The sequence below is a fragment of the Nycticebus coucang genome, chromosome Y (assembly GCF_027406575.1).
Source record: "Nycticebus coucang isolate mNycCou1 chromosome Y, mNycCou1.pri, whole genome shotgun sequence".
In the NCBI taxonomy this organism is placed as follows: Eukaryota; Metazoa; Chordata; class Mammalia; order Primates; family Lorisidae; genus Nycticebus; species Nycticebus coucang.
The window spans coordinates 18,583,851-18,655,939 of NC_069805.1; positions in this window are offsets into that span (position 1 = coordinate 18,583,851).

The following is a 72,089-nucleotide window of genomic DNA, read 5'->3' on the forward strand; positions in this document are numbered from 1 at the left end:
TCTTTATGAACAGCCTTGATCATCTTTTCTTGACTAATTGTGATTGCTAAGATTCTAATTACAATGTTAGAAATCAGTGGAGACAATTGGCAACCTTGCTTGTTTTTGATATTAGTGGAAATGATTTCTATTTAACTCCATTTAATATGACATTGCAGTGAGTTTGCTGTAGATGACCTCAATCAGTTTAAGAAATTACCTTCTGTGCCTATTTATTTATTTATTTTTTATTTTTATTTTATTATTATTATTATTTTTTTTTTTTTTGCAGTTTTTGGCCTTCCATCAGATGGCTTGTGAGTTTGTTGATATGCTCTCTTTCTGTTTTTTGCTACATGGGCCACACTATCTATATGCTTAAGTGTTCTAATCATAAAAGGATGCTGGATATTATCAAAAGCTTTTCTTCATCAATTGAGAAAATCACATGGCCTTTTTTAAGTTTGTTTATGTGATGAATTATATTTATAGATTTATGTATATTGAACAAGCCTTGAGACACTGGGAACAAACACATTTGGCTATGGTGTATAATTTATAATATTATAAATAATATTATTATTTCATTTGTTCATATACATGTGTTCATTAAGCTTCTACTTTTTGATTTTAAAAAATTAAAAAGACTTAAAATTTAACAACAATAACAATGTTTCAGATGGACCACAAACGAAAACCTCGCAAAGAATGAACGAAGACAATTACATTCAGAAAACAAATTACATGATTGCTGCAATTAATTATTAAGGAATAATAATAATAGTAATGTAAAGAAAGTAACATTCACATTGTCAAATAAGAGTATGTCTATTACAGAATGTTTTGAATCTGAGGTTCAGTATGGAGTCATCAATTAATACTTCTTACTATTTCTTCCCAAAGTATCAAAGAATACACAACTAATATTTATAAATAAAGATAAAAGATAATTTCAAAAAATAGATCATGTCAAATTTTATAGACAATATAAAAAGAAGAAATATTTCAAAATCATTCTATTTAATCTGGATACACCTGATATTAGCATTAAAAAATATATTATTATAAAGGGGAAATTACAAATATAATTTACGAATACATGAGAATGCAGTATCCTGTATTCTAATAACATATTAACAATTTGAAGTAAAAATTAGTAATTAAGTAATGTGCTTTAGTCAAAATAAAATCCAATTTATGTGAGATTTTCTTTCCTTTTTTTTCCTTACCCTCACCCCCTCCCATTTTCTCTGTCTGCTCGCCCCTTCTCCCATGCCCCACCATGTCATTAATTGTCCTCATATCAAAGTTGAATACATAGGATGCATTCTTTTCAATTCCTGTGATGCTTCACTAAGGATAATGTGTTCCATCTCCATCCAGGTTAGTACAAATGATGCAGAATCACCATTTTTCTAAAAAAGGTGAATAATATAACATGGTGATATATATACATCACAGCTTGCCAAACCATTCCTGGGATGAAGGGCATTGGGCTGTTTTCACATGTTAGCAATTATAAGTTGGGCTGCAATAAACCAGCCTACTACAAATATCTTTATAATATTTTTTTTCCTTCTAGATAGATGCCCAAAAATGGGATTGAAGGAGCAAATGGGAGATATAGATTGACTTCTTTAAAATTTCTCCATATCTCCTTTCAAAAAGGTTGTGTTAGTTTGCAGTCCCACCAGCAGTGTAAAAGTGTTCCTTTTTCTCCACCTCCAGCATCTGCAGTTTTGAGATTTTGTGTTTTAGGCCATTATCACTGGGGTTAGATAAAATCTCAGGGTGGTTTTACATTGCATTTCTCTAATCATTAGGAATTACGAGCATTTTTTAATGTGTCTTCTTTAGAGAAGGTTCTATTCATCTCTCTTCCCCATTGATGTATGGGATTGTTGGTTTTTTCCTGTGGATTAATTAAAGTTCTGTATAGATCCTAGTCACTAAACTTTGTACAATTGAAAATATGCAAATATATTTTCTTATTGAGTAGGTTCTCTATTTTCCTTGGTTGTTTTCTCCTTGTCAGTAAAGAAGTTTTTCAGTCTTATTAAATCTCATTTGTTTATTGTTGCTATTGCCATGGCAGTCTTCTTCATAAAGTCTTTCCCCAGGCTGATATCATCCAGTGTTTTTCCCATTCTTTCTGTGAGGATTTTATTGTTTTTTACTTGAATTTAAGTCCTTTATCCATCTCAAAACTATATTTGTGAGTGGAGAAATGTTCGGGTCCAGTTTCAGTCTTTTACACGTGGATATCCAATTCTCCCAGCACCATTTATTGAACAGGGACTCTTTCCTCTTGTAGACATTCTTAGGTTTATCAAAGATTAAGTGGGTGTGAGTTGCTGGTTCATTCCATGTTTTCTGTTTGATTCCAAATGTCTATGTCTCTATTTTTCTGCCAATACCATGCTGTCTTGACTAGTATGGTCTTGTAGCACAGCCTAAAATCTGGTATGGTGATACCTCAGCTTTGTTTTAATAATTAAGAACTGCTTTAGCTATATATTTTTTATTTTTTCTGATTTCATACAAAGAACACACACAGTAAAGCAAATAGCCCTCAGAATGGGAGAGGATTTTAGCAAGTTATACTATCGACAAAGGTCTAATAACCACAATCCACAGAGAACTCAAATTTACTACTAAGCAAAAAACAAGTGATCCCATTTCATTGTGTGTCTGTGCATGTGTCTGTCTATGTAAATTTTTGAGATAAGTTTTCTCTATGTGGCCCGGACTAGTTTTTTTTCTCTCATTCACTTTCTATCTTCATTCTTTTCCTTTCTTCATTCCTTTCTTTACTCTATCTTTGTCTTCTAACCCTTAAGGGAAACTTCTCTAGTAACAAACAAACAAACAAACAAACAAATATATATATATGTATATATGTGATCCCTGAATGTGTATTCCTGAATGATATACTTTACATGGTTGAATTGTTGACTGCGATTTATATTTTAATAGAGTTGTTACTTTTTATTTCATGGGTTTTTATTTATGAGGAAAATTGACAAAACCCTTTAATAAAACATAAGCATGTATGAGCACCATACCCCCAAAACTATCATCACAGCAAATTCAGAGGCTGAGGCAGAAATATCAATGGAAGATGAAGGGTTTAAGACCAGACTCAACAGCATAGTAAGTTCCAACTTGACCAAGAAATAAATGCAAAACTTCCACAGCAGTGGTGGCATGGGACTGGACTCTCAGCTGATGAGATTGATAAACTCAGGAGGATCACTTGTGCTTAGCAACTTGCATTTCCTACAGCTATGATGGTATCAATATAGTATTCTGTGGCAAAGGGGTAACCACACTGTCTGATATATAAGATAGATACTGTATAGATGCAGGAAAATTTCAGTAGGTAGAATATAAAATATTTTATGCATGTATCATAAATGGGATTTATTACCAGAATTTCCAGTCCATCTCAATATTTGAAAATCAACTAATAGAACACATTACTTTAATAGAATCAAAAAGGAAAACCATGAGGTAGCCTAAAAAGACACAGAAAAATCTTTCAACAGAGGCAAAATATCTTGTAGATAAAATCACTTAAAAATATTAGTTAAAAGGAGGTGCCTGTTGCTTAGCAAACAGGACACTGATTCCAAATACCTAGGGTGGCCAGTTTAAACCTTGACCCAGCTAAAATGCAACAGCAATGACAAAATAAATCTTAGATAAGAAGAGAACAATTTCAGGACTAATAATAGGATTTAAAGATGAGTGGATATATATAATGTGCTATATTCACATGATGGAATATTTTCAATCAAAAGGAATGAAGTGCACATTTATTTTACGATAGGAAGAAACCTTAAAATTAATATGATAAGGGAACAAGGCCAGTTACAAAAGACCACACAGAGCATGACTAAACTCAGAAGAAAGTATCAAGACAGGGCAAAGAGGAGGGGCAAGATGGCTGACTGGAAGTAGCCTTCAACATAAACTTATGTCCAGAGAGAAGGATAATGTCCAGAGGGTATCCAATTGAGCTGAAGACAGGAAGCCCAGACAAGAGAGAAGAGAGATAACTACAGGTCACTGATGCTGAAGCAAGCTGAGATTCCAGGACAATAATCTCCAGGTAAGACTTCAGCTAAGACTTTTAATTCTTATTTTATCATTTCCTCCCTTTTATTGATTCTATTTGCTATCCAAATTCTGAACTCAATTTCTGTCATCTCACCCATTTGTTTGGAAATAGGATTGTTTGCTGTATCTGCTTTATAATTTTTGGGGGATGTTGATCTACTCTGATTGTTCATGTTGCCAGAGTTTTTCTGCTGATTCTGCCTCATGATTGTTTTTCTCTGTTGGCTAGGTTGTCTGGTAAGGTTAGATTGGATTGGGCTTTCCTGGGGTTGTGGTTAACCAGCCCTTTGTTTAGGAAGTGGGACTGATGACTGCAGCTTTTTCCCCTTTAGCTTTGCAAAGGACCTGTACCATATTACAGTTTAAGACTGGGGAAATCTGCTTGGTGTGGTGGGTTAGGTGGCTCAGTCTTGTATTCAACTGGTTCTTGTCCAATTCCTGTGGAGCAGTGACAAAAGACCACAGTCTTTTGTAATTCTTTTAAATAAGAATTAAAAGCAGAAATTCAAAAGATGTTTCAAGGATTTAACCAATTTAAAGACAATATAACAAAAGATTTTGACACATTAAACCAAGAATTACCAGCCCTCAAAGATCTAAAAAATACAATAGAATCAATCAGTAACAGAATGGATCAGGCAGAATAAAGAATCTCTGATGTTGAAGACAAAGCCTTTGTATGCTCCCAAAACTCAAAGAGGAAAAGAAGTGGAGAACAAAATGGATCATTCTCTGAGAGAGCTCTGGGATAATTCCAAGAGGTCTAATATTCGCCTTATAAGAATACCTGAAAGTTATGAGGTTGCTGAAAAGAATACAGATGTTTTGCTTCATGAAATAATTAAAGAGAATTTTCCAGACATACCCAGAGATTCTGAAATTCAGATAGCAGACAGTTTCAGAACACCAGCATGACTCAACCTGAATAAAAATTCTCATAGACATATGATAATTAAATTTGCTGAAGTTAATATGAAGGAGAAAATTCTGAAAGCTGTAAGAAATAAGAAAACCATTACATATAAAAGGAAGAGCATTAAAATGACTGAATATCTCTCCAAGGAAAACTTTCAAGCTACAAGAGGTTGGTTATCAACCTTTAATCTCCTTAGACAATATAACTTTCAACCCAGGATCCTGTACCTGCTAAACTCAGTTTGATCTATGATGGAGAAATTAAATACTTTAATGAAATTCACATGTTGAAAAAATTTGCCATAAGTAAACCAGCTCTTCAGGAAATTCTCAGAGCTATCCTCCATAATGAACAACACAATCTTGCACCATCAAAGTAAAATTATTCAGAAAATTTTGATCAAATTCTAACTTCCATAGTAGCAAAAGAATGAAAATTGTCCACTGGACTTTCAGACAACTCGATACTTAAAACACTGTTGGGTTTATCATTACTCTCAATTAATGTAAGTGGCTTAAACTGTCCTCTGAAGAAACACAGTACTACTGTGAAAAGAGTTTATAATAACTCACACTTGCATATGAAAATGTATACACAACTTTAGGCTCTGATGAAGAAGAAAAGGGGAGGATGAAAAATGGGGAGGGTGTGGCAGGGCTAGTAGGGAATAGTAGGGGGATCACAACTATGGAGCACATTGCAAGTACAAGTTTATTCTCTCATGGTTAGAACACAAATGTCCTAATGCTTTGATTGTCCTAATCTTTTGATTAAATGAGATGACATCTATGCTGATTAGTATGATGTAAGCACTCCAATTTGTACAAATAATTAACACACTGAAATGAGCATAAATGTATTTATGATCTATGTACAAAAGACTTAATAATAAAAAAAAGACTCCTTAAGCACTCAGGCTGCTCTCAAATACCCAATGTGGGACACTGAGACAGTCGCTGGCCAGCTTTTCAAGAAAAAACTACAGAATGTAAAAGAAAAAAACAGACAAGGCCAATTGACTTTTAGCAATATGGGGAAGGTGGGGGAGGGTGGGAGGGAAGTGAAAATGACTGATAGTAGGTTTTTGTATTCTTTGTAGGAAGGGAGAATACAAAATTCTAAAATTCCATTGTGATGATAGCTGTGCAAATGTATGTCTATACTAAAAACAGTATATTATGTACTTTAAAAAGGTGAACCACTTATTATAATTAAGCTTCTAGATTTTTTTTTCAAAACTTGTGGTGCTCAAAAGACTCACAGCTTAAGAACTACACATGTCATAAGAATACTTGAGAGATAGTCAACCATATCTCCCTCCACACCCAAAGATTACCATGAATTGCCTGGAAGGCAAATTGTTCCACCCTAATAAAGTTGTCATTTTCATTCCCCTTGAGACAGAGTCTGAAAAATTCCCCCAGGTAGAGTATCCTGTCTTCATCATAGCTAACTGCAATCTCAAATTCCTCGGTAAACAGACCCTATTGTGTCAGCTTCCTTAGTATCTGGGAGTTCAGGTAGGTTTCTGTGAGCTGTGTGACACCATGGCATTCAACTGAATGCAATAGCATGACACTATCTCTACAAAAAATAAAGCACAGTGGTACAATCATAGCTCAAGGAAATGCAAGGTGCTGGCCTAAAGCAATCTGCCAGACATTATTCTTCTCTGTAGCAGAGAGTGCAGGCCCCTTAGTATGAGGACAACACTGACAACACTGCTGAGGAAATTTTGCACTCATTACTGGGACAAGTAGGGTCTCACTATATTACTCAGTCTGATCTTAAATCCCTTAGCTAACAGTGATCTTTCTGCCTCAGCCTCTAAAATAGCTGAATCACAGATGTGAATTATGGAGTTTATCCATGCTTATTTTTTGCTAAACATTGTTCTCTATTTTCCTCATAGATAGAGCCCCTGGTTTAAAAAATAAGCATTGTACACAGATATATTTCATACACCAAATAAGTAACCCATTTCAAGCATAGAGTTCAAGAATACACATTCAGGAATCCTTTGCCTAGTTCTTTGTTTATTAGTAGATAATTTATTCTTAAGTTGTAGAAGAGAGAGATAGAGGAAAGTAAGTGATGAAAGAAAGAAAAGAATGGATAGAGGAAGTGAATGAGAGAGAGAGATTTAAATGAAGGAAGGATGAATTGAGGAAGGGGCGATAGTTGGAAAGGAGGTAAATGAAAAAAGAGATAATGACCAAACTTGGTGGCTCACACCTATAATCTTAGAATTCTGGCAGTCTGAGATGAGTAGATTTCTTGAACAAGATGGTGCTGAGAACAAACTGGGAAGAGACAGATCCTGTCTCTACTAAAAGTTAAAAATTAGACATTGGGACAGACATCTGCACTTGTACCCACATGTTATTCTTCGGTAGCTGAATTACCTGAATCCTGGAGTTTGAAGTTGTTATCATTTAGGCTGATGCCACACAGACTATCTTGGGCCACATATGAAAATCATATGTCAGAAATACCCATACACACACTCATGCATAACAAACAACAAACAAAAACATTTTCATCATCTAAAAATACCAGAAGTAACTTTATGGTTCAAGCAAATTAGAAATGTTTAAGACCTGTGATACTATGACCAAATTGAGGCTGTTGCCAGTCATAGGATGTTTCTAAGCTTCTCTCAAATGAATGTTTTGGGGGTAGGTGTCATAGAGGTCCCTGTAACAGCATCCCAAGAAAGGTGTCTGTGGCTCAATGGGTAGCGCATGGGCCCCATATAACAAGTGTAGTGAGTTCTAATCCAGCCCTCACCAAACTTCAACAAATAAAGTCTGGAACTGTGATAGGCATCAGTAGTCTAAGTTACTTGTGATGTGGAGGGATGAGAAAAGCTAAAAACCAGTTGTAGATTGTTGTGAGACAGTTTGAGGCTCTGACTGAAAAAAAAGGACTTCTAAGTAAGTGATTCCATGAAGTTCTGTCAGCTTTGATGCAGCTTGATTTGCAGTGCTGTACAAAATCTCAACTGTTGTCTTAGCCTAGTGCCTGAAATCTCAACCATAAATAGATCAATGTGGGACAAATGGGAGCTGACTTGTCTGTCTGTGTTTGTAGGGCTGAGTAGTGTTCTGGTTCAAACATTTGAGGGATACCAGGTGAAGTGGGCAGAAAAGGCCACTTAGTATCTTTGACCAGATGCCTGGATCCCAGGAGAATAAAGGATAAATTCATTACATGATCATTGTTGATGACATCACAATGGGTGTTGCCAAGATTTATGATTTTCAAGCTTAACTTTTTTTTTAATTATTATTTGAATATTTTTAAATCATAGGTGTGTACATTACTGCAGTCAAGGGGTACAATGTGCTTGTTTTATATACAATCTGAAATATTCTCATCAAACTGTTCAACATAGTCTTCAAGGCATAATCTTCATGGTTATTGTATGAATTTAGTAAGTTTTGCCTATACCCATTCTAAGAAGCACCATAGGTGTGGTCCCACCAATTACCATCCCTCCACCCCAACCTCCACTACATTGGCCCTTTCCCCATATTCTTGTCCTATAGTTGGGTTATAGCCTTCATATGAAAGCTATAAACTAGCTTCATAGTATTGCTGAGTACATTGGCTAGTTTTTCTTCCAGTCTTGAGATTCTTTGCTAAGAAGAATATGTTCTTGCTCCATTCATGTAAACATGAAAGAGTTAAAGTCTCCACCTGTCTTTAAGGGTGCATAATATTCCAAGGTGTACATATACCACAATTTATTAATTCATTTGTGGGTTGATGGGCACTTGGGCTTCTTCCATGACTTAGCAATTATGAACTGGGCTGCAATAAACATTCTGTTATAGATGTTTTTGTTATATTGACTTTTTTTGTCTTCTGGGTATATAACAAGTAAAGTAATTATACAATCAAATGGCAGGTCTCAGATCTCTGACTATTCTCCAAACCTACTTCCAAAAGAAACGTATTAGTGTGCATTCCCACCAGCAGTGTAGAAGTGTTCCCTTTTCTCCACATCCACGCCAACATCTCTGTTTGTGGAATTTTGTTATGTGGACTAATTTTAGTGGAGTTAGGTGCTATCTCAAAGTAGCTTTCATTTGAATTTCACTAATGATTAAGCAAGATGAGCATTTTTTAATGTACCTGATGGCCGTACACCTGTCTTCTTGAGAGAAGTGTCTCTTCAAGTCCATTGCCCAGCCTGAGATGAGATCACTTGTACTTTTATTGCTAATACATTTGAGTATCTATGGATTCTGGTTATTACATATTTGTCGTAAGTATAGACTGCAAATATTTTCCCATTATAAGGGCTATCTGCTTGCTTTACTTATTATGTTCTTGTCTGTTTAGAAGTTTTTTAGTTTAATCAGGTCCCAGTAGTGTATTTTTGATACTGCTTCAATTGCGAGGGGAGTCCTCCTCTTAAAATATTCCCCCAGGTTGATTCTTTCAAGAGTTTTTCCTGCACTTTCTTCTAGTATTTTTATAGTTTTATGTCTTAAGTTTAAATATTTTATCCAGTAAGAGTTCTATCTTAGTTAATGGTGAAAGGTGTGGGTCTAGTTTGAGCCTTCTACAGGTCGCTAGCCAGTTCACTCTGCACCATTTGTTAAATAGGATGTTTTTTTTCCACTGTATGTTTTTAATTGGCTTGTCAAAGATCACATAACAGTAACTAACTGGGTTCATCTCTTGGTTTTTCATTCTGTTACATACATCTACCTCTGTGTTTTTGTGCCAGTACAATTCTGTTTTGATCATTATCGATTTATTGTACAGTCTGAGATCTGGTAGCATGATTCTTCCTGTTTTATTTTTATTTCTGAGTATTGTCTTGGATATTTGATTTTTTTTCTGATTCCAAATAAAATGAAGTATTATTTTTCGAGATCATTAAAATATGACAATGCAGCTTTAATAGGAATTGCATTAAAATTATATATCACTTTGGGTAGTATAGACATTTTAATAATGTTGATTCTTCCTAGCCATGAGCATGGTATGTTTTTCCATTGGTTAACATCTTCAGCTGTTTGTTTTCTTAAAGTTTTATTGTTCTCTCTGTAGAGATCTTGCATGTCCTTTGTTAGGTAAACTTCCAAATATTTTATCTTCTTTGGCACTACTGTGAAAAGAATAGAGTCCAAGACTGTTTTTTTCAACTTGGCTTTTGTTGATATATATATATACAGGCTACAGATTTATGGGTATTGATTTTGTAGCCTGAAACATTGCTGTATTTTTCGATCACTTCTAAAAGTTTTGTAGTAGAATCCCTGGTGTTTTCCAGATATACAATCATATCATCTGTGAAGAGTAAATTTTGATCTCTTATGACCCTATGTGGATTTTCTTGATTGCCTTTTCTTCCATAATTTCAATGTCTATACCTTCCATTACAATGTTAAAGAGCAGTTAAAACAATAGGCAACCTTGCCTGGTTCCTTATATAAGTGTAAATCATTTCAATTTAACTCTGTTCAATATGATATTGGGTTTGGGTTTGCTGTAGATGTTCCCTATTAGTTTAAGACATGTCCCTTCTATACTAATCTTCTTAAGCGTTCTGATCTTGAAGGAGTGCTGGATATTATCAACAGCTTTTTCTACATCAATTGAGAGAATCATATGATCTTTATTTTTTAGTTTGTTTATGTGGTGAATTACATATATAGATTTATGTATTTTCAAAAGCCTGGAGACACTGGGATAAATGCCACTTTTTCTTGGTATTATATATATATATATATAATATAATATAATATATTATTATATTATATTATAATAATATAATATAATATATTATTATATTATATTATAATAATATAATATATATGTATATATATACATATTTTTATGTGTTGTGTATTCTGTTTGTTAGAATCTTATTGAATATTTTTGCATCAATATACTTTAGTGATATTGGTCTATAATTTTCCTTTCCTGTTGGGTTTTTCCCTGGTTTAGGGATCAAGGTGATATTTGCTTCATAGAATGTGTCGGATACTATTCCTTTTTTTAATATATTTTGGAAGAGGTTTAGTAATATAAGCTCTAGTTCTTTTAATTAATTAGTTAATTTATATTGTTAAATCATAGCTGTTTACATTAGTGCAATCAAGGGTTACAATGTGCTGGTTTCATATACAATCTGAAATAATCTCATCAAACTGTTCATCGTAGCCTTCATGGCATTTTCTTAGTTATTGTATGTAGACATTTGTATTCTGCATTTAGTAAGTTTTGCCTGTAATCCTTCTAAGCTGCACCGTAGGTATTGCCCCACCTGTTACTTTCCCTCCACCCTAACCTCCCCAATTTCTTCCCCTCCCTTGGCCCTTTCCCCATATTATTGTCCTATAGTTGGGTTATAGCCTTCATGTGAAATCTCTAAATTAGCTTCATAGTAGGGCTGAGTACATTGAATACTTTTTCTTCCATTCCTGAGACCCTTAAATGTTTGCCAGAATTTTGACATGAAGCCTTCTAGTACAGGGCTTTTCTTTCTAGGGAGATTTTGTATGCTCGATGATATTTCAGAACGTGATATAGGCATATTCAACATTTCCACTTTATTCTGGCTGAGTCTTGGTAGATGGTGTGCTTCCAAGAATTGGTCAATTTCCTTCAGATTTTCATATTTCTGAGAGTAAAGTTTCTTGTAATATTTGTTAAGGGTTTTTTGAATTTCTGAGGGGTCTGTTGTTATTTCGTCTTTCTGATTGATGAAATTAGAGATTGTACTCTTTTTTTTTCTGCTTAGTTTACCAAAAGGTTTATTTTTTTCTGACCTTAAAAAAAAAAAAAAAAACTTTTTGATTTATCAATCTGTTCTATAATTCTTTTGTTTTCAATTTAATTTAATTCAGCTCTAATGTTGATTAATTTTTTTTCTTCTGCTTGGTTTGGGTTTGCAATGCTCTTTCTTCTCCAGTTGTTTGAGATGTCTCATTAAGTTGTTAACTTTCTAACTTTCCGTTCTCTTAAGGAAGACTTGTAGTGCTATAAATTTTCCTTTAAGGACTGCCTTTGCAGTATCCCAGAGGTTATGATAATTTGTGTCTTCATTGTCATTTTGTTCCAAAAGTTTCATAATATCCTCATTAATGTCATCAATTACCCAACTATCCCAGCATAAGGTTATTTAGTTCAATGTTTTTTTTATCAGTTCGCAGATTTCTGTTGTTATTCAGTTCAACTTTTATTCCATCATGGTCTGAAAAGATTTAAAAAATAATTTATATTTTTTAAAATTTGCTGATGTTAGACTTATGACCTAGGATGTGATCAATTTAGGAATATGTTATGCAGGCTGTTGAGAAGAATGTGTATTCAGTTTAGTTAAGAAGAAATGTTCTGTAGATGTTTGTTAAGACTAGATATTGAATGATTAATTTTAAATCTAAAATTTCCTGCTTAGGTTCTCTTTGGAAGATCTATCCAACAATTCTAACATTTTTTTCAAATCTCTGACTACTATGTAACTGGAGGAAATCAAGTTACTCATGTCTGTTTGAGTTTCTCTTATAATTTGAGGCACATTTCAGTTGGGTGCATAAATATTAATAATTAAAATCTAATCATATTGAGTATTACCTTTAACAAATATGAAGTGTCCATCCTTATCATTCCTTATTTTGGTTGGCTTAAAGCCTATTGTATCTGTGAATAGGATTGCAAAACCTGCTTTTTTCTGCTTTCCATTTCATTTGTGTGGAATATAGATGACTATCCCTTCACCTTGAGTCAATATTTATCTTTAAGGTAAGATGAGATTCTTTTATGTAGAAGATATCTAGCCTGAGTTTTAATATCCAGTAAACAAACCTGTGCCTCTTTTATAGGACAATTTAAACATTCACATTAATTGAGAATATTGATAAGCCTTTCGAAAGACTAGTAAACATTTTTAATCATTTTGCAACTGTGGAAGTTGGAATATGTTCAAAAGTTTCTGGGTGAGTTTCCTTTTGTGGTGGAGGATTATGCTGGTCATTATAAAGGGTAAGTCTGAGAATATCCTGGAGCACTGGATTAGTTATGGCAAATTTCTTTAAAATGTGAATGTCATTAAAGTATTTAATTTTTCCATCATAAATGAAACTCTGTTTCACTGGATACAGGATCCTGTGTTGAAAGTTATTTTGTTTTAGGAGATTAAAAGTCAATGACCATCCTCTTCTGGCTTGAAAAGTTTCAACAAGAAGATCTGCAGTTATTATAATATTCTTGTCCTTGTAGGTTATGTTTTTCTTTCATCTGGCTGCTTTCAGAATTTGCTTTTTATATTTAGTTTGGTGAAAATGATTATGATGTGTCTGGAAGATGTTTTGTTTGGGTTGAGTTGTGATGGAGTTCTGAAACTGTCTGCTATCTGAATTTCAGTATCTTTTGGCAGTTCTGGAAAGTTCTCTTTTATAATCTCATGAAGAAGAGACTCTATACCTTGTGAATCCACTTCATCTCTTTCAGGGATTCCTATAAGGTGAATATTTGTTTTCTTTGAATTATCTTAGAGCATTCTGGGAGAATGATCAGTTATTGCCCTCCATTTCTCTTCCTCTTTGAAAGTTTGAGAGCATTAGAAACTTTCTCTTCAATGTCAGAAATAATTTCTTCTGCTTCCTCTATTCTGTTACTGAGGGATTCTACTGTATTTCTCAGATCTTTGAGGGCTGAAACTTCTTGCGTCAATGTGTCTTTGGTCATTTTTTCTTTAAATTTGTTGAATTCTTGAGATATCTTTTGGATTTGTGCTTGAAATTCTAATTTGATCTTATTTGCTACACAGATTCTAAATTCAATTTCTGACATCTCAGGCATTTGTTTATGTATGGGATCTTGTGCTGTGTCTGCTTTGTGGAACCTTGGGGAAGTTGATCTACTCTGATTATTCATATTGCCAGAGTTTTTCATAGATTTCGTCCCGTTATTGTTTTTTATCATGCCTCTGGGTGTCCTGAGAGTTGGGGAGATGTCTCTCTAAGATTAGACTCCAGCGTGATAACTCTATTGTTGCTGGATCTTTGTAGGGAGTAACCCTGTGTAGCTCCTCTGAGACTGCACCAGCCAGGGAGTTCTGGCTGTGGTTGCAGCTCCAGAGTGTGATACACCTGGATCCAGCAACAGGGAGGTGTTGCACACAGTTCTGGGAGTACTTTTCACCTGGCGACTTTGGCACAGAGAGCCTGGGGCTCCAGCATTCTCTGGCCAGATGGAGGGCTCTTTGCAGAGGCAGTGAGGCCTCCAGAGAAAGGGCAAGGTCACGCTGTTTCCAGAGTCCCTGGCCAGACAGACAGGGCCAGTGCAAAGACAGGGAGGGTACAGGCGTGAAAATTCAGGTTGCACAGCTCCCAGAGTTTCTGGCCAAGACTAGCGGTGGCTTGCTTGTCACAGAGGTACAAGTTCAGGCAGTTACTGGCAGAATCCCTGGCTGGGGCAGTCTTCCGAAGGCCTGTTGGGTGTGGGGTGCAAAGCGCATGGCCGAGGGGTTGCTGTTCGATTCCCTGACTGGAACATGTGTACGGAAACCTGGCAGGTGCAGGTCCAGACACGTATGATTGCCTGCACAGTCCCTGGCTGGACTGGGCATGAGACATGAAGCCGCATGTTTGCCAGTGGAGTCCCTAGATGGGGTGGGCATGTGGACGCCTGGTGGGCATGAGGCCATGTGATTCCTGGTGGAGTCCCAGATCAGGGTAGGGGCAGAGCCCATGGCCATGCGGTTGCCTGCAGAGTCACTGGCCAGTGCAGGCACAGGGCACAGGGCTCCAAAGCTACCAGCAGCGTCCCTGGTGCGGTGTGGGGGGAGTCCTGGCTTGTACCTCAGGGTCTCTTTTTAAAGCAGACAGGGAGGGGGTCACTGCTCAAGGACCTCCCTCAATCTCAGCAGGGATTAGGATTCTGGTTCTTCAGATAAGGGGGAAAGTGTGTACTGAAAGTTCAGAATAGCAGGGAAGACATTAGTTCAAGTTCTCTGCCTAGCAGGAGACTGTTCAGAGTCATAGCAGGATCTCTATGAGGAAGTAGTTGCCACTTCCCATAGCACTCACTCGTAGGGTGAGACAAGAAGTCCACAGTTCACCGCTTATCTATAGAAAACCTGTAGGAGCAAATGAATAGAAAAAAAAAAGAAAAGAAAAGAAAGGAGACAGAAAAACAAACAAACAAAAAAAACAAAACAAAAAAACACACAGCTTTTTTGGGGGAGGGAACGAACACTTTTCCTTTCATATAAATTTTGTACCTGAAGGTTGGTTTCTTGGAGTCGCAGCTTGTCTCAACAGAGTTGACAAGTAGTAATAATTTCTCTCTCGGACAGTCTTCAGCTTATTTGGGCTGTTTCTGGACGATATCTTTTCTTATGGATAGGAGCCTCCTTTGAAAGCTGTTTCTGGTTTGCCATCTTTTTTCCTCCCCTCTTCAAGCTTACCTTTATTCCTGCTAATTATGTTCAGTGGCTCTTCAGGTATGTTTTTGAGTTCAAGTTGTAAAAGAGTGGGGTTCTTTTCTCTGCACTGAATTTCTGCTTCCTAATGTTTCTTTATGTCTGTGGCCATGGGATTCAACAACCCTTACTTTCTTTTCCAATGCATGAATTTGTAAGCAAATGGATGTGTGTGGTTTATAACTAGTGGTTCTCTGGGATGTTGTAGAGAGAGCTCAAACCTGATTCCAAATACTAGACAGTGATTTCTCAGACATGACAGGTATGTTACACAATTCTCAGTTCTACTTCTCATGATGCTTTATTTCTTTGTCTAGAATAGGCTTGTTTGGGAAGGTATGTGTCACATTGAAGATCCTCTTACAACATCTGCTTAGGCAATGAGTCTAGTAAAGTACTCCACAGCTGCAGTTATTGATCATGATCATAGGAAATATCAGTATATCTGGAAAATTCCAACATTCCTGAACTCCATGCCACATGTGTCCAAACTTTTGGCTTCTTGACCACATATGAAGTAGAACAGTTATGTTGGGCCACATGTTCAATACACAAATATTAATAAAATATGATACACAAAAAAAGAGATGTGTGGATAATGGTTGTGATTGCTGCCAATGCTGATATGCCAAACAGTACTGACGTGATCACCATGGCTTGATGATTGGAAACTTGTCAAAGCACCAGAAAAGGTCATTTCTTAAGTAGAGCTCAATGATTATTGGCAAGCATCAGTACAATGTTTAGATGTTGTTGGAGGCCAAGCTGAGCTGATCCCCTGACCTTAGGTGTTGGACAAAAGGCTGGGAAACAGAAAACACCCTCAGCCTTGGTCTCCTACCTGGATCCTACTGAAATAGAAAAAATAGCCAAGTGTGGTAGGACTTATAGACTACCCCAGAAGCTGTGAAAATACGATCCTTTCAATCAAAGATTTGAATGTCACTATGTGCTAGGATGAGGCCATGAAACTCTAGACTGGGCAATAGAAGTATATTCTGTGTCATGAAAAATAATAAAAAAATAGAAAAAGATAGAAAAAATTTAATACGCACATTTTCCAAGAGTAAGTTGGGAGAGAGGCAGTAGGAACATGGAATAGGAGACTACATAAAAGGGGAAATTTACTACCACCAGCCTACCTGGGATGATTTTCAACAACTGTTACAGGTTCTCTTCACCACTGAGAAACGGAACAGCATCTTGGCTGAGGCCAGGAAGGCTGTCGAGGACACAGACTGAAGCCCCACCATGAACTAGGCTCTCATCCATGCTGCTTGTCCTCTTACTCACCCTGATTAAAACGTTAATACGAGAACAGTTCAGGTAAGTCTACCAGCAGTCTTTTATGAGGGGTCTCCATAAAGTGGCTAGAAAGCCGACTAATTTGGCCAAGGTAGGTAATGTACAGCAGGAAAAGACAGAATCACCAGCAGCTTTCTTAGAAAGCATTATGGAGGCATTCCACATGCACACAGCCCTAGACCCTGAAGCTGAGGAGAATAGAGCAGCAGCTGTAATGTTCTTTGTAAATCAGTCAGCTCCAGACATTAAGCACAAGCTGCAGAGAATAGATAGACTGGGCAAGAAGTCTTTGCAGAATCTCCTAGAAGTTGCTGAAATAGTCAACAACAACCGTGACACCCCCCAAAGAAAAGAAAACGAAAGCAGCTAAAAGACAGATGTAGAAATTAGCCAGGATCCTCCTGGCCTCCATGGCCATGACCTCAGATGAAAGAAACAGGCGGCTGCGCCAACTGGCGGCAGGAGGTAAGGAGGTATCCCCATGGGGGGAAGGCTCTGCCTCCAAAAAGACCAGTGTGCCTATTGTAAAAAACATGGACTGTGGGCCTGGGAGTACCCCAAGAAACCATCTGCCAGACCTTCATGTCACCACTCAGTGCCAGTTTTGGAACTGAGTGGGCTAGAAGGATAGAAGTGTCAGGGCTTGCCACCCCTCACCGAGCCCCAGGTAACTCTCAGAGTGGAGGGGACCCCAATTAATTTCCTGGTAGATACCAGAGCCCAGCATGCAGTCCTGCCACAGGACTATGGCCCTATGGATGCCAGGAAATCATGGGACCAGGGGGCCACGGGCATCAAAAAATATTCATAAACTACACAAAGAACCGTGGACTTAGGTGTGGGCCAGGCATCCCACGTATTCATGGTTATTTCAGACAGCCCCTACCCTCTCCTTCGGTGAGACCTCCTAACTAAGGTAGGGGCTCATATCATTTTCTAAGACGAAGGACTCCTTGTCATAGACCAGCATGGGATTCCCATACAAATACTCACCCTACTACTTGAAAATGAGTATTGACTGCACCAGCAGCAGCCTGAGGGCCATCAGTCTACAGATGTCACTGTATGGCTGAAAGAATACCCACTTGCCTGGGCTGAGACTGGAGGCGTGGGGCTAGCTGCCCACCGACCACCAGTCATTGTAGAGCTCAATCCATTGGCTGGACCCATATTAGTATGGTAATATGACTTGTCTCAAGAGGCCCGTCGGGGCATCATGCCTTACATCCAGAGTATTTTTAATAGCAGGATACTAGTGTCCAGGCCCGTCAGGACATCATGCCTTACATCCAGAGTATTTTTAAGAGCGGGATACTAGTGTCCTGTCAATCTGCATGGAACACTCCCCTGTTGCCTGTAAAGAAGACAATGACTAATGACTATAAACCAGTCCAGGACCTAAGAGAGGTCAACAAGTGGGTACTAGACATCCACCCCTCTGCTCCAAACCCTCATACACTACTAAGTGCTCTCACCCCTGATCGAGTATTGTATACTGTTCTCGACTTAAAAGATGCCTTCTTCAGCCTGCCGCTAGCCCACCCAGAGCCAGGCAATGTTGGCCTTTGAGTGGAACGATGAAGAGAAAGAAACCCATGGTCAATTTACATGGACCCAGATGCTGCAAGGGTTTAAGAACTTACCCACCATCTTTGATGAAGCCCTACGCGAGGACCTGAGTGAGTAATGGCAGCAGCACCCTCACCTGACTTCTTTACAGTATGTAGATGACTTTCTGATCACAGCAGAAACATGGCAGAATGCCACCAAGGCACCCAGGACTTGCCAACTGCACTAGGAGCTCTGGGGTACCAGGCCTCCGCCAAGAAGTCTCAGATTTGTCAACAAACTGTGAGTTATCTGGAGTACATCCTTAAATATGGGTAGTGGTGGCTGTCCCAGGCAAGAAAAGAAACAGTTCTGAAAATCCCATACCCCCAACCACACAACGAGGAATGTGGGAATTCCTTGGGTCAGCCAAGTTCTGCAGTCTTTTGATTCTGGGGTTAGCAAAGATAGAAAAGCCTGTCTATGAAGCCACCCAGGACAGCCTGCCTTTCTAGTGGAGTGCAGAACAAAAAAAACACTTACAGGACCTGAAACGAGCTTTACACTTGGCCCCGGCCCTAGGACTCCCAGATATTATCCAGCCCTTCATCTATATGTAGATGAGCACAAAGGCATAGCAAAAGGGGTACTTGCTCAATCGCTTAGTCCCTGAACCTAGACTGTCACCTACCTGTCAAAGAAACTAGACCCTGTAGTGGCAGGCTAGCCCCCATTCCTACGCATCATTGCAGCTACTACATTGCTGATTAAAGACACAGATAAATTAAGTTTAGAGTAAGAACTGTTGATCACAACCCCTCACGCCATTGAAGAAGTCCTCAAACAGCCACCAGATTAGTGGATTGGCAATGACCGGCTCGCCCACTACCAGGGCCTTCTGCTGAATCCCCCACAAATCCGGTTCCTACCAAAGACCTCTCTCAATCACGCAACCCTACTGCTGAACCGGACCTAGATACCCCCCTCCATGACTGTGTTGACATCCTAGCCCAGGTTCACAACATATGCCAGGACCTTACTGACCAGCCCCTCCTTGACGTGAAGGCCACCTGGTACACAGATAGAAGCAGCTTCATGCAAGTTGGATGTAGGTACGTGGGAGTGGCAGTGTTGTCTGAAACCGAGATGGTATGGGCAGAACCCCTTCCACTTGGGATGTCAGCTCAAAAGGCTGAGCTCATAGCTCTTACACAATCCATTATCCTGGGGAAAGGACCAAGACTTAAAATCTATACTGATAGCCGATATGCCTTAGCCCTGCCCACATACACGGGGCAATATACCAGGAGAGAGGTCTCCTTATGGCAAAGGGAAAGACTATCAAAAATAAAAATGTAATAATGAAATACTCAACCTCCTAAAAGCCTTATGGCTTCCCCAGAAACTAGCCATCATTCATCGCCCTGGCCATCAGCGGGGCGACTCCCATGTAGCCGGAGGCAACCAGCAGGCTGAGCAGGTTGCCAGGACTATAACCACCTTGGCTATCCAAGAGCTTCTTATTATTACATTGCCAGACCCTCGACCCCAAACACTTACACAATCCCCAGAGTAGACAGCGGAGAACCTAAAAAGGATAAAGCAGATCCCACAAGCCCACTACCCGAGAAGTACAACAAATGGTACATCACCTGTGATGGCAAAGCGCTTGTGCCAGCAAAACTAGGACAGGAAATCCTCCATAAAATCCATTCATCCACCCACCTAGGGTGACGCAAAATGAAAGACTTACTGCACCATGCCAAAATCAAAATACAAAACCAGAATAATAAAATAGACGAAGTCATAGCTTCATGCAAAGTATGTATTGTGACTAACAGTGTATCTAGCTCCCACATCCAAGGTCCAGAGATTGTGAGACGGAGCCAGGTACGTAATGGAAAGTGGACTTTACCAAAGTTAAGCCATGTAAATATGGATACAAATACTTTCTTGTTTTCATAGATACATTCTCAGGATGGGTAGAAGCATTTCCGACCAAACATGAGACTGGGCAGGTAGTAGCAAACAAAATACTAGAAGATATAATGCCTAGGTATGGAATTCCTAATCAGACAGGATCAGATAATGACCCAGCTTTTACTTCTCAGGTAGTGGACAGTCTAGCGGAAGCCTTGAGAACTAATTGGAAATTGCATTGTGCCTATCTACCACAAAGTTCAGGGAAGGTAGAGTAGATGAACCACACCCTAAAACAGACCCTGACTAAATTAATCATGAAGACTGGCAGTGACTGGGTGTCTCTCCTCCCCTTTGCCCTGTACAGGGTGTGAAACTCACACTACCTTATAGGAAAAACTCCATTTGAAATTCTCTTTGGAAGGCAACCCCCTAGAGTCCCTAAGTTCCATTACAAATCCCTCTCTTCAAAGCGTCTGGATCTTAAAGCTTGGAAAGATATGCAGTAAATTTACATTTCTATGGAAAAGCACAACAAGCTGTTTGGGAGAGACTATATAGCCCTCTACAGTTCATGACCGGTCCCTGAACCACACGCTTTTCAACCTGGAGACTTGGTGTATGTGAAACATCACTGACATGAAATGCTGGAGCCCCCGTGGAAGGACTCATACACCGTGGTCCTCATTATTCCCACCACACTCAAGGTTGATGACATCACCTCCTGGATACATCACATGCACGTTCACCTAGCTGACCCACTTGCCATCAAAGAAGACTCCACCCACCAGTGGAAACTCCGATGAGACCGTGATAACACACTGAAGCTAAAACTGCGGAAATCCCAGGATCCCTGATGCCACCGTATGTGTACCATTTACTGACTTACTCTGCCTTGCTGATTGTACCCCTAAATGCTAACCCTCATCACCCCATTAAGATAACATGGCTAGTCACTGATGTTAGCACAGGGAAGGTGCTTGACCAGACCTCTGGAATTCACCCTAAGAGTACTTGGTTCCTGGAGCTCTTAGTTGACCTACATAATCTGGTAGGGATTGGACCCTGCCCCTCAGGGTGGCAGTCATATTGGTCTGGAAATACTTTAACCAAGTACTTTTATGTCTGACCCAGTCACCTTCATAATAAGTGTGGAGGAGGAAATTCATATTTCTGTAACTTATGGACTGTTTCCACCAGTCAATTATGGTGGAACCCCTCGAGATAAGGATACTTGATTCAAATAAAGAGGAAGGGTATTTGGAGATGGCACACATGTTCAGGAGGCCCCAAACCTGACAAAATCAGTATCACCTTTACAGAGATAGGAAAGCGAAAGCTAGATTGGGAACTCCGTAAATAGTGGGCGTGGGACTGTACAATGCGCACAATGCAGGCCCGAGTAATGTTTTCCAACTAACAATCTTATACAGCCCTGTTAATAATAAGCCTACTGCAGTGGGCCCTAATATAGTACTTAAGCCTCCCCCTGTAGTCATCTCTAAGCTCCGTGACTCCCCTGACTCCCCAGACCAAGCATTCAGTACTTAAAGTCTGATTCTAAACACAACACCTGTGCCTACCACAGATCTCGATCCACTTTAAAAATTAGTCATTGCTACATACCAAGTCTTAAATACTTCCAGACCAGACTTTCCTAAGTCCTGTTAGTTATGTGTAGAAGCCAGACCACCATACTATGAGGGAATTGCCCTAAAAAGCAAACCTAAAATCAGCTCCCAGGCTAGTGACTGCTGTTGGCAATAGTCTAAGCCCCAAGTAACCCTACAGTCCCTTATAGGACAAGGAATTGTATAGGTTAGGCACCCCCAAAATACCAACATCTATGTAATCAAACTCTCACCTGGGATAGGACTGTATACATAATTCCCACCAACAATTCCTGGTGGGCTTGCTCAACAGGGCTCACCCCATGTCTACATGTGGCAGTCCTTGATTTAACCCAGAGCTTTTGTGTCTTAGTGCAGCTCATCGCCTAGCTGATCTATCACTCAGAAGAGGACTTATATCAGGCATATGAGTGAGCTGAAGGCACACTTACAAGGACCAAGAGAGAACCAGTCACAGCAATAACTCCAGCCATGCTCATGGGACTAAGTATAGCAGGAATTGGCACAGGAATCTCCTTCTCAGTCCTACAAGACAAGAACTACAGAGCTCTGCAATAGACTTAGACATAGAAAGAATAGAAAACTAAATTTCCCACCTTCAACAGTTCCTAACTTCACTCTCTGAAGTAGTACTCCAAAATAGGTGGGGGCTAGATTTACTGGTCCTTCAGCAAGGTGGATTATGCGTAGCCCTAGGAGAAGAATGCTGTTTTTATACTAACCACTCAGGAGTAATCAAAAAGTTCATGGAGTTCATGAGAGAAGGTCTCCACAAAACAAAACTCTAGTGGGAACAATCTCAGAGCTGGTATGAGTCTTTGTTCAGCAAGTCACCCTGGCTCACAACTTTACTTTCAACCATAGCGTGCCCACTTGTAATCCTACTCCTACTATTAAATTTTGGCCCCTGCATAATTAATAAGTTACTGTCTTTCATCTGAGCTAGAATTAATACTGTTGAATTAATGGTCTTACGGGCACAGTATACCCCCCCTCAGCACTGAACACACCAGCAATGGCATAGAGCTGGGGGTTGTAAAATGCACTGAAGACCCATGATTCAATCTTCTAGCCACAAGAAAAGGGGGGAATGTAAGGACCAAGTTAACTCCATTTTGTTAAAACTAACTTCATCTTGTCACTCAGTCTTTATTTTGCAGCTGTATATGAAAGGCGTTAGGCAACCTGCTCCTTCCCCCATCCTGGTTCCATGATCCGCACCCTTGCACAACGTCTGCTTCGAGTGATAGCAACACTCTCCATGACACCCAAGGACAAATAATGCTCATTCCCTTAGCCCCTATCAGCTCACCCCAGTGGCTCACCTCACACCCCCTCCCTTTTATTTCCTTTATGTACCCTTAAAAACCTCCCCTTTTATCGACATCAGGGATTCTCTGCTCTCCTGCTGTGTCAGGACCAGGGAGTCCAGGCTAGAGCTTGTAAATAAACAACCTCTTGCTTTTGCATTGGATTTAGTCTCCGGGTGATTTATATGTGGGATCCTGTGACTTGGGCACAACATCATCACAATCTAATTATTGAGCATTGTCTTCTCCCCCTACACAAAGGGTGTCAAATACCCACCAACAGTCACTTTTACATTCATCTCAGTCCTCCCCTACCTGCACCCTATTAGTAGATAATTGGCATTTTCTTCATGTTTTTCTTTTATTTTTAATTGTTAATTTTTATTAAATCATAGCTATGTACATCAGTGCAATTATTGGGACAATTCACTTGTTGTATGTAGCACTTGAAATATTTTTATCAAACTGGTTAACATAGCCTTCACTGCATTTTCCTAGTTATTGTGCTAAGACATTTATTCACTACACTTAGTAGAGGGGAAAAAGGTATCAAACTTCCTGTACTAATTCATGCCTTTATATTTTCTTCTGAGTTCAGTCATACTCTGTGTGGTCTTTTATTATTGCCTTCATTCCATTACCATGTTTTTAAGGTTCATTACTATAGTAACATAAATTTTCATTTCTTTCCTTTTGATGTAAATATAGCACGTAATGTGTGTCCAATCATCTGTAAATCCCATTAATAGTCCTAAAGATGTTCCCTTCTCATCTAATATTTTTAAAATTTTTATCACAAGATACGTTGCCTCTGTCAAAAGCCTATTCTGTGTCTCTTGAGGACATTGTGTGGTTTGTATTATTTATTATTAATTCTATTAAGGTAGCGTGTTCTATTAGTTGATTTTCACATATTGAGGTAGACTGGCATTTCTCGTTATAAATCCCATATGAGATAAATGCATAAAGTTATTATATGCTACTGGAATATTTCTGCACCTATGCAGTACATCTCTTAAAAATTTCACATTGTGTTCCCCCTTTGCCCCAGAAAAATACATTGGTACCATCAAAAGTCAAGGAAATTCAAGCTACTAAACTTAAGTGATCTTCATGACATTATCATTCTGAGCAGCTAAGAGTACATGTCATGTCACCACTGCTGGGGAAGATTTGCACTTATGTTTAGAACATGTAGGGTTTTAATATGTTGCTCATTCTGGTCTGAAACCCCTTAGCTTCACGGAATCTTTCTGACTTAGCCTTTTAAATTGTTGATTACAGGTGTCAGCTATGGGGGTCATCCATGTTAGTGTTTTGGTCAAGGTTTTTCTCTATTTGCCTCATAGACAAGATCCTGTGGATTGAAATATAGCAACTCTATTCAGATATAATTCACCAACTCCACAATTTATCCATTTCAAGTATAGAATTCAAGACTACAAATTTAGGGATCACTGGTATAGTTTGTTTCTTTCTTTTTTTTTTTTTTTGATTTTGGCCAGGGCTAGGTTTGAACCTGCCACCTCTGGCATATGGGACCGGCGCCCTACTCCTTGAGCCACAGGCGCCGCCCGTATAGTTTGTTTCTTAGTAGAGAAGTTTCCTTTAAGGTGTAGAGGGAGAGACAGAGGGAAAAAAGGAAGGAAGAAAAGAAAATAATGGGAAGAGCAAGTCAATGAGATAGACAGAACTTTAGGAAGGAAGGATCAATTGTGGAAGGGAGAAGAAAAGGAAGATGGAAGGAAACAAAGAAAATTAACGAAACTCACTCACTCGTGTAATCCTAGTAATCCGACTGTCTGAGATGGGTGGAATTCTTGAACAAAGTTGTGCAGAGAATGGAGAGAGTAAGTGTCACACTCTGTCTTTTAGAAAAGGTGTAAAATTATCTAGGCATTGTGACAAGAACCAGTATTCCTAGAATAAACGGACTCTCAGGCAGGAGGTTTTCCTGAATCCTGGACTTTTAGGTGGCTTTCATCTAAAACGAGGCAACAAAACACTAACATGGACCACATAGGGAAACCATATTTCAAAAATCTCCATACACACCCATGCATAGAGAAGTTGACAAACCAACCAACAAACATTTTAATCATTTAAAAAGGCCAGAATTACCTTGATAATTTAAGCAAAGTAGATATGTGAACTGTGAATCTATGAACAAATTGATGCTATAGTCAAGCATAGTATATTTGTAAGCTTCACTCAAATGGATGTTTTGGGTTAGGTATCAAAGAGTTCCTTTAAATGGCAAGCGAAGGGTGGTGTTTGTAGCTCAGTGGTTAGGGCACCAGGTTCATGAAAGGAGGGTATTGAGATTGAGGTTCAATCTCAATACCGAATTTCAACAAAGAATATCCAGGTGTTGGAGCGGTTGCCTGTAGTTCCAGCTGATCAGGAATTTGACAAAAATGAATCACCTAAGCCAGGGACTTGGAGGTTGCTATGAGCTGTGATGCGATAGCACTATACTGAGACAAAATCTATCTCATAGGAAATAAAAAAAAAAAATAGCATCCTACTAAAATGACTCAATGGAGTTTTGTCAGCAATGACGCAGCTTGAGTCACACTGATATACACAATCTCAACTGTTGTGTCAGCCTAGTGCCAGGAATCTGCACCATCAATAGAATCAAAAAAGCACAAATGGGAGATCACTCCTGTTTCTGTAAATGGAAGGGTAATAAGAATAGCAGTTCAAACATTTGAGGTACACCAGCTAAAAAGAGCAGAAAAGACCTCTTAGTATATTTGACCAGAAGCCTGGATCCCAGAACACTAAGGATGATGTTATTACATGATGACCGTAGATGACATCGCAATGTGTGTTGCCCTGGGTTACCATGTTTATGCTTAACTTATGCCTGACAAGCATGTGTAGTGGTTGTCTGGGTTTGTAATTGAGTTCAATCTGTAACAAAGAATGTGACTCTTTTCTTCATATTCAATTGATACTTCCTAAAGTTTGTATCTTTGGCCAAGAGATTGCAATAACCATTACTTTCCTTTTCAAGTCATGGACTTGTAAGCAAGTGGAAAAGTGTAGCTTATACCTATTACTGCCCTTGCATGGTATGGACCAAGATCCCAATTCCTTAGATTAGACAGTGATTTTACGGATCTGACAGGTATGTCACACAATTCTCACTTGTACTTTTCATTATATTTTACTTTTCTCTGGAACAGGCTTGTTTGTGATGGAGGGGGTTTCACTGAAGGTACTCTCTCAAAATCTGTTTATTTAATGTTTGCAATAGTGTACTCCATACCTGAAGTTATTTATGAGGATCATGGAAAATATTAGTCTTTCTGGAAAGTTCCAACATTCCTGAGGTCCATGCCAGTTGTGTCCGAACTTTTAGCTTTTGGCCATGTAAGAAGTAAAAGAGTTTTTTTGAGTCACAAATTGAATACACATTCACTAATGAAACATAATTACCAAAAAAAATAGCATAGGATAATTGTGATATCTGCCACCACTAATATGCAAAACAGTCCTGAGATAATCCCTATGTGTCTCCAGGGCCTGAGGATTGAACACTCCTCAATGCCCTAGATAAGGTCATTTCTGAAATAGAGTTAAATGACATTTGCCATGCATGACTACAATATTTGGATGCTCTCGGCAGCCAAGGTAGGGTGAGCCCCTAAGATCACATTTTGGAGACAATGCTGAGCAATAGAAAGACACCCTACACCCTGATAATACAACCTGTGATATCTGAAATAGTAAAGGTAGTCAAGATTTGTGGGCCTTGCCTTTAGTTTCAACTCCTTCAGAAGCTGAGGCAGTAGGATTCCTTCAACACAAGAGGTGGAGTTTGCTGTGTGATTCACTGATGCCATGACCCGCTAGCCTGGGCAAATGTGTTAGTGTCTGTCTCGTGAACAATAATAAAGAAGGAAAAAAAAAAAGAAAATATGCTAGGCACACTTTTCTAAAGCAAATTACAAGGAGAAGTCTGTAGTCAGATGGAATAAGAAACTACATAATAGAGAAGATTTACTGTGGCTCCCAGGGGAAGAATGAGGCAGGAAAAATGAATTTGGGATTGGTTCATTACGATATTGCCACTTGATCTGATCATTTGGGCTTGTCCATATATATATGGTCCCTGGCTTCTGATTAATTGGGGCAAGGGGATATTAGCCCAGATTGATGGAACCCAACAGAAAGTGTTGAATTTTCATTCTGGATATTTTAGGGTGATAATAAAAGCCTAAATGGAGTCAAAAACTCACTATGTGGGCAGTTTGGAGTGACCACAAGGATCTAGGTTATCAAAGTATTAGAGCTACATATACTCTAAAGGATTGATTAATACAGGTTCAGGAACACGATTTTCCTATGATAGAATAATTTCTTCAGTTGACATCTAATTTATGGGTAAAATTTCAACTCCAGATCTATGGTTAAAAATAAAAATGAGGGGTAATTTCCTTACCAATGCTTTTCTCCATTTATGTATTGAGACAGAGTCTCATTTTTTTGCCCTCAGTAGTGTTCCCTGGGATCATAGCTCACAGCAATCTCCAAGTGTTGTCAACAAGGAATTCTATTCTCTCAGCTGGGCATAAAGAGACCTATAAAACATGCAACCATTTTGTATTCTGCAGGGTGCTAATGCGGGTCTCCAATTCAGAAACTCAGACAATCCAACTTACTGTGCCTGCCAAAGTTCTAAGATGACAGGCATGAAGCCACACCACTGAGCACACACAATAGTTTAAAAACAGTCCCAAATTCATGATCTGGAGTGGTGGCTCACAACTATAATCCTAACACTCTGAGAGGCAGAAATGGGGGACCAATTAATTGGGCACTGTGGTGGTCACCTATACTCCGAGATGCTCAGGAGACTGAAGCAGTAAGATCTGTTGAGCGGAGGAGGTTAAGATTGTGGTTAGCTATGACAAAACCATGACACTCTACCCACAATTTCTCTACAAGGAGAGAAGTCAGACTCTGTTTCAAGGAAAAAGAAAATGACAACTTCAGTAGGATGGAACAATCTGCTTTCCATATCAATTCATAGTAACCTGTGTATGAGCATGGAGATAGGGTTGACTCTTTCTCACATACTCTCGCTATCTGGGTACTTTTTATGCTGTGAATCTTTTGATCACCTCTAGTTTTGGAAAACATCATGAAATTCATTCACTGAAATAAGTAGTTCACCCTTTGACAGTGTAAAATTCTGTGTTTTTCAGTATATTCACTGAATTGTACAGCTATCATTAAAATCTAATTGTAGGATTTTGACTTCACTCCCACACAAAGAATATCAATACTTGCTAGCAGTCATTTTCATCTTCCCCACCCCCTTCCAACATTGGGTCCTTACACCTAGTATGCAATTGCCCTTGTCTCTTGTCTTTTCTTTTGTTGGTTTGTTTGTTTTTTTCTGTGATAAAGAGCAGCCCATTAAAATATCCAAGTTTGTCTCACCAATTTCATCCTTAGTCTCCCCACCAAACCCATCACCATTTATTTCCGAGAACATTTTTCTGAATAGAGCAGGGAAGTTCTCCAAATTCACTCAACACTCTACAATGGCTAAAAAAAAAGTAGTGAAAACTTACCCAAGTAGAGTTTTCCAAGCTACTGAGTCTCCCAAGCTGTCCCAGTGCCAACCACCATGCTGTAGCCCCCTGTTTGTAAACCTGCCCTGAGGTAACCACTATATCCTGCTTCTGCTTTTTTTGTTTGTTTGTTTGTTTGTTGCATGCTTGCTTGCATAGCAACAAAAATGGTATAAAAAGCCAAACTTTTTTTGGACCTTCCAGTGCCATTCTGATAATACCTGACGGTCCCACCCGTATTTTATTTTCTGCCACGTGGGGATGAATATCTATTCTTCTAAAGGCTTGACAAAACCTCTACTCAGAAGGAATGCTTCTGGACCTGAGGACATTAATGCCACTGGTATGGGCTGAGGGCAACCCTCCTGGTCTGGCAAGCCACCAACCTCCAAACCTGCAATGATAGTGCAAGTCTCCAGTGGAGCTGTTCGGGTCTGAGTACACTAATACTCCATATCCTGAGAGTCTAGGACAAGTTTTTCAGTACATATCACCCAGTTATGGAAAACAACCATATTACTCCTTTACAAATAAGCCTGGAACACTTTTCTCCTCCCTGTTAAAAAACTTGGTACTAATGACTAAGAGAAGTAAAGACCCAAACAGACACAATCCACCCCACCATTCCAAACCCCTACACATTTCTAAGTCTACTCACCCTTTCCAGAACTTGGTGTTCAGTTTTAGATTTGAAAGATGCCTTCTCAAAACCCCTCTCTCTCCTGTCAGTCTGCCTATCATTGCCTTTAAGTGAGTAGATCCAGAGAGTGCACCAATAGGACAGTTGACTTCATATCGCCTATCCAATGGCTTCAGAATTCCCCTACTTCATTTGATGAGACCTTGAGCAAAGACCTCCTCCCTTTTTGGGATGCCCACCAAGAGGTCTCCATTCTGCAACATGTCCATGACCTCCTGTTAGCTGCTGAGATGAACCCAGAGTGTGAGCACACCACAATTCATCTCTGTTGAGAATTAGAGAAACTGGGATACCACATCTCCACCAAAATGGCATGGCTATGCACCACGGTCACTACCTACCTGGGTTATGAGCTACAAGGAGGCCGACATGCCCTTTCCAAGAGCCAAATTGAGGCCATCTTCCTCATTCCCCCACCGACTTCCAAAAGGCAAGTATGTGAATTTCTGTGGGCAGTCAGATACTGCTGATTGTAGAACCTGGGTTTTGCAGAAATAACTAAATCCCTATATGGTAGCACAGGGGGAGGTGATAATCCCCTTCAGTGAGGCCAAATGAACTACATGCTTTCAATGAGCTTAAACAAGCTCTTGTGTCCACATCCGCTCTACCAGACATTACCAAGCCCTTTGAACTCTTCACAGCTGGGACTAAGGGCATGGCAAGGGGAGTCCTAACCCAAACTCTAGGCTCGCAGACCTCTCCAAAAACCTAGATCTAGTCACCTCCGGTTGGCCTGGGTGTATTCAGGCCATTGCTGCTATAGATGAGATGGTCAGAGAAGTAAATAAGCTGACTGTACATCAGGAACTGCAAATCATTTGGACTCACACAATAGAGACCCTCTTTCGAAGTCCCCCTGACCGATGGATCTCTAATTCTCACGTCACTCAGTACCAAGTATTACTCCTTGATTCACCCCAAGTAACATCCTTCAAAACAGCTATATTGAACCCTGCCACTCTCCTGCTGAACGATGACCCAACATTACCCATTCACGACTGCTTGGAAGTAATGGACCCCCTCTCCTGTCTGACTGGATTTGAAGGATACATGCCTCCATTGCACTAACTTTGACCTGTTCATGGATGGAAGCATTTACATTCATGAAGGTAAATGTATAGACAGGGCAGTGGTCACATGCTTCACACTGGTCCTCTAGGAACAAGCAATAGGGCATGGGAATTCCACACAGAAAGCAAACTTATTGCTCTGACATAAGCCTTTCAACTGGCAAAGGGAAAGGCAGACAACATTTATATAGACAGCTTGTATGTGTTTGCCACAATCCATGTCCATGGGACCCTATACAAGGAGAGGAGACTCCTTATTTCTGAGGGGAAGAACATCAAAAGCAAGGAAAATTTCCTCTCCCTACTAGAGGCTGTATGGCTGCCAGACTGCCTCGCTATCATTCATTGCTCAGAACACCAAGGAGCAGATACTCCCACTGTGAAGGGAAATACACTGGCCAACCAAACAGCCAAGTCAGTGGCCCTAAGACCAGTGGGGAAGCACTGCAGCATCAAGAGTTTGTGACACAGGCTATTACCTGTGTCCTTGTGATGGAAAATCATGTGGAGAGGCTAAGGATTACTATTGTAGAAGTTGGGGCTATGAAACACTATCATGGAAGGTATTGCAGTATCCAGCAAAGAAGCCCCTAAAGGCCCATAACTATCTCAGCCTGAGGCCCTGCACATCTCAAATCCTCTTCTTGGGTTAATCCTGAAAACAGGTTTCAGAAGGAAGTTCACTGAATTACCCCCCAAAGACTACTAGCTACAGGTAAAACAATGGTAGAACTTACCCCAAACTCCTAGCAATGGCTACACAATGGGTAGAAAGCTTAGTCAAGCTAAATTTCCCAAGCCAAGTTTGTCACCAGGCCAACTGCCACGATGTAACCCCTGAGCCAACCAGTACCGCTGACTGTAACCCCACACCGAGCTATCCCCTGATCTAACTAATCAGCCACGTTCTGCCTCTGTGTTTGCCAGTTGACCAGCCAACACAGCACAAAAATGGTATAAAAGTCAACCTGCTCCTCACTTAGGGCTGTTTGCCCTTCAGTGCCTTGACCCACCTGTGCAGGTGTAATAAATCACCATCTGATTTATACCTGATGTTGGGTCTGATTTTTTCTTACAGGTGACAAATGAGTAGAAAGGTATATAAAGACCCACATATAGGACTTGGTAAAATTAATACAGAAGTCTGCACCCAAGTTGACAACTGCAACCCTGTACAGATATTCATTAAGAAGTTGTAGAAAGAGGAATGGAAACAGGCTGCACTTGGGGAATAAGATTTTATGTCTGTGTGCAAAACCCAGACATGTTACTCACTATCCAGAAAATTCCCCAGCCACATCCTGTTAACCCAATAGGCCCAAATAGTTTCCTTAATCCATAGCCCCTGAAGATTCTCCCCTGAATATTTCGAAGGCTCTGTCGCCAGCCTTTATCTCCACTATCCCAATCCAAGTACCAGTAATAAACATATCTAATCCATTGTCCCTCCTATTAATTATGTTAGATGCTGTGTTCAAATGCTAATACAACAAACACAAATTTTATGTGTTCTAATGATTGCTGGCTTTGTTTGAAACTTGCCCCACTGTATTATAAAGGAGTAGCTACCAATGCAACCCTTGAACCTTTCCCGATGCAAGTGCTAAATGCCTCTGCCTACCATTTGAAGATAAATAACAACCTGTGTACCTTGGAGGCCACCACCACCCAACCTTAGGGAATTTTCAGGGACAAAGTTTGTACATAATATCTCTTGGATATCTGTTAAATTTATCTCCATATGAAGACAATAGTCTACACACTATTTTACTCCCAAATTCCACCCGTCTTAATGCACCTTACTACTTTTTGGCCCCAAAAGGAACCTGGTTCACATTCATCACTGGTTTAATACCTTGTTTAAATTCCATAATTTTATATACCACACCCAAAGTCTGTGTTTTAACTCAGATTTATTCCTCAAGTTTTCATCTATTCCAGTGAAGGAGGGCAAGAACATTTGATTGGTTTACACAGACAAACTAGAGCTCCCATCCTGGTGCCCTTACTAGTAGACATAGGATTAGCAGGATACACTGCCATAAGTGCCACAGACCTAGCAACTGGACTCCTCACCCCTAGTTTCTGGTCCCTCACAACCCAAATAGATTGAGTTCTTCAGAACTTGGAAAATTTTATAGCTCATTTAGAGACATCATTAAACTCACTAGCAGAAGTAGTTCTTCAAAATGTAAGAGGGTTAGATCTACTATTTTCAAAGCAGGAGGGTTGTGTATGGCCCTAGGAGAAACATGTTGCTTCTACACCAATTATTTGGGTGACATAAGAAACAGCTCATCTGGTTAGAAAAAAGCTTACATGAACTTCAGTGCCTGTGGCTCAAAGGAGTACAGTGCTGGTCCAACATGGTGTAGGTGGTGAATTCAAGCCCGGCCCTGGCCAAAACACACACACACACACACACACACACAAAAAAAAAAAAAAAAAAAAAAAAAAAAAAAAAACTACATGAACAATAGAAATTATAAAAACAAGACAGTAATTGGTATGAAACATTGTTTCACTGGTCCCCATGGCTAACTACCCATTAACAGCTTCTCCCCAGTGATACAGATGAATCAAGTGTTTGATTCCCCATAAGACCAGTTGAGAATGTGATAAAGAGAAGCCCCTGAAAGACCAAAGTTTATCTCAGCCTGTTAAAGCCTTAGTCCCCTGCATGCGCCTCCCCTCATTAATTCCCAGAACAGGTTTCAGAATAGAAAAGGGAAGTTCTCGAGTTACCTTAACCCCCTAGCAATGGCTAAACAATGGTGGCAAACTTACTCCACCAGAGTTTCCAAAGCTACTGAGTCTCCCAAGCTGTCCCAGTACCAACCACCACAATGTACTTCCCTGATTGTAACCTTTCCCTGAGTTAACTGCCATGTTCTGCTTTCTGTTTTTTGCTTGTTAGCATAGCCACAATACCACAAAAATGGTATAAAAGTCAGCCTAATCCTCATTTCAGGGCCATTTGCCTTTCCATCTGTGGCCCCCTGCACAAATGTAATAAATCACCACCTGTTTTATACCAGAAGTGGGATCCAAGTTTTTTTTGTTGTTGTTGTTTTTGTTTTATAGTTGGAGACGAGTACATCACTTCTGAGTTCAGTCTTCCTCTATATGGTTTTTTGTAAGTGGCCTTGTTCCCTTATCATGATGATTGTAAGGTTCATTCTTATTCTCACATAAATGTGCACTTCATTCCTTTTGATTGTTAAAAAATATTCTAATGTGTGAATATAGCACTTTATATGTATCCAATCATTTATAAATCCCCTTAGTAGTCCTGAAATTGTTCCATTCAAATCTATGAGTTCTAAAAGATTTTATCAGCAAGACATTTGCCTCTGTCAAAAGCCTGCTCTGTGTCTCTTAAGCGACTGTATGGTTTTTCTTATTGATTCTATTAAGGTACTATGTTCTATTACTTGATTTTCATATATTTAGATAGACTGAAAATCCTGGTAATAAATTCCATTTGGGATATATGCATAAAATATTGTGTATGCTACAGGGCTTCTCCAGCACCTATACAAAAAATTGCTTATGGATTGGGTACTGTGTTTTGATCAACAAAAATACATTGGTACCATCATAGCTCAAAAAAAAAAAAAAAAAGAAATGCAAGCTGGTAACCACAAGTAATTGTCCTGAGTTTATACTTCTTAGCAGATGAGAGTAAAAGGCATATGACCACTCCTGGGGAAGTTTTGCACTTAATTTGTGGACAAGCGTTGTCTTATTATTATGCTCAGTGTGGTCTGAAACACCTTTAGCCTCTAGTGATCTTTCTGCCTCAGCCTCTGATATTTCAGCGATTATAGTTGTGAGCTATGCTGCTCATTCATACTTATGTTTTTGTGAAGATATTTTTCTATTTTTCTCATAGATAAAAGCCCATAGAACTCTATTGAGATATCATTTACACACTCTCAAATTCATCAACTTCAATTATAGTGTTCAAGATTACACATTCAGGGATCAGTTTTGTAGTTCATTTGTTTTTTAATGGAGAATTTTCCTTAGGTTTCAGAGGAGAGAGATAGAGAAAAAAAATAAAGGAAAAAAAAAACAATGGAGAGAGCTCACAAATGAGTTTAAAAGAATTGAAGGAAGGAAGAATAATGTGAGGAAGGTGTAAAGATAGGAAGGGATAGAGGGAAACCAAGGAAGGTAAAATAACCAAATTGGTGGCTGACACACATAACCTAGCCCTCTGTAATGTTGAGCTGAGTGGAATTCTTGAACAAGAGAGTGATGAGAATGCACTGACCAAGTGTTAGTCCCTGTTTCTATTCAAAAGTGAGAAAAGTTTGAGGCATTTTAACAGGCATTTGTAGTCCTAGCCACATAGAAACCTCAAGCAGGAGGATTGCTTGTACCCTGTAGTTTGAGTTTTCTATGTTCTAGGCTGAGGTCATGAAAGACTAGCCTTTTCCACATACAAAACTGTATCTCAAAATTTTTCAGACACACACCCATGCACATACAAACCAAAAAACCAACAAAAATTTTCATCGTCTAAAAAGACTAGAATTATTTGATGGTTCAAGCAAAATAGACATGCTTAAGACCTGTGAAGTTGTGACCAAATTGAGGTTGTAGCCAAGCATAGTAAATTTGTAAGCTTCTCTCAAATGGTTGTTAAGGAGTAGGTGTCAAACCTGTTCTGAAATAACATTACATGGGCTGTTCCTGTAGCTTAGTGGGTAGGGTACCAGGCCCAAATAGCAAGTGTAGTGAGTTTGATCCCAGCCCCAGCCAAGATGCAGCATAATATAGCCTGTATTTCCAACTACTTGATAGATTGAGGTAAAAGAATAACCTATACCCAGTAGACAGAAGTTCCTGCCAGCTGTGTTTACACCAGGGCACTCTACTGGGTGTCACAAAGTGAAATTTTGTCTCAACGAAAACAAGATAAACAAATACCCATCCTAAATAAGTGACTCCATGTAGTTTTATCAGCCATGATCTACCATGAGTAACACTCTTGTACAAAATCTCAATTGTGTGAGTCTCGTGCCAGGAATATCAACAGTTAATAGATCAATAATGCAAAAATAGAAGATCACTTCTCTGTCTGTGGATGGAGGGATAAGAACTGTCCTAGTTCAGACAGTTGTGGGATGCCAGTTGAAGTGAGCAGAAAATGCCACTTAGAGTCTTTGACCATAATCCTGGATCCCAGGACATTACAGGATGAAATCACTTCATGGTCACTGTAGATGACATAATAATGTGTGTTTCCCTGGGTTACCATCGTTCAGCTTAACCTTATTTCTGTTCAGCATGTGCAGTGGCTGTCCGGGTTTGTCATTTGGTTCAAACTGTTAAAAATGAGTGGGGTTCTTTTCTGTACACTAAGTATTTGGTGCCTAAAGTTTGTTTGAATCTGTGGCCAAGGGTGTGCAACAACTCTAACTTTTCTTTTCAAGTCATGGATTAGTAAGGAAGTGAAAGAGTATGGTTTATACCTAGTGCCACCCTGATATATAATATTGATCAAGAACCTAAGCCAAAAAATGAGACAGTTCTTTCACAGACCTGAGAGGTATATCACACAATTCTCACTTGTACTTTTCGTGCTGTTTTAATTCTTTCCTTGAATAGGCTTATGTGGGATGGTTGGTGTCTCACTTGAGGTCCTCTATTGAAATCTGGTTAGGCAATGTGTCCTGTAATGTACTACACACCTGCAGTTATTTATGAGCGTCATGGGAAATATCAGCCTATCTGCAAATATCCAACATTCCTGAGTCCCATGCCAGGTGGGTCCACACTTTTGGCTTCTTGTCCACATATGAAGTAGAAGAGTTTTGTTGGGCCACATGTTCAATACACAATAAAAAGTTAAACATGATTAGCAAAAAAGAGATCTGTGCATGCTTTTGTTGTATCTGGCACTATGAATATTCAAAACAATCCTGACAATCTCCATGTGTTATTGGCACCTGAGAAAAAGACACTCAGCAAAGACCTTGATGAGGTCATTTCTAAATAAGAGTTGAAAGACTACTTGCAACTACATGCATGTCTACAATATTTGGACCCTATAGGAAGTCAAAATGGGTCGATACCCTGAGCTCACATGTTGGGGACAAAGGTGAGCAACATGCCTCAGCCCCAATTTCAAGCCTGAGCAACATGCCTCACCCCCAATTTCAAGCCAGTTTCTATGGAAATGGAAAAAGTAGTCAAGTGTTGTGTCACTTTACTTTAGTTCCAGCTATTAAAGGGAACATGTTCCAACTTCATCCATGTAAACATGAAAGAGTTAAAGTCTCTATCTTTTTAAGGCTGCATTAAATTTCATGGTGTACCTATACCACAATTTATTAATCCATTCATGGGTTGATGAGCACTTAAGTTTCTTCCATTGCTTAGCAATTATTAATCGAGCTGATATATACATTCTGGTGCAAATATCTTTATTATCATGTGATTTTATACTCTGGATATATACCTTTTGGAGGTATTGAATGATAGAATGGCAGGACTATTATTAGATTCCTAGGAGATATTCAAAATCTTTTCAAAAGGAATGTATTAGTTTGCATTCCCACCAACAGTACAGAACTGTTCCCTTTTTCCCACATTCATGCCAACATCTATGGTTTTGAGGTTTTGTTACGTGGACTAATTTTTCTGGAGCCAATTGATATCGCAAAGTGGTTTTGATTTTCATTACTCTGATGATTAAGGATTAAGGGTATTTTTCCATGTGTCTCTAGACTGTGCACCTGTCTTCTTCATAGAAGTTTCTCTTCAAGACTCTTGCCCACACTAAGATGGGATCACTGTTCTTTTCTTCCTAATAGGTTTGAGTTCTCTGTGGATTCTATTTGTTAAACTTTGCCGGAGACATAACCTGAAAATATTTTCTCCCATTCTGAGGGATGTCTGCTTGCTTTACTTACTGTGTTCTTGGCTGTGCAGAAGCTTTTTAGTTTGATCAGATCCCAGTAATGCATTTTTGTGTTGCTTCAATTGCCCAGGGAGTCCTACTCATAAAATATTTCCCCAGGCGGATTTATTCAACAGTTTTCCCTGCACTTTCATCAAGCATTTTATAGTTTCATGTCATATTTTTAAATCTTCAATTCAGTGAATATCTAGCTTAGGCAACAGTAAAATTGTGCGTACAGTTTCACTCTTATACAGGTCTCCAGCCAGAACACCCAGCACAATTTGTTAAATAAAGGGTAATTTCCTCACTGAATGTTTTTAATTGGCTTATGGAAGATCAAATTATAGATGTTACTGAGTTAATCTCTTGGTTCTCTAATCAGTTTCATACATATACCTCTCTGTATTTGTGCTGGTAGCATGCTGTTTTGATCACTATCAATTTTTTGTATAGTCTGAGGTCTGGTAGTGTGATTCCTCCTTATTTGTTTTTATATGTGAGTAATGTCTTGGCGAGTTCTCTCAGCCCCACTCGAGTTTTTTTGTGATTCTGTATAAATTGACTATTTTTTTTGAGGTCTTTACACTATGACAGTGGTGTTACAATAGGGATTACATAAAAAAATTATATTCTTTTGGATAGTATGAACATTTTCACAATGTTGATTTTTACGAGCAATGAGTATGATATGTTTTTCCATTTTTTAAATTAAATCATAGCTGTATACATTAATGCAATCATGTGCCATCATGTGCAGTTTTTATATACAATTTGAAATATTTTCATCAAAATGGTTAACATAGACTTCGCGGCATTTTCTTAGTTATGTTGTTAAGTTATTTGAATTCTACTTTTCTTTTCTTTTCTTTTCTTTTTTTTTTTTTATAGAGACAGAGTCTCACTTTATTGCCCTCAATAGAGTGCCATGGCATCACACAGCTCGCAGCAACCTCCAACTCATGGGCTTAAGCGATTCTCTTGCCTCAGCCTCCCGAATAGCTGGGACTACAGGCACCCGCCAGAACACCCAGGTATTTTTTGGTTGCAGTTCAGCCGGGGCCGGGTTTGAACCTGCCACCCTCGGTATATGGGGCTGGCGCCTTACCAACTGAGTCACAGGCGACGCCCCTGAATTCTACTTTTCTTAAGTTTCACATGTAAGATGCACTTTAGTTGTGTTCACACCAATTACCCTCTCTCCACAAATCCTGCTCCCTCCACTCCCCTACCTATCCCTTTCTTCATATATTTAGGCTACAATTAGGCTATAGCTTTCTTATGAAAGCTATAAATTAGTTTCATAAGTAGGACTGAGTACATTGCATTGTTTTTCTACCATTTGTGAGATACTTTGCTAAGAAGAATATGTTCAAACCCCATTCATGTAAACAAAAAAAGAGGTAAAATCTCCATGTTACTATAAGTGGACAATATATTCCATAGTTTATATGTACCACAATTTATTAATCCATTCATGGGTCGATGGGCACTAGGGCTCTTTCCATGATTTAGCAATTATGAATTGGGATCCAATAAACATTCTCGTACAAATATCTTTGTTATCACATGACTTTTTGTCTTCTGAATATATATTTAGTAGGGGAATTGTAGGATCAAATGGCATATCTATTTTTAGATCTCTATGTATTCTCCAAACATCTTTCCAAAAGGAAGGTATTAGTTTGCTTTCCTACCAGCAATGTAGATGTTTATGTTTTTCTCCACATCCACGGTAACTTTTCTGGTTTTGAGATTTTGTGATATGAGCTAATCTTACTAGAGTTAGATGATGTCTCAAAGTAGTTTTTATTTTCATTTCTCTAATGATTAAGGAAGAAGAGCATTTTTTATATGTCTGTGTGGTGTGTGTCTGTCCTCTTTAGAAAAGTTTGTCTTCAAGTCCCTTCCCCACAGAGATGGGATAATATTTATTTATTTATTTATTTATTTTGCTAATACATTTGAGTTCTCTTTGTATTCTGGTTATTAAACCTTTGTCAGAGACATAACTTACAAATATCTTCTTATAGTCTGAGGTTTGTGTGCTTTTTTTAACTTACTTTTTTGTTGGCTGTGAGAATTGTTTTAGATTGATTGTGTCCCAGTAGTGTATTTTTGATGCTGCTTCAAATGCCCAGGGTTCCTCATAATAAAATATTCACCCAGGATCATTTCTTCAAGAGTTTTCCCTTCACTTTCTTCTACTATTTTCATAGTTTCATGTCTTATGTTTAAATCTTTAATCCAGTAAGAGTTATTCTTTGTTAATTTTTAAGATGTGTCTCCAGTTTTAGCCTACAATAGGTCACCAGCCAGTTCACACAACACCATTTGTTAAATAGGAAATATTTTCTCCACTGAATGTTTATAATTGGCTTGTTCAAAATTCAAATAATGGTAAATATCTGGGTTCATCTCTTGGTTCTCTATTCTATTCCATACATCTACCTCTCTGTTTTTTTTTGCTAGTACCATGCTGTTTTGATCACGATAAATTTATAATATAGTCTGAGGTCTGGTAGTATGATCCCTCATACTTTGTTTTTATTTCTGAGTAATGTCCTGGCTACTCAAGTTTTTTCTTTTCTGATTCCATATAAAGTGAAGTATTATTCTTTAGAGATCTTCAAAGTATGACAATGGAGCTTTAATAGGGATTGAATTAAAATTATATATTACTTGGGTAGTATGGACATTTTAACAATGTTGATTCTTCCCAGGCATAAGCATGGTATGTTTTTCCATTTAGTGTCTTCAGCTATTTCTTTTGTTAGCTTCTTAGTTCTCTTCATCGAGTTATTTCACATCTTTTGTTAAATAAACTTCCAAACATTTCATCTTCTTTTGCACTACTGTGAATGGAATAGAGTGCTTGACACTTTTTTCCGGCTTGGCTATTGTTGGCAGATATAAAGGCTATTGATTAATGAGTGTTGATTTTGTAACCAATGATGCTGCTGTATTCCTTGATCACTTCTAAGAACTTTGTAGAAAAATCCCTGGTGTTTTCCAGATATACAATCATATCATCTGCGAAGAGTGAAAGTTTGATCTCTTCTGATCCTATATGGATACCCTTGATCACCTTTTCTTTCCTAAATGTGATGGCTAAACTTACATTAAAATATTTAAGAGCAGTAAACACAATGTTCAACCATGCCCGGTTGATGATCTGAGTGAAAATTATTGCAGTTTAACTATCTTCAATGTAATATTGGCTATGGAATTGCTGTAGATCATCTCTATAAGTATAAGAAATGTTCCCTCTATATTGACTTATTTTTTTGAGGCAGAGTCTCACTTTATCACCCTTTGTACAGTGCCATAACATCACAGCTCACAGCAACCTCCAAGTCCTGGGTTTAGGCAATTGTCATTCCTTAGCCTTCTGAGTAGCTGGGACTAAAGGGGCCTGGCACAATGCCCATACATTTTTTTGGCAGGGTTTGAACCAACTACCATCAGAATATGGGGCCGGCGCTCTGCTCACTAAGCCACAGGTGCTGTTATTATAATTTATTTTTAGGTTCTATGAATGTGAAGTGATGCAGGATATTATGAAAATTTTTTCTTCATCAACTTAGAGAATCATATGGTCTTTGTTTTTTAATTTGTTTATGTGTTGAATATGTTCATAGTTTTTCTTATTAAACCATCCTTGAGACACTGGGATAAAACCCACTTGTTCATGGTGTAAAATTTGTTTGATTGTACTGCTGGATTCTGTATGTTAGGATCAATATTCATTGGAGATATTGGTCTATAATTTTCTTTTCCTGTTGAGTCTTTTCCTGGCTTGGGGATCAAGGTGATGTTTGTTTTATAGAATATGTTGGGTAGTATTCCTTCTTTTTCTATAGTTTGGAAAAGGTGGAGTAATATTGGTCCTAGTTCCTTTTGATAGGTTTGGTAGAATTCTGAAGTGAAGTTATCTAGTCCCAGGTTTTTCTTTTTAGGGATATTTTTGTATAGTTGATGCTATTTCAGAACTTTATTTAGTCTTGTGTTATATTTCCACTTGATTCTGGCTAAGTCTTAGAAGGTGGTGTTCTTCCAATAGTTGGAAAATTTTCTTCAGATTTTTATATTTCTGAGAAAAAGTTTCTAGTAATAAACATTATGGACTTTTTTTGAATTTCTGAGCAAGCTGTTGTTATTTCATCTTTGCCATTTCCGTTTTGTGATCTTATAGATTTTACTCTTATGTCTTTGTTAGTTAGGTTAGCCAAAGGTTTATCTATTTTATTTGCCTTTTTATAAAAGTAACTTTTTCATTTATTGATCTGTTGTATAATCCTTTTGTTTTCAATTACATTTAATTTTGCTCTAATTTGGGTTATTTCTTTTCTTCTATTGGGTTTTGAGTTGGAATGTTCTTCCTTTTCCAGTTGCTTGAGATGACCCATTAATTGTTGACTGATTTTCTTTCTGTTTTCTAGAGGAAGGCTTGCATTGCTATATGTTTCCCACTTAGGACTACCTTAGGGTCATATGCCAAAGGTTCTGATAATTTGTGTTTTTACCATAATTTTTTCCAAAAATTTGGTAATTTTCTTCTTCATCTTGTCTATGACCCAGCTGTCATCCAGCAGAGGTTATACAGCTTCCATTGTTTTATATGAGTATGTATATACTTGTCGTTACCAAGTTCAACTTTTATGCCATAGTGGTCAAGAACATGCAAAGAATAATTTATATTCCTTTAAATTTACTGAGGTTAGACTTGGGCCTAAGATGTGATCAATTTTAGAGTATGTTCTGTGGGATGATGAGAAGAACGTGTGTTCATTTATGTTGGGATACAATTTTGTGTAGATGTCTGTTAAATCTGAAGCTAGAATGGTTAAGTTTCAATATAAAAATTTTTTGCACAGCTTCTTTTATTGGCACATCCATCCAACAAAGTAAAAAGAGTGTTAAAATCTCCAACTATTATGAAGCTTGGGGAAATGAAGTTGCTCGTGTCTGTTAAAGTTTCTTTTATCAATTTATGCACATTCTGGTTGTGTGGATAAATATTAATAATTGAAATCTCAACATATTGAGTATTACCCTTAACAGATATTAGGTGACCATCCTTATCCACCCTTACTTTTGCTTGTTTACAGCCTATTTCATCTGCAAATAGAAAAAGAAAACCTTTTTTCTGATGTTCCTTCACCTGGATTATAGATGACCATTTCTTCATTCTGAGCATATAATTATTTTATATGTTAAGATGAGATTCTTATATGCAGCAGATAGTTGGGCTATGTTTTTGTATCCAGTCAGCCAACCTGTGACTCTTTAGTGGACAATTTAATTCATTCATATTAATTGATAATATTCATAAAACTGATGGAATTTGGAGTATCGAGGTTTTGTTTTGTTTTTTAAAGTCAATGGGCATTTTTAATCTTTTCACCACTGTGTAAGTTGGAGTTTGAGCAAAAAGGTTCTGAGTGAGTTTAATTTTCAAGTGGAGGATTGTGCTGTTCATTTTGGAGGATATGTCTGAGAATATCCTGGATAGCTGGTGTAGTTATGGCAAATTTCTTCACATGTGAATGCCATTAGACTATTTAATTTCTACATCATAAATGAAACTCAGTGTAGCTGGATACAGGATACTGGGTGGAAAGTTATATTGTTTTAGTAGATTAAAAGTCAATGGTTGCTGTCTTCTAGTTTGAAAGGTTTTAACAGAGAAATCTGCAGTAATTCAAATATTCTTCCACTTGTAAGTAATGGTTTTCTTATGTCTGGATGCTTTTAGAATATTCTCATTCATATTAACTTTAGTAAAGCTTAACAATTATGATGTCTTATTTGGGTTGAATTGTGCTGGGGTTCTGAAACTCTTTACTGTTTGAATTTCAGAATCTAGGGGGCGGGGCCTTTGTACATGCCACATCTTCTGTGGGCAAGACATGATTGCAAGAGGGACTTTACCTGGCAAATGCAATCAGTGTTACCTGGCTTATTGTACCCTCAATGAATCCCCAACAATAAACAGTTGAGAAATAAATACATAAAAGTAAATAAATAAATAAATAAATAAATAAATAAATAAATAAAGGCAAAATAAAAAAAAGAATTTCAGAATCTCTTGACATGTCTGGAAAGTTATCTTTCATAATTTCATGAACAGAAGCCTCTGTGCCTCGTGAAGCCACTTTGTTGCCTTCAGGGAATCCTATGAGGTGATTATTAGTTTTTTTCTAATTATCTAGGAACTCTCTGAGAAAAAGATCCATTTTCCTCTTCATTTCTCTTCCTCTTTGAGAGTTTGGGAGCATTCAAAAGCCTTTTCTTCAATGTCAAACACCCTTTTGTTTGCTTACTCCATTCTGTTACTGAGAGATACTACAGTATTTTTCATATCTTTGAGTGCTGCAAATTTTTGTCTCAATGTGTCAAATTTTTTGTTGATTTTGTCTTTAAATTTGTTGAAATCCTGAGGCAACTTTTGAAACACACCTAGAATTTCTAATTTCAACTTTTTCTCTATTTTTTTATCTTGTTTTCAATCCAAACTCTGAATTTGATTTTTGAAATCTCGGCCATCTGTTTATGAATGGGATATTCAGTGTGTCTCCATATCCTTTAGGATGTTGATCTACTCTAGTTATTCATGTTAACAGAGTTTTCTGCTGATTCCGCCCCATGATTGTTTTAGACTCTTTCATGAGCAGATAAGGAGAAGTATTTTGGAGGCTCCAGGAGTAGTGATTAACCAGCCCTTTGCTCGAAAACTGAGACTGGTGTCTGTACCTTTTACTCTAGAGCTTTGCAGGGTTATGGTCTGAGAACTGGGTGCCTGCTTGATCTGGTGGGGCTAAGTGGTTCTATTTTCTTTTCAGCTTTTCTTTGTTTTATCCCAGTGAATCAGTTACTCTGGGTCGAAGTATCAGTTCTGTAAAAATACCAGCACTTAAGTCACACACCCTCATTGGTAACAATTAGAAAAGGAAAATCAAAAATTTTCACAACCACACACCAAGGGTGTCACTGGGATTGTCCTCGGGTGATTGGTCCCATTTAAGAGGTCCAAATCAATTGTCTCAGTGGGCACCTTTTTCAGGTGGGAGAGTTAAAAAGGTCTCTAGCAACTAGACAGCAGAGGTCTCATGGCAGCACAAAAATGATTTGTTCCAGTACTCCATGTGGTCAGAAGGATCCATCCAGCAAATAAATTAGTCTGGGAAGGTTGATGCCTCTTTCTCCACCTTTCAACTCTCTCACACCCAGTCACTGGTAACCACACAGGGCTGTGACCCAGTTCTCTCCTATAAGCAGTAGTTCTTTGGGTTTGTGCCTGTCTGAGTCATAAGGAGAGCTACATTTCCTCAGACATGTCACTGCTCTCTCCAACTATTCAGCAGGGGAGAGGAGGCCTGGCAATCATGCTTAATGGAGGCTGGGGCGTTTCCCTCAGTTCCAGTCCAAACCCTGATTTATGTTACTGACAGAACAAAACAACTTTGTAGAATTTGTTTCTGTACTAGCTATATTTCCTTGTGGATCAGACTCTGAGTTCACAGAAACTGCAACTCATCCCCCATTTGTGCCACTACCAGGTCTCAGCTGCAGATTTTGTTGGGGTGGGCTAGTTAAAGCTCACACACAGTGTCAGTTCCAGCCTCTGCCTGCCCGCCTTTGTCTTAGTTATGATCCCCTGAGGGCTGGATGCATCTTAGGCTCGTAAAGCAGTCCTCTGGGACAGCCACACACAGAGAGTCTACTGTCTCTGCATGGGCATATTCTAGTCCCTGGGCTCTGCCCAGGCTTGTACTGCCCCAGGAATACCTTTTACTCACAAAGCCTGTGTTTCCCTTTCATATCTTTTTCACCAATGGCTGTCACTGAATAAGATGCCAGGACTCCTCTGGTGGCCCAGAGAGACAGGGAATGTGACTACAGAATATCTCCAGTGGGGTGAGTCCTATTGTTTCTTTCACTGCAATTGCCGCTCTGTTCCTTAGGGACCCCCACTCCTGTATGTTTCCCTCTCAGCTGACCATCTTATCCCTACTCCTGTGCTGCAGAAAAAGCACTGACCAGAAGCAGTCCATGCCCTGTCCATGCCTCTCAATAAAATACCCAATAGTTTGGACTCCATGAGGTACAGACTTCCAGAACTCATGGTGACAGTGCAGGGAAGTACTGGGAGTTCAGGATTACAAGTAGAGAATATATACAGTTTTATACATTTTTATACCTGGAAGGAGAGTAGAATGGCACCCTAGTAGGGGAAGGAGGTCTAGCTTATAGGGGACCTCTCCAATGGAAAAAAATGGCAGGATATTTGAACTCTGCTCACTTGTTTGTAGAAAGTGTGCTGCGAGCCGGTCTCGTGGGGAAGGGGACTTTTCTATGGATGTTTTACCTATTGTTTGTATCTTTAGTTTCACAGCTCACCTCACCAGGATCAATGTGCATCTTCTTGGTGATGGATTTGTACCTCTTGTTTGTATCCTTGGTTTTGCAGCTTGCTTCAGCAGGGTTGATGTGGGTTCTTCAACATTCCCTGTTGGCTCAGCTCAAATCCTATCTGAAAAACTTCTCTCCTCTAACTCTCCTTCTGGATGGGAGCTGCTGTGGAAAGCTGGCTTTCGTCAGCCATCTTGCCACTGCCCCTCCCCCAACCCCGTTTTTCATTTCTTAATATCATCAGGTTCTTCTTTTATTAAAGTTTCATACTTATCTTTGTAGACATCATTGATGTCCTTTGTTAGGTAAACTCAAAAATAATTCAACTTCATTGACACTACTATACAAGGAATAGTTCTTGACTGGTTTTTCAGCTTAATAACTATATGTAAAGACTACAGATTAGTGATCATTGATTTTGTAATCTGAGATGCCACTGTATTTCTTGATCATAGGCAAGAGTTTTGTAGTTGAATCCCTGGTGTTTTCCAGATATACAATCATATCATCTGTGAAGAGTGCAAGTTTGATCTCAACTGACTGTATATGGATACACTTGATCACCTTCTCTTGCCTGATTGCAATGGCTAAGACTTACATTACAATACTAAAAAGCAGTGGAAACAATTGCAATCTTGCCTTGTTCCTTATCTTAGTGAAATGATTACAATTTAACTCTATTTAATGCAATATTAACAGTGGGTTTGACCTCTATCAGATTAAGAAATGTCACTTCTGTACCTTTTTTCATTATTATTATTATTTGCAGTTTTTGGCTGGGGCTGGATTTGAACCTGCCACCTGTGTTATATGAGGCTGGTGTACTATCACTTTGAGCATAGGTGCAATCCTGTACCTATTTCCTTTAGCGTTCTGATGATGAAATGATGCTGGATGTTATCAAAAGCATTTTTCTGCATTAATTTAGAGAATTACCATTTTGCTGCATTAATTTAGAGAATTACATGGTCTTTATTTTTATTTTGTTTACTTGATGAATTATATTTATAGATTTATGTATATGGAACAAGCCTTAAGACCTTGGGATAAAACTCACTTTGTCATGGTGTATAATGTTTTTGATGTGTTGGCAAATACTATTTTCTAGGTTCTTCAATATGAATGAAAATTCATTGGAGACATTGGTCTATACTTTTCTATTCTTATGTTCTCTTTTCCTGATTTGGGGATCAAGGTGATGTTTGCTTCATAAAATTTGTTGAGTACTATTTAAATTTATTCTGTATTTTGGAAAAGATTAAGTAATATAGGTATTACTAACTTTTAAAAAGTTTGGTAGAATTCTAATGTGAAGCACACTGCTGTCTGATTTTTAATTTTGGGGATATTTTCTGTATTGCTACTGTTTCGTAGCTTGACATAGGCCTATTCAACATTTCCACTTCCTGGCTAAGTCAAAGAAGGTGTCCTTTTTCTAGGTATTGTTTTACTTGCTTCACATTCTTATACTTCTGAGAAAAGAGATTCTTGTAATATTTTTTGAGGATTTTTTTTAATTTTTGAGGAGTATTTTGTTATTTCATCTTTGTCATTTCTGATTGATAAAATTAGAGCCTTACACTTTTTTTGATGTTATTCATCTTTTTAATATTTGAGGTTTTAATTTCTGATTTTACTGCCTCAATTTTTCTTTCTTTTTTTTATTGTTAAATCATAGCTGTGTACATTAGTGCAATCAAGGGGTACAATGTGCTGGTTTCATATACAATCTGAAATATTTTCATCAAACTGTTGAACATAGCCTTCATGGCATTTTCTTAATTATTGTATGTAGACATTTGTATTCTGCATTTAGTAAGTTTTGTCTGTACCCATACTAAGATGCTCTGTAAGTGTGGCCCCACTCATAAACCTCCCTCCACTCTTGTTATCCTGGTTAGGTTTTCTATGTTTTTCTATTTATTTGTTTTTCTAATTTATTAACATTTTCAATAAACCAATTTTTGATTTATTAATCTATTGCAAATTGCTTTTGTTTTCAATTTCATTTAATTTTGCTCTAATTTTGGTTACTTATTTCTTCTGCTGGGTTTGGGATTGAAATGTTCTTTCTTTTCCAGGTGTTGTGGATATCCCATTAAGTTGTTAACTTCCTCTCTTTTCATCCTTGCAGAAGGCTTGCAATGCTATAAATATCCATCTAAGGATTGCTTTTGTACTATACCAGAGGTCCTGGTATTTTGTGTCTTCATTATTGTTTTGTTCCAATTTTTTTTTTTTTTTTGCTTTTGACTATTTGTGATTCTTTAATGATTCTTTAATGATTCTTTCAGCTTTTCCAGGAGGAAATAGTGATATTCACAGAACACAAAGCAAAAGAATGTGAAGAATAAAACAAAATAATTATTAACTCCAGAAAAATCAAAATAGTGTGCAAAAAAATAAAAGTAATGGTGATATATTCTACTGATTGACCATAAATGAATTTGTAAAGTTATAATGTAAAGAATATTGAAGTGAAACAAACAAGTGTTAGACATGATTTTTTAAAGTTATTTGACTATAAGCCTTACCATTATCACAATTCATCATCACTACAGATACTCATTAATGTTTTTTATTTACTGTTGGTAGCCTCCATGAATGCAGAACCTATGGATATGGAGGGCCAATTCCCAAGTATTTATACCAACCTGTCTTCTTACTACAGCCCTTAAATTCAAGTTAAAGAAAATCTATTATTAATATAATACATTTTTAGTGACCTCGAATTGGGTGTTTGCCTGCATGTGACAGAATCATTTCTTTTTAAGCCCATAAAATCTAGGAAGAAAACAAATGTAATTATCCTTGTTGTTATTTTTATGAGAAACTGTTTAAAATGGTCCCCCAAGAAAGAAAGAACCCTTTGGTATGAGTAACCATACTTTCCAGTAGCTACTAGCAAGCTGTTGAAGTAACTTAGAATTTTTCAATCATAAGCTAAATTTACCTTTGCAGAAAAGCAATCTAACCAATTTTTGCCTAAGAGCAATTCTGTAAAATTAACAAAAAAAAAAAAAAAAAAAAAAAAAGCCCACTAACACCAACTTTATCAGGTGCTTTTTATACAGTCAAAAAAAAATGTATCCCTAAGTTAATAAAATCCACAGTTTATTAACAGAAATCCAGTTAATAAAACAAACCCTAAAAAGAAAACCTGAAAAATAAAATATTAAAATGAATTACTATGTGGAGTATGAGGATAAGATGAGTAGCAGAAAGTGCACAGGAAAAAGGTCAGAGAAATCACAGCCTGTGGCTTGGATGTTGTTCCAAAAATTTGGTAATTTCCTTTTTAATCTCATCTATGACCCAGCTATCATTCAGCAAAAGATTATCTAGTTTTGACTTTTTTATAAGTGACTGAATTTCATATTCTTATGGAGTTCTTGTATTCCAAAGATGTAAGAAATGATTTTTTTCTATTTTTTTTTTTAAAGACAGAGTCTTAGGTTGTCACCTGTAGTAGAGTACTATGGCATCACAGCTCACAGGAACTTTCAGCCTTTGGGCTTAGGCGATTCTTTTGCCCATGACTCCCATGTAGCTAGGATCATAGGAGTCTACCACAATGCCCAGGTAATTTTTGTTGCAGTTTGACAAGGACCTGGTTTTTACCCACTACCCTCAGTATATGGTCCTGTTCCTATTCACTGAGCCACAGCCATCGTTCTAGGAATAATTATTATTATTTGAAATTTGTTGAGGTTAGACTTGTAACTTAACATGTAATAAATTTTGTAGTATGTTCCATGGGCTGATGAGAAGAATTTGTATCCAGTTTTGTTAGGATGAATGCTCTATGGATATATGTTAAATCAGTTCAATGCTAAAGGTTAAGTTTAAAATTTCTCTGTTTAATTTATTTCTTTTCTTTTTTATTTTTGGTAGATGCAGAATCTCATTTTATCTCTATCAGCAGAGTGTGGTGGCATCACACAGCTGACAGCAATCTCCAACTCCTGGGATTATGTGATTCTCTTGCCTCAGTCTCCAAAGTAGCTAGGACTACAGGTGCCTGAAAAAATGTTAGGATATCATTTTCTTCTTGTAATTTTGCCATTGCCAGGTTTTATCCTGCTGCTCTCAGTATATGGGGTCAATGCCCTACCCAATGGGTCACAAGAACCGCCCTTTGAATAGTTTCTTATTGGAGAATCTATCAAACACTGCCAAAGGAATGTCAAGATCTGCAACGATTATGGTACCAGAGGAAATCAAGTTGCTCAAGTGTGTTATAGTCTCTCTTTTAAATTGAGGTGCATCCTGGCTGGGTACATAAATGTGAATAATAGACAAGTCATCATGTTGAGTGTTACCTTTACCAAATATGATAATTAAAATCTCATCATTTTGAGTTTTAGCTTTATCTTTACTTACTGATGTTTATTTAAAGCCTATTGTATCTGTAAATAAAATTGCAACACCTGAGTTTTTCTGATTGCCATTTGCCTGAATTATAGATGACAATATCTTAATGCTGAGATTTTATTTATCTTTTAGGCAAGATAAGATTCTTGTATTCAGCAGATATATGGCCTGATTTTTTTTAATTCAGTCGTCCAACCTGTGCCTATTTAGAGAACAATTTAACCCATTCACATTAATTGAGAATGTTGATAAGCCTGGAAATATTTTGGTTATGGTTTGTTTCAAAAATCCAGTGGAAATTTTTAATCCTTTCTCCAATGTGGAAGTTGGAATTTGAACAAAAGTTTCTGAGTGAATTTACTTTGGTGCTATAGGATTATGCTGGTCATTATGGAGGATATATCTGAGAATATCCTGGAGAGCTGGTTTAGTTATGTCAAATTTCTCCAACATGTGAATATCATTAAAGTATTTAATTTCTCATCACAAATAAAACTAAGTTTAGCTGGGTACAGGATCATGGGATGAAAATTAATTTGTTTTAAGAGGATAAAGTTGATGAACTCCATTTTCCACTTGGAGTTGAAAAGTTCACCAGAGAGTTATGAAGTAATTGCAATATTCCTCCCCTTCTTGGTTATGCTTTTCTTAGGTCTGGCTGCATACAGAATTTTCTCATTTATATTAACTTTGGTGAGGTTAATAATAATGTTATGGGATATGGTTTATTTGAGTTGAATCAAGCTGGGGTCCTGAAACTTTCAGCTAGTTGATTTCTAATTCTCCTGCAATGTTTTTGAAGTTCTTCTCAATTATCTCTTCAAGTAGAGCATCTGGGAATTTCGAAGTAATCTTCTTGGCTTCAGGAATTCTAATAAGGTGAATATTAGTTTTCTTCGAATTGTCACAGAATTCTCTGAGAGAATGGTTCATTTTTGCTCTCCATTTCTCTACATTTAGTGTTTGGGAACATTTGAAAGCTTTATCTTCAATTTCAGAGGTCCATTCTTGTGCCTGTTCCATTCTATGACAGAGAATTTGTTGTATATGTCTTAGATCATTGAAGATGGCCAGTTCTTGCCTCAATATATCAAAATCTTTGTTGATTTGTCTTTGAATTCATTAAATTGTTGATACAACAATTGAAATGCTTCTTAAATTTCTAATTCCAACTTACCTCCATTGTGTTAATTTTATTTGCCATCAAAATTCTGAATTTTATTTCCTTTTTTTTCTATTTTTTTAATATTTATTTATTTTTATTAAACCATAGCTGTGTACATTAGTATGATCTTGGGGCACCACACACTTGGTTCATAGATCATTTGACACATTTTCATTGCATTAGTTAACATAGCTTTTGTAGCATTTTCTTAGTTATTTTGCTAAGACTTTTACATTCCACATTTACTAGGATTCACATATACCCTTGTAAGATGCACCACAGGTGTAATCCCATTAATTCCCCTCCTTCCCTCCCTCCCCGCTCCCCTCCCTTTCCTCTTTGTCACTATTCTTAGGTTGTAACTGGGTTATAGCTTTCATGTGAAGGTCCTACATTAGTTTCATAATAAGGGTGAGTACATTGGGTACTTTTTCTTCCATTCTTGAGACACTTTACTAAAAAGAATATGTTTCAGCTCCATCCATGTAAACATGAATGAGGTAAAGTCTCCATCTTTCTTTAAGGCTGCATAATATTCCATGGTGTCCATCTACCACAATCTATTAATCCATTCGTGGATTGGCGGGCACTTGGGCTTTTTCCATGACTTAGCAATTATGAATAGGGCTGCAATAAATATTCTGATACAAATATCTTTGTTATGGTGTGATTTTTGGTCTTCTGGGTATATGCCCAGTAGGGGGATTACAGGATTGAATGGCAGATCTATTTTTAGATCTCTAAGTGTTCTCCGTATCTCTTTCCAAAAGGAATGTATTAATTTGCATTCCCACCAGCAGTGCAAAAGTGTTCCCTTTTCTCCACATCCACGCCAACATCTCTGGTCTTGGGATTTTGTGATATAGGCTAGTTTCACTGGAGTTAGATGATATCTCAAAGTAGTTTTGATTTGCATGTCTCTGATGATTAAAGATGATGAGCATTTTTTCATATGTCTGAAGGCCGTGCGCCTGTCTTCTTCGCAGAAGTTTCTCTTCAAATCCCTTGCCCAGCCTGCGATGGATCCCTTGTTCTTTTCTTGCTAATGCATTTGAATTCTCTGTGGATTCTGGTTATTAAACCTTTGTCAGAGACATAACCTGCAAATATCTTCTCCCATTCTGAGGACTGTTTGCTTGCTTTACTTACTGTGTTCTTGGCTGTGCAGAAGCTTTTTAGTTTGATCAAGTCCCAATAGTGTATTTTTGAAGCAGCTGTAAACCAGGTATAAGTCTCGCATCTCTGAATTTGATTTCTGACATCACAGCCATTTGTTTATGAATGGGATCTTCTGATGTGTTCCTCCAGTGCCACTGCTGCACTGTGCCTCAGGGAAATGCTTCAACCTTTTTAGTATGACACTTTCACTTCACATTTTCTACTCCAAACCTGTGCCCCAGAACCAGCACAGATCTGTAACAATCCAAGCCTGATTCACACTTTGTAAGAAAATGACCAAAATCCTGGACTCCAGCACAGATCTGTAACAGTCCAAGCCTGATTCACTCTTTGTAGGAAAATGACCAAAATCCTGGACTCCAGCACAGATCTGTAACAGTCCAAGCCTGATTCACACTTTGTAATAAAATGACCAAAATCCTGGACTGCATGATGAAACTCTTCCAGACCTTGGAGTATAAGTGGAGGGAAACTGGGGGCTCAGAATTGCACAGAGTCTATGTTCAGTTTTATTTCTTGTGAGAAAGTACAATAGTGTGTACTCTCAGGAAGGAGGTCAGAATTTGGAGTTTTTGTCTCATGGGATAAAATAGAAAGAAATATGAACTCCACTCTCTTCTTTGTAGAAAGTATACTGCAAGCCCTTCTTATGAGGTAGGGGTCCACTATATGCTTGGTGATGGATTTTCTACCTATTGTTTGATCTTTTGGTGTCACAGTTACTCTCAGCACAGAAGATGTGTGCTCTTCAACCTTCTCTCTTGGATCAACTCTACACAATCATCTTACTTGAGATACTTCTGTCCTTTAACTCCCCTTTTGTCAAGAACCACATTAGAAAGCTGTCTTCAGTTGGCCTTCTTGCCTCCTTCTACCTTTGTAAGTTCTCATGATGATTTTCACGTTCATTATTATTTTAACATAAATGTTCACTTCATTGTTTTTGATTGGTGATATATATTCATTGTGTGAATACACCATGCTTTATGTATCTAATCACCTGTAAATCCCATTAGTAGTCCTGAATATGTCCCCTTCTAATCTAAGATTTTTAAAATACTTTATAAACAAAATATTTTGCCTCTGTCAAAACCATTTTCTCTGCCTGATGTGGTTACTATGTGGTTTTTCTTATTGATTCTGTTAATGTAGTGTATTTTTTTCTGATGTTTTATTTTACTTTTTATTAAGTCATATACACATAGATTATGAACACATTTATGCTTTAGTGGGATCCAATGTGTTAATAATTTTTACAAATTGCATTGCTTATATCCTACTAATTAATATAGCTTTCACCTCATATATATATAATATTAATCAGAGTTTTAAGACATTTGTGTCCATTACTTTATAAGTTTGACTTGTGTCCTTGCAACATTCTTCATAGGTGAAGTCAGAGTTTGTTTACCCATATTGAGAGAAACTAGCAATCCTGATAATACATACAATTTGGGGAAAATGTATAAAATGTTGTATATTCTACCAGACTTTTTTTGCATCTATATAGTATATCTCTTATAGATTTGACCCTTCATTTCCCCCTTGCTCCAGAAATATATAATTTTGGGAAGTGCCTGTGATATAATGGATAGATCCCTGGCCAGGGTGAAATGAGCATGGTAGGTTCAAGTCTGTCCCCAGCCAACCTGCAACAATTATATAGCTGGGCATTGTGGGGGACAATTCTAGTCTCCTCTACTTGCATAGCTGAGGCAAGTGAATCACATAAGCCTAGGATTTGGCAGTGTATGTGAGCTCTGTTTCACCATGGCACTCTAACAAGGGAAATAAACTGAGTCTCTGTCTCTACAAAAAAAAGAAGAAGAAGAAGAAGAAGAAGAAGAAGAAGAAGAAGAAGAAGAAGAAGAAGAAGAAGAAGAAGAAGAAGAAGAAGAAGAAAATACATTGGTACCATTATAGCTCAAGGCAATGTAAACTGCTAACCTCAACTCATACTGTTAAGCTTATGCTTCTCAGCAGCAGAGAGTACATGCTCATGACACCACTGATGAAGAAATATTTCACCTATTTCTTACACAAGTGGGGTCTTACTATGTCCCTCCATCTGGTCTGAAACCCCTTAGCTTGCAGTGACTTCTTTCTGTCTCGACTTCTGAAATTGATGTGAGTATAGCTGTGAGCTATGGTACTAATCCATGCTTATGTTTTGGTGAAAGTTTTTCTCTACTTTCCTTATGCATAACTCCCCACAGATTAAAAAATAACAAATCTATTTCAATATAATTTAAGCACTCCACAATTAAATCATTTCAAATATAGAGTTTAAGACTTCACATTCAGGGATCACTTACATTGTTTGTTTGCTACCAGATAAGTTTCCTTTAATGTCTAGAGGAGAGTGATAGAAGAAAGAAAAGAATAAAGGGGAAAAAATGGAGAGAGCAAGTGAAAGAGAGAGATGGAATTGGAGGAATGAAGAATAAATTGAGGGAGCGGAAAGAGAGTGAGGGACAGAGAGAATAAAGAAAGATTAAATGACTAAACTTTAGGGCTCACACCTACAATCTAGGCTTCTGGCAGGCTGTGATGAGTGGAGTTCTTGAATGAGGTGGTGCTGAGAATGCAAAGAGAAAGATTCACCCCATCTCTACTGACAAGAAAGAATTATCTAGGCATTGTGACAGGTATCTGTATTCCTAGCCACATTGGAGTCTCAGGGAGGATAATTGCTACCATCCTTCAGTTTGATGTTGTATGATCTAGGCTGAGTCCATGAAAGACTAGCCTGAGTCACATACAGAAACCGTATCTAAAATATACCCATACACACACCTTCTGCTTTTCTTTTCTCCTTTGTTTTTTGGTTGGCTTACTGTTTCTCAGTACTCCATTTTGTAATGCTAGACAGAGATTGTAGATAACTCTTCTGGCTAAGTGCATGGTCAGTCCCTTTACTGAGCTCCTATATACTGTGCACTTACCTCCATCCTAGGGCTTTCCACCCATTTTCTGCAGACTCTGAGTACCTAGACAACAAATCCTTTATCTTTTAATTTCTTTCTGTCCTCAGCATCTGTATAACTGCCTAACCATTAATGACTCTGAACTTTTTCTTTTTTCTGAGACTGAATTTCACCTCCTTCCCCAGAATGGAGCACTCTGGCATCATCATACCTCACAGAAACCTCAAACTCTTGAGATCAAACAATTCTCATGCCTCAGCCTTCAAACTGGTCAGAACTGCAGGTGCCTACCATCATGCAAGGTAAGCTTTTTTTGGTTTTAGTACAGTCATGGTTCCTGTCTTGTCCTCTTGGGACCTGGACCCTCACTCTTGCTTCAACTGGTCTTAACCTCCTGAGGTCAAGAAAACCACCTGCCTTGGCCTCTCAGAGTTCTATGATTATAGGCTTGCTCCGCCTTGTTCATCCCCCCAAAAATGTTGATAAATAAATGACAAAGAGGATAGTGAAAGGGAAAATCCTACACACTGATTTTTGCCCCATCAAGTCCTTCTTATAGATTTAAGAAGCTAAGAATTAACATCTAAAAAAAGGTAATGTGGTAGAAAGATGAATCACATTAAAACACCCTAGACTTTGCAGTCAAATAGACCTGAATTCAAATCCCAACTTCACTATCTATTAGTCATGTTGAATTGAAAGCTGACACACTGAGCATCTGTAAATAATTGCAGAGACCAAGGTCAATGAACACTTCCCCTATTTCTCCCAGGAGTTTTGTGTTTTAAGAACTTACATTGAAATTTAACTCAAGTTAAGTTATTTTAATGAGTAGAATGAGACAGGGGTCTAATTTCATTTTTTTGCATGTGGATGTTCTATTGTTCTAACAGTACATAGGACAGAACATCTTTTCTCCACTGTCTATTCTTGGTGCTTCTGTCAAAGGTCAGTAGACCTTATATAAGAAGACTTATTTCTGGACTCTGTATTACATTTCTCTATGTGTTTTATTTTTATTACAGTACCATGCTTTGGTGATTACTATATCTTTGAAATATATTTGAAAATTAAAAAGTATAAAGCCTCCAGCTTTGTTCTTAGAAAAACTGCTTTGGCTATTTTGGGACTTTTGCAATACCATGCATATTTTAGAGTGTTGAAGTCTTTCTGTAAAAATACCATGGAAATTTTGAGAAGTATTACATTAGATCAAGGTAGCACTATGAATAGGATAGACATTTTAAAAATATTAACCTTTCTAATCCATAAACATGGATATCTTCTCATTTATTTGACTCTTCTTTTGTTTTCTTTGTCAATATTTTATTATTTCCATTGTAAACATCTTTCACCAGTTTGGTTAATTTATATCTGAACATTTTATTTTTATGCTATCATATGTAATTCAGATTGTTTTATTCTATAAAATAGTTACATTGTGAATATTAATTTTTACATTTTGATTTTATATATAGACACTTCAAAATTTTATTAATGTGAAAATTTGTTATTGGTGATGTCTAATTTTTATTTGTTTAGGATTCTTTGAGGATACAAAAATTATATTATATTTATTGCAATTGTTATAAAAAGTCACCCTTATAATAGTGTCCTACCCCTAAGAGATGTGCTATAAACTGTGACCCCCATTCCTCTCCATCCCACACCCACCCCTCTTCTTCATTCCCTTACTCTCTCTTCTTCAATTAGCTCATCTACTACATTTATGATAAAATTGTGTACATTGAATTCTTATTTTTCCATTATTTAATGCTTTACTAATATGAATGTGTTCAATATTCATCCAGGTTAATGCAAAAAATGTAAAATCTTCATCATTTTTAGTGACTTAATAGTATTACATGATATGCATATACCAAAGCTTATTAATTTATTCCAGGGTTTATGGGCATTTAGAGTCTTTCTGTATTTTGGACACTGAAAATTGAGCTGTGAAAAGCAGTCAAGAACAAATGTTCTTCCAATAAAATAATTTATTTTTCTTCTGGGATGATCCCTAGAAATGGGATTTCAGGATCAAATGCCACATCTAGTTTTAGTTCTTTGGTGATTCTTCATAGTTCCTTCAAAAACATTGTACTAGTTTGCCGTCCCACCAACAGTGTAAAAGTGTTCCCTTCTCTACATCCATAACTTTTTGAGATTTTGCGATGTTGGCCATTCTCACTCAGGGTAGTTTTGATTTGCATTTCTCTGGCGATTAGGGATGATGAGCATTTTTTCCTGTTTCTTGGCCATTTGTCTGTCTTCCTTACAGAAAGTTCAATTCATGTCTCTTGTCTAGTGGTATATGGGATTTCTGGTCTCTTTTTTGATTAGTTTGTGTTCACCATAGGTCATAGTTATCAAGCTTTTGTCTAAGTGATAATATGGGAATATTTTTTCCCATTGTTAAGGTTGTCTCCTTGCTTTGGTTGTTGTTTCCTTAGCAGTACAGAAGATTTTGAATTAAATCCATTCTCATTTGTTTAACTTTGTTCTTGTTGCAATTGCCATGGAACACTTCTTCATAAAATATTTCCCCAGGCCAACATCTTCAAGTGTTTTGTCCACACTATCTTGTATAAGTTTTATTGTTTTATGCCTTAGAGTAAGATGTATATCCACCATTAATCAAATTTTATAAATGGTGAGAGGTCTGGATATAGTTTCATGTTTTACATGTGGTTATCCACTTCTATGAGCACCATTTATTGAATAGGGAGAAATTATTTTCTCCAGGGTATGTTTTATTTGGTTGATCAAAGGACAGACGGCTGTAGTTATTAGTTTCATCTCCTGGTGGTCTGTTAAAAAAATTCAATGTCTTGTATTATTTGTTCCAATAACTTGCTGTTTAATATGTGCAGTATAGCCAAAAGAATGGTATAGTGCTACACTGGCTTGGTTTTAATACTGTGAATTCTCTTGCCTATACACAGCTTCTTTGCCTTCCATAAAAAATAGAGCATTATTTTTCCCCAAATCTTTAAACTATAATGATGGCATTATAGTGGGGATTGCATTTAATCTGTAGGTTGCTTTGCATAGTACAGACATTTTGACAATATTAAATCTTCCCAGCCATGAGCATGGTATGTTGTTCCATTTGTTAAAGTCCTCTGCTATTTCGTTTCTTAAGGATTTATAACTTTCTTTATAGCAAATACTGTAAAAGAACTTTATCCCTTCAAATCTTGAAAACAGGTTGCTTGTATTTTAATAGGGATGACATTGAATTGGTAAATTTCACTGGGAAGTATAAATCTTTTAAGAATATTGATTCTTCCAAGCCATGATCTTGGTTATGTTCTTCATTCTTTCAATACATATATTTATAAAATGTCTACTACTACTTCTCTGGGATCAGAGAAAACATCAGCAAATAAAAAAAATGAATATACGTTTTTCCTATCAGCCCAAGGAACATTCTCCAAATTGATCACATAGTAGATCACATCTAACCTCAGAAAATTTGGACATATAGAAATTATTTTTGTATTTTCTCAGATCATCATGCAAGAAAGTTTGAACTCATCACTAACAGGTATCTGCATAGTCATACAAAGACATGGAAACTAAATAACCTTATGATGAATGATAGCTGGGTCATAGATGAAATTATGAAGGAAATTGGCACGTTTTCAGAATTAAATGACAATGAAGACACAAATTATCAGAACATATGGGATACTTTAAAGGCAGTCCTATGAGGGAAATTTATAGCATTGTAAGCCTCCCTCACGGTAACACAAAGAGAAGAAGTCAATGACTTAATGGGACAAATCAAGCAACTGGAAAAGGAAGAACATTTCAACACCAAACCCAGCAGAAAAAAAGAAATAACCAACATATAAGCAGAATTCAATGAAATTGAAAACAAAAGAATTATTCAAAAGATCAATAAATCAAAAGGTTGGTACTTTCAAAAGGTTAATAAAATTGAAAAAGCTTTGGCTGACCTAACCAGAAGAAGAGTAAAATCCATGATATCATCATTCAGAAATTATCAAGGCAAAATGACAATAGACACCTCAGAAATATAAAAAATCGTTAGTGAATACTGTAAAAAAAACCTTATTCTTTCGAGTATTGAATATAGGATGTCAGTATGTTAATAGGGATAGCCTTGAATCAGTTGATTGTTCTGGGAAGTATAGACATTTCAACAATGTTGATTCATCTCAGCCATGAGCATGGTATGTTCTTTCATTTGTTAAAGTCCTCTTCTATTTCCTTTCTTAGGGTTTCGTAAGTTTCTTTATAGAGGTCCTTCACCTCTTTTGTGAAGTATATTTTCTTTGGGGCTATGGTGAAAAAAATTGTGTCCTTAATTAGCCTCTCATTTGGCTGTTACTGGTCTATAAAAAAAAAAACTGACTTGTGGACACCAATTTTTTTATCTCTTGAAACATGACTGAATTTGTGATGACTTCCAAGAGTATTGTAGTTGAGTCTTTATGGTTCTTTACGTGTAAGGTCACATGATTAGCAAAGAGGGAGAGTTTGACCTCCTCTGCTCCCATTCAGATGCCCTTTTTTTCTTCTCTTGCATAAGAGTATTGGCTAGACCTTCCAGCAAAATGTTCAATAGTAATGATGACAGAGGACGACCTTGTCAGGTTCCAGTTCTGAGTGGAAAGTTTTTCAGTTTAACTTCATTCAGTAAAATATTAGATGTGGGTTTGCCACAGACAGCTTAATCAGTTTAGGAAATGTCCCATTTGTGCATAAACTCTTAAGTGTTCTAATTAGAAAAGGATGCTAGAGTTAATAAAATAGCTTTTTTTGCATCTATTGGGAGGATCATGTAAACTTTTTTGCTTCAGTTTATATGGTGAATAACGTTTATTGATTTATGTATATTAAAGCTGTCTTGCATCACTGGGATGAACCTGAATTAATTATGATGTATGACTTTTTCATTGATAAGCAGTAATCTATTGGCTAGGAATTTTTTGTTTTTTTGAGATGTTTTGCATCTATATTCATTAGCGAAATTGGTCTACATCTCCTTTGTAGTTGAGTCTTTACCTGGTTTGTTATCAGGATAATGTTTGCTTCATATAACATGATGAGTAAGATTCCTTCAATTTCAATTTCTTGGAATAATTTTTTTTTTCTTTGAAGGTTAAATAGAATTCTGGTGTGAAACCATCTGGACCAGGGTATTTTTTTTTTATTGGGAGTATTTTTTTTTTATTGTTTCTTTTATCTCCGTTTTTGAAATTGGTCTGTTCAGGAGATCTATTTCAGATTCAGCAAAACATCAGAGAAATTATACACCATAACCAAGTTAGTTTGATCCCAGGGTCACAAGGTTGGTTCAACATATATAAATCTATAAATATGATACACCACATAAACAGAAGAAATACCATATGATTCTCTCATTTGATGCCGAAAATACTTTTCATAATATCCAGCATACTTTTCTGATCAGAACACTTTAGAAAATAGGTATAGAAGAAACTTTTCTCAATCTGATAGAGACCATCTACAGCAAACCCACACACTGCAAACATATTGAATTGAGTAAAATTGAAAACATTTCCTCTTATCTATAGATAAGATTTAATTTAAAAAATAAGAATTGCAGAAAAGAAAGTCAAATTTATTTAGTCAAGAACTAGAATAAAAATTAGCAAACATACACACACACACAAACAAACAACAACAACAAAACAGAAGCATTATGGAATGACTCCCAAAGAACAAAAGGCATGGCTGTACAAATATATATTTTCAGTGGTTTACTGTTAACATATTTTTTAAAATATGAGTGGTACTACATGAAACTGCTTCTTGTATTTTACAGCCTTTTATTTACTTTTATGTGTCTACCTTTCATCAACCAAAAGACTTTCAGGTTGGCAGACAGAGGGGTGCCTTACTTTCTGGGAAATTAAAGTTCTAAACAGTGGCTAGAAAATGTCGTATTGCCAATTTCAATACCGGACAATAGTTACAGTGATGCTTATGTCGCCATTTTCTGCAAAAAGCTGTACAGTTTTGGTGTCAAAGACAAGGCAGTCACTGTTCATCATTACTGTCTCAACTATCTCCCGAATAGACCGAGAAGTTGCTTCCCAAGTCAGTCGCCTTCGATCACCATTGAGCTGAAGTTGGTAAGTAAAATGTTCGGTTTGCTGGCCTGTTCATAGCAGCCGTAGCATTGCTGAGAACCGCTGTTCATCATGGTGGTTCTCCTGTTTCTACAAGACCACGATGAAGTGCAAGCAAAAACAGGACTGCATCGTGACTCAGTCAAAAGTACCACGAACATTATTAATGTTCACAGCAAGGAAAATTGCAGTCTCTCCCTGCAGTGCGGTAATGAAGTCATACTGATTTATCAGATGGAGCATTATAGCATCCAAAGAGCCTTCCAACTGACAGAAAACACTAGGGCACGGAGAGGAATAAGGCCTAAAGTCACAGAACTCATCGTGGTCTGCTTTTTCTGGAGGCGGCAGAGTTGGTCCACACCCAGACGAGGCATATCTACATGGAAAGGTAGGTGAATTGGCCACTTTCCCCACAGCCACGTTGCGAATGGGTCCCAATGGGGCCCGGCAATTTGAACCAGAAGGCACCTTCTGGCGACAGCTGATACAAACCAGATGACCAGGATGACACCGAAAGATGAGTGTTACCACGTACTCAAAACAGAGCGGACACTCAAAAAGAGTCTTCAATTCCCTGATGGATGCAGTCATGTCAGGAAAGGCCAGCTCCCTCTGGGGTGATGAACTCTGAGAGGGACCACAAAGCTGTGCCCTGTCAGGCTGACAACTCATTTCTGTGGGCCGAGAAGGCTCCTGGAACCCAGTCCTGGCTCAAAGGTGCTGATCCATCAACTCCTGCAAATGCCTTGGCTTCCAGGCCGAACAGACAATCTGGCTGGCCGCTGCTGTCGGAGAGGATTCCACTCAATGCTTTCCTCTAACCACCTTACTGTTGCTGGTGTGGCCCTTTGTCACATCCTAGAGCCGGCCATATGCTCGCACCCTCTAAGTACGACATGCCAAGGACCAAGGCCGGGAGGAGTTGCTGCCCAAGTGCCCGACTTCTCACTGCTGTTTATACAAGAATTCTTTATCTAAATTAAGCATGTGTTGTACGTGATTCGCTTCTTAGCCTTTTTTCCTCTCTTGGGGCCAATGTGAGTAAACTGTGTTTCACTAGAAAATTATCCATTGCATCCGCATTCAAATGTATTTGAGTAGAATGGTACAAACTTGGCACTTAGGAGACTTAAAATTTCTTTTATTTTTTATTGTTGGGGATTCATTGAGGGTACAATAAGCCAGGTTACACTGATTGCAATTGTTAGGTAAAGTCACTCTTGCAATCATGTCTTGCCCCCATAAAGTGTGACACACACCAAGGTCCCACCCCTCTCCCTCCGTCCTTCTCCTCTTTCTGCTTCCCCCCCCATAACCTTAATTGTCATTAATTGTCCTCATATCAAAATTGAGAACATAGGATTCATGCTTCTCCATTCTTGTGATGCTTTACTAAGAATAATGTCTTCCACTTCCATCCAGGTTAATACGGAGGATGTAAAGGATCTCCGTTTTTTTTTAACCACTGAATAGTATTCCACGGTATACATATACCACAGCTTGTTAATCCATTCCTGGGTTGGTGGTCATTTAGGCTGTTTCCACATTTTGGGGATTGTAAATTGAGCTGCAATAAACAGTCTAGTACAAGTGTCCTTATGATAAAATGTTTTTTTTTCCTTCTGGGTAGATGCCCAGTAATGGCATTGCAGGATCAAATGGGAGGTCTAGCTTGAGTGCTTTGAGGTTTCTCCATACTTCCTTCCAGAAATTTTGTACTAGTTTTCAGTCCCACCGGCAGTGTAAAAGTGTTCCCTTCTCTCCACATCCACGCTTGCATCTGCAGTTTTGAGATTTTGTGATGTGGGCCATTCTCACTGGGGTTAGATGATATCTCAGGGTTGTTTTGATTTGCATTTCTCTAATATATAGAGATAATGAACATTTTTTCATGTGTTTGTTAGCCATTCGTCTGTCATCTTTAGAGAAAGTTCTATTCATGTCTCTTGCCCATTGATATATGGGATTGTTGGCTTTTTTCATGTGGATTAATTTGAGTTCTCTATAGATCCTAGTTATCAAGCTTTTGTCTGATTGAAAATATGCAAATATTCTTTCCCATTGTGTAGGTTGTCTCTTTGCTTTGGTTATTGTCTCCTTAGCCGTACAGAAGCTTTTTAGTTTAATTAAGTCCCATTTGTATATTTTTGTTGTTGTTGCAATTGCCATGGCAGTCTTCTTCATGAAGTCTTTCCCCAGGCCAATATCTTACAGTGTTTTTCCTATGCTTTCTTTGAGGATTTTTATTGTTTCATGCCTTAAATTTAAGTCCTTTATCCATCTTGAATCAATTTTTGTGAGTGTGGGGAAAGGTGTGGGTCCAGTTTCAGTCTTTCACATGTAGACATCCAGTACTGAAGACTATGTCACCTTTGTCACTTTCAGTTTCCAGCAGTTGTCTTTCATGTTTGTGACATCTACTCAATTAAACCTGCCATTTCTCTTAAATAAATAAATAAAGGTATATTATCTACTTTGACATAAATTGTTTCTATTGTTTGAATTAGATCTTCAAAATACCATGGAGGATATTTAACATGACATGAGATAAAATAACACCATGAGATTTACATGAAAATTACTTTGGAGGACTCTGGGGGCCAAGTCCAGGAGTAAATGCACGCCAAAAGCTTTGACACTTGAGAATAAGACAATCAGATAGAAAAAGCGCAAAAGCAGCAAAACATGGCATTAGACAATGAGAATTGCATATCTTGATTTGCAATCAAGATTATTTTCCCACCTGAATTCCAGCAATCTCTAAGTTTAAAGAGCTAAATTTATTTATTTAGTGACAGTTTATAATGCCAATATTCAGCAATGATTTGTAATTTCAATCAAAATCCAAATAGATATCTCAAAGTAGTTTTGATTTGCATTTCTCTGATGATTAAAGATGATGAGCATTTTTTCATATGTCTGAAGGCCTTGCGCCTGTCTTCTTCAGAGAAGTTTCTCTTCAAATCCCTTGCCCAGCCTGCAATGGGATCCCTTGTTTTTTTCTTGCTGATGCGTTTGAGTTCTCTGTGGATTCTGGTTATTAAACCTTTACTCCAATGAGACTAGCCTATATCACAAAATCTCAAGACCAGAGATGTTGGCGTGGATGCGGAGAAAAGGGAACACTTTTGCACTGCTGGTGGGAATGCAAATTAATATATTCCTTTTGGAAAGATATATGGAGAACACTCAGAGATCTAAAAATAGATCTGCCATTCAATCCTGTAATTCTTCTGCTGGGCGTATACCCAGAAGACCAAAAATCACAACATAACAAAGATATTTGTACCAGAATGTTTAGTGCAGCCCAATTCATAATAGCTAAGTCATGGAAAAAGCCCAAGTGCCCATCGATCCACGAATGGATTAATAAATTGTGGTATATGTATACTATGGAATACTATGCAGCCTTAAAGAAAGATGGAGACTTTACCTCTTTCATGTTTACATGGATGGAGCTGGAACATATTCTTCTTAGTAAAGTATCCCAAGAATGGAAGAAAAAGTACCCAATGTACACAGCCCTACTATGAAACTAATTTGGGACTCTCACATGAAAGCTATAACCCAGCTACAACTTAACAATAGGGGGAAGTGGGAAGGGGGGTAGGCAGAGGGAGGGGGATCGGTGGGATCACACCTGTGGTGCATCTTACAGGGGTATTTGCAAAACTTGTTAAATGTAGAATGTAAATGTTTTGGCACTGTAACTGAGATAACGCTAGAAAGGCTATGTTAACCACTGTGATAAAAATGTGTCAAATGGTTTATGAAGCGAGCGTATGATGCCCCATGATCATATCAATGTATACAGTTATGATTTAATAAAAAAATAAATAAATAAAAATTTTGATTTATACACTGAAAATAAAAAAAAAAAAAAACAAAATCCAAATAGATTTTTTTTTAAATTATAAAAAGTAAAAATGAAATTATATGTCAGAAAAAATGCACAAGTTTTGCCAAGAAATTTTCAAGAAATACTTTAAGAAACTTGAGTTATCAGATATGAGAAATATGTCATCATAGCCACTGTTATCCTTACGTTATGGTATTGACAAAATAATAAGGAATGAGTGAAATAGACAAGCAAAGGAACATACTTTACATACAGACATCAGTGAAAAATATTACTGTGGGATGAGTCAAAGAGGCCAGCGAAAGATAGACTAAAATGTCTTCTGAAAATACATTTGGAAAGAATTAATAAAAAAATTATGCCTAGATATATGTGAATGATTTGAAAATATTTGAATTCTGATCTTTAGATAAATAAAATGATGTAGATAATTAAATAAATATAGTAAGAGGAAATATAGTATATTTTGTAAATCCAGTGTACCCATTTCCTAGCAAGATAAAAAGTCCAAAATTGATAAAATAAAAAACTTAGTCACATAAACCACATAAATATTAAAATCCTCTATACATCAGAAGATTCCATAAATAAACTCCAGTGACAAAAAACAAAAAACAAACCAACAACAAAAAATAGGAGAAAAAATTAAAAAAAATTAATAGATAAAGTTTTCACATCTCTAATACACAAAAAAATTCTTCAAAGCAATTCTTAGCAATTTATCATACAATGTCTGATTAATACAAATTAAAATGGGCAAAAAATGTGAATACACTATTCACAAAATCAAAAATTATCAGCGTGTGAAAATGTGTGCAACATCATTAGTTGCCAAGTAAATGAAAATTGAAATAGCAAAGGGGTTTATTTTTACTTATGTGGAAAATATATAAGATTTATAAAGTGTTATGATACCTACTTTTAGAGAGAGTGTAGAACAACAACAATATATCACAGATGTTCAGGAGGAGTATAAATGTACTCCAATCACTCAGGAAAATATTTTGGCAGTTACCATGAACATTTTAAGGGTGCATACCATTTGATGCAGCTCTTTCACTTGCAGGAATTTATCCAATCACTATCAATGAATATATGGGTAGGGATGCTCATTATTTTATCCCTTGGTGTTCTAGATATTGCAAAGCTCTTCATCACAAAAACCAATTGCAATCAGTTGCCTTTCTGAGTCAAGAAATTTTATTCTTAAAGTTTTACCCAAAAAACATTCATCCAAATAATGCTACCAGACATGTACCAAGAACACATTTATTTGATCCAGGCAGTTAATTATTACCTAAAATTTATTAAGGTTCATTTAAATTCACAAAAACAATTTCTTAGAATTCGACCAGTAGATGTGGGCATTAGGAGTAGACAAAAACAAATTGTTCATAGCCATAGGGCTTTATGGCAGGCTCCTCTAGTCCCAGCTTCTCAGGAAGCTGAGGCAAGTGAATCACCTAAGCTGTGACACCATGGCAATTTACCCAGGGTGACAAAGTGGGACTCTGTCTCTAAGAATAAAATAATAATACAATTGTTCAATCTATATTATGATTAGATATTTTATACAAATTCATTCCTTCATTTTTCTTCCTATCTATAAATATTGAGATGAGGACTCAAAATCTATGATACTGCAAGCAATGTACTTTTGAACTCAATTTTCTTACTGCCTAGTTGATAAACACATAAGAGGAACTCACCTATTGAAGAAGTTCTGTATTGTAATGGTTTCAGTAAGTCAATCTTGATAATTTGTTATATTAAAATATCACTGGTATAAATTAGATGCTCAACCAATATTAACTGAATGAATGAATAAACATTCTTTATTTACAGCTGAAATCAAAACGTGGAACGTGGATAGGAAAAAAACATAAAGCACTCACCCAAGTATCTGTTGCATGTCTTAATTTTTGAATTTTTTTCTTCAAATGTTTTCAATAATATTTTGTATCAGGCACCATTCATTTACTCAAAAAATATTTACTGAGCACTTACTTTAAGCTAAGCATGATTTCAAGAGGACATACAACAGTAAAAATCTTACATGATAAAACTTAGATGTTTGGAATTACACAGCTTATCCCTTAAACACACAACACCTATCTGAAATTTTCTTCAGCATGTTTCAAGAAAATATAAACCTGTTGTAAGGACTTCCTTAAAGCTGTAGGTTGTTGTAGATTTCATTCTTTCAATCCATGCATTTATAAAATGTCTACTATTACTGCTGTGGGCACTAGGAAAACATCAGCAAATGAGAAACAAAATCATTTCCCTCAAAGGAATTGCCTTTTAGAAAAAAAAATCATGTAAGTATTAGTACTTGTCATGGATAAAACAATGAAGAACGGGTGATAAAACGAATTAGAGCCACTGATCCCCAGTTTGGGGCCACAGTAGCATGTTGGAAAGCCAAAGGGTAGATTCTTTCGGCTCTGGGGCCTCAGGTGTGGCAATAGCCAGGCAGGAGTCGCTAGGTCCTGGGGGTCCCCTCCTGGCTCCTGTGATCCTTGCATATAGATAATACCTTCCATGTCCTCTATGGCTAAAGTAACCTGCAGACAGCAGTAATCCAGAGCCATAGCACACCCCAGACAGTGGAAGCACTGCCCTGACTGTGGAGGGTGGCTCCAAAGTCTCTCCAAGTAGGCTCAAATAGACATGCCAGTGGACACCCACTACCTAGATGCTGAAGACCTTTTGAACTCTTCCACCAGGTTGACGTTTGTGTTGACTGGAACAATTGGTTTGGTACTCTTGGTGTGGGCTGATTACCCAGGATGGCCAAAATTCTACCCTTGTTGTGTTGTTGTGATAGTGTGGCATTGTCTCTTGCCAGTTGTCACCTGTGGGAGTGGGGTGGGGGGTCTTATTGCCTATATATCTCCACAGATGAGATTTCAGCCCAAAGCCACTGACCAAGATTAGGCAGAGACTAGCTGAATACCGGTCAGCACCATCTAGCCCCACCACATAAAGCAGGTTCCCAGAGTTTCAGGCTGTAGTTCTGAATGGGACCTTTGTAAATATCTAGGAGAAAAGCTGCAACCACCGATCCCAGTTATTTGGTAAAGGGCTGGTCAATTTCAACTCCAGGAGCCCTCAATTCTATTTCACCTTGACAGCTTCTCTAGGCAAAGGGTGAAAAATAATCATGGGACAGAATCAGCAGAAGAATTTGGGCAACATGAATAATCAGAGTAGATCAACTGCCCAAAGGAATTTCAAAGGAGACACAAGAGAAGATCCCATTTATAAACAAATGACTAAGATGTCAGAAATCAAATTCAGAATTTGGATTGCAAATAAGAGTAACAGAATGGAGGGCAAAATAGAGTTAGAAATTCAGAAGATATTCAAAAGTTGTCTCAAGAATTCAAGGAATTCAAAGAAGACTTTTGACAAATTGAGGCAAGATTTTTCAGCCCTCAAAGACCTGATAAATATAATAGAATCCCTCAGTAACAGAATGAATCAGGCAGAAAAAAGTATCTCTGACATTGAAGACAAAATTATTAAATGTCCTGAAACGCTCAAAGAGGAAGAAAAGCGGAGAGCAAAAAGGGATCATTCCTTAGGAGAATTGTGGGACCACTCCAAAATTGCAAGCATTTGCCTCCTAGGAATGCCTGAAGGAGAAGAAGATGGTCTGAAAGGTACAGATACTGTACTCCAAGAGATAATTGAGGAGAACTTCCAAAGCAAGACAGACTGAAATACAGACAGCAGACAGTTTCAGAACCCCAGAATGACTCAACACAAATAAAGCATCTTCCAGACACATTACAATTATCTTCTCCAAAGTTCATATGAAGGAGAAAATCCTGCAAGTAATCAGATGTAAGAAAATCATGTCCTACAAGGGGAAGAATATTAGAATGACTGCTGATCATTCTGCTGAAACTTTTCAAGCCAGAAGAGGATGGTCATTGACCTTCAATCTCCTAAAAAAAAACAAAAAAACTTTCAGCCCAAGATCCTGTATCCAGCAAAATGGAGCTTCAATTATGATGGAGAAGTTAAATATTTTAATGACATACACATGTTGAAGAAATTTGCCATTACCAAACCAGCTCTTCAGAAAATCCTCAGAACCATCCTTTATAATGACTAGCACAAAACTCTTACACCAAGGTAAACTTATTCAGAAATTCTTGACCAAAACTCAATTTCCACAGTGATGAAAAGCTTCAAAATGTCCACTGGGATTTTGAAAAACTTGACACCCAAAATGCTACCAGGCCTATTAATACTTTCAATTAATGTGAATGGCTTAAACAGTCCTCTTAAGAGTCACCAGCTGGCTGACTGGATACAAAGACTCAGGCCACATATCTGCTGCATAAAAGAATCTCACCTTACTTTCAAGAATAAATACAGACTCAGGGTGAAGGGATGGGCATCTGTAACCCAGGCCAATGGAAAATAGAAAAAAGCAGGGGTGGCAATTATATTTACAGATACACTAGGATTTAAAACAACAAAAATAACAAAAGACAAGGTTGGTCATTTCATATTTGCTAAGGGCAACACTCAACATTATGAGGTGTCAATTGTGAACATTTATGTACCCAACCAGAACCTCCTCAGTTTATAAAGGAGACTCTAGTAGACATGAGAAATTTACTATCTTCCAGTACCATAATATTTGCAGATTTTATCATCCCTTTGGCAGTATAAGATAGATGTTCAAATAAGAAACTAAGCAAAGAAATATTGGACGTAAACTGCACCTACACAACAATTGAATTTAACAGACATCTATAGAACTTTTCATCCTATGAAAACAGAATACATGTTCTTATCATCAGCCCTGGAACATCCTCCAAAATTGATCAAATCTTAGGTCACAAGGCAAACCTCTGAAAATTTAAATGTATAGAAATTATTCCTTGTATTTTCTCAGATCATCATGCATAAAGATAGAACTCACCAATAACAGTTATCTGCATACTCATAAAAAGACATGGAAACTAAATAACCTTATGGTGAATGATAGCTGGGTCATAGATGAGATTATGAAGGAAATTGCCACATTTTTGGAACAAAACGACAATGAAGCATGAATTATCAGAACGTATGGGAGTCCTAAGGGAGACATTTATCGCATTGCAAGCTGTTTTCAAGAGAACACAGAGAAAGGAAGTCAACTACTTAATGGGACATCTCAAACAACTAGAAAAGAAAGAACATTCTAACCTCAAACCCAGCAGAATAAAATAAATAACCAACATTAGAGCAGAATTAAATGAAAATGAAAACAAAAGAATTATTCAAAAAATCAATGAATCAAAAAGTTAGTTTTTTTCAAAAGGTTAATCAAATTGAAAAAGCTTTGTTTGACCTAACCAGAAGAAGAGTAAAATCCCTGATATCCTCAATCAGAAATGATAAAGGTGAATGGACAAATGACACCTCAGAAATACAAAAAATTCTTAGTGAATACTGTAAAAAATCTTCATTCTTACAAGTCTTTAATATAGGGTGTTGTATGTTAAAAGGGATCACATTGAATTGGTTGATTGTTCTGGGAAGTATAGACATTTTAACAATGTTGACTCTTCCCAGCCATGAGCACGGTATGTTCTTCCATTTGTTAAAGTCTTCTGCTATTCCCTTTCTTAGTGTTTCATAACGTTCTTTATAGAATTCCTTCACCTCTTAATGGAATTATATTCCTAGATATGTCATTTTCATGTGGGTATGATAAAGGGAGTGGTGTCCTTAATTACCTTCTCATCTTGGCTATTACTGGTGTATACAAAGGTAACTGACTTGTAGATACTGATTTTTTTTTTTTTAATATCCTGAGACAGGACTGTATTTTTTGATGACTTCCAAGAGTATTGTGGTTGAGTCCTTACGGTTTGTTACCTATAAGATTATATCATCAGCAAAGAGGGAAAGTTTGACCACCTCTGCTCCCATTTGTATGCCTTTCATTTCATTCTCTTGCCCAATTGTATTGGCTAGACTGCCAGCATGATGTTGATAGTAATGGTGACAGAGAACTACCTTCTATGGTTTTAGTTCTAAGTGGAAAATTTTCAGTTTAACTCCATTCAGTAAAATATTAGCTGTGGGTTTGTCATAGATAGCTTCAATTATTTTATGAAATGTGCCACCTATCCATAAACTCTTCAATATTCTAATTAGAAAAGGATGCTAGTCTTAACTAAATGCCTTTTTCTGCATCTATTGAGAGGATTATATAAGCCTTGTTTTTGCTTCTGTTAATATGGTGAATAATGTTTATGGATTTACGTATATTAAAACCAGCTTTGCATCTCTGGGATGAAACATACTTGATCATAATATATGACTTTTTCAATGATAAAATGTAATCTGTTGGTTAGAATCTTGTTGAGCATTTGTGCATCTATATTTATTAGTCAAATTGGTCTATAGTTCTCCTTTTTAGTTGGGTCTTTACCCATTTTTGGTATCAGGGTGATGTTTGCTTCATAGAATGTGTTGGCAAAGATTCCTTCCTCCTCAATTTATTGGAATAATTTTTACAGTATGAGGATAAGCTCTTCTTTTCAGTTTTGATAGAATTCTCGTGTGAAGGC